General features: G+C 56.2%; 2 protein-coding genes across 4 annotated transcripts; one reads left to right on the top strand and one right to left on the bottom strand.

Moving 5' to 3' along the window:
• Positions 1 to 12137: 12137 nt before the first annotated feature.
• On the bottom strand, positions 12138 to 18524 carry LSM7 (LSM7 homolog, U6 small nuclear RNA and mRNA degradation associated). The gene is made up of 4 exons (XM_025366601.1): positions 18475 to 18524; positions 18301 to 18391; positions 14722 to 14793; positions 12138 to 12429 (listed from the first exon to the last, which is right to left on the bottom strand). The coding sequence occupies exons 1-4, from the start codon at positions 18478 to 18480 to the stop codon at positions 12287 to 12289; spliced, it is 312 nt and encodes a 103-aa protein (XP_025222386.1). The 5' UTR covers positions 18481 to 18524; the 3' UTR covers positions 12138 to 12286.
• Positions 18479 to 40783, top strand: SPPL2B (signal peptide peptidase like 2B). Of its 3 annotated transcripts, none has more exons than XM_025366588.1 (15): positions 18479 to 18699; positions 24777 to 24896; positions 27236 to 27418; positions 28531 to 28620; positions 28831 to 28970; positions 29582 to 29724; positions 29833 to 29929; positions 30648 to 30764; positions 32810 to 32891; positions 33572 to 33646; positions 33789 to 33851; positions 33981 to 34080; positions 34668 to 34745; positions 37443 to 37666; positions 38893 to 40783. In XM_025366588.1, the coding sequence occupies exons 1-14, from the start codon at positions 18553 to 18555 to the stop codon at positions 37622 to 37624; spliced, it is 1617 nt and encodes a 538-aa protein (XP_025222373.1). In that variant the 5' UTR covers positions 18479 to 18552; the 3' UTR covers positions 37625 to 37666; positions 38893 to 40783. The 3 variants fall into 3 exon arrangements, with proteins under 3 accessions (XP_025222373.1, XP_025222371.1, XP_025222372.1); XM_025366586.1 differs by having other exon boundaries at positions 37443 to 37603; XM_025366587.1 differs by having other exon boundaries at positions 29585 to 29724; positions 37443 to 37603.
• Positions 40784 to 68959: the final 28176 nt, after the last annotated feature.

The following is a 68959-nucleotide window of genomic DNA, read 5'->3' on the forward strand; positions in this document are numbered from 1 at the left end:
TTCTACCGCAGGGCCTTAGCACGGGCTGTTCCCTCTGCCTAGAATGCCCTTCCCCCAGACCTCTGCCCCGCCTGCCCCTTCCCCCTCTTCACTCGCATCTCCACCTCCACCCTCTGTCTATCCCTCTCTCCTGGCCTACGTGACACATGCCTGCTAAGATGTCCTATAATTTGCTGATGTGCGCCGTACAAGGTCTACCCTCCTTTTTTTCTTTTTTTTGAGACGGAGTCTCGCTCTGTGGCCCAGCCTGGAGTGCAGTGGCCGGATCTCAGCTCACTGCAAGCTCCGCCTCCCGGGTTCACGCCATTCTCCTGCCTCAGCCTCGCGAGTAGCTGGGACTACAGGCGCCCGCCACCTCGCCCGGCTAGTTTTTTGTATTTTTTTTTTTTTAGTAGAGACGGGGCTTCACCATGTTAGCCAGGATGGTCTCGATCTCCTGACCTCGTGATCCGCCCGTCTCGGCCTCCCAAAGTGCTGGGATTACAGGCTTGAGCCACCGCGCCCGGCCTACCCTCCTTTTTTATCATGGTCTCCAGTACCGGCACACAAGAGGCCTCCAATAAATGCTGGTTGAACAGATGGATGATCCAGTGGCATTGAAGATGGTGGAGTTTGTTCCCAGAGCAGGCGTTTCTGGGGGGCTGAGTGGGGAAGCGGCCCCCCAATCCTGATTTCCCTGGAAATGTCTACTGCTTCCAGAAACCACTGCCTCATTTTTTTTTTAGATGGAGTCTGGCTCTGTCGCCCAGGCTGGAGTGCAGCGGTGCGATCTCAGCTCATTGCAGCCTCCACCTCCCGGGTTCAAGCGATTCTCCTGCCTCGGCCTCCTGAGTAGCTGGGATTACAGGCATCAGCCACCACGCCCAGGTAATTTTTGTATTTTTGGTAGAGACAGGGTTTCACCATGTTGGCCAGGCTGCTCTCGAACTCCTGACGTCAAGCAGTCTGCCCACCTTGGCCTCCCAAAGTGCTGGGATTACAGGCGTGAGCCACCTCACCTAGCTCTTTTTTAAGGCAGGGTCTCACTCTGTCGCTCAGGCTGGAGTACAGTGGTGCAGTCATAGCTCACTGCAGCCTTGACCTCCTGGGCTCAAGTGATCCTCCTACCTCAGCCTCCCAAGAAGGTGGGGCTACAGGTGAGCACCACCACACCCAGCTACGTTTTAGTTTTTTTTGTAGAGACAGGGTCTCACTATGTTGCTGGGGCTGGTCTTGAACTCCTAGCCTAAAGTGATCTTCTCTCCTTGGCCTCCCCAAGTGCTGGTATTACGGGTGTGAGCCACGTAATACCACGTGCCCAGCCCAGTCTTGTAATATTATGTGTCCATTTATTCCTTCCCAAAATGATGAGGGATTAGTTATTATTATTATATATTTTAAAGAGACAGGGTCTCATTCTGTCACCCAGGCTGGAGTGCAGTGGCATGATCACGGCTCACTGCAGCCTCGAACTCCTGGGCTCAAGTGATCCTCCTACCTCAGCCTCCCAAGAAGGTGGGGCTACAGGTGAGCACCACCACACCCAGCTACGTTTTAATTTTTTTTGTAGAGACAGGGTCTCACTATGTTGCCGGGGCTGGTCTTGAACTCCTAGCCTAAAGTGATCTTCTCTCCTTGGCCTCCCCAAGTGCTGGTATTACGGGTGTGAGCCACTGTGCCCAGCCCAGTCTTGTAATATCATGTGTCCATTTATTCCTTCCCAAAATGATGAGGGATTAGTTATTATTATTATATATTTTTAAGAGACAGGGTCTCATTCTGTCACCCAGGCTGGAGTGCAGTGGCCTGATCAAGGCTCACTGCAGCCTCGAACTCCTGGGCTGAAGTGATCCTCCTGCCTCAGCCTCCCAAGTAGCTGGGACTACAAGCATGTGCCACCACAGCTGGCTAATTTTTAAATTAGCTTTTTAAATTTTTTGTAAGACAGTTTCACTCTGTTTGCCCAGGCTGGAGTGCAGTGGTGCAATCTTGGCTCACTGCAACCTCTGCCTCCTGGGTTCAAGCAATTATCCTGCCTCAGCCTCCCGAGTAGCTGGGACTACAGGCACATGCCACCACACCCATTTAATTTTTGTATTTTTAGTAGAGATGGTGTTTCTCCATGTTGGCCAAGCTGGTCTAGAACTCCTGACCTCAAGTGATCCGCTCACCTTGGCCTCGCAGTGTGCTGGGATTACAGGTGTGAGCCACCGAGCCTGGCCCTGATTAACTTTTAATTAACAGGGTCTTGCTATTTTGCCCAGGCTGGAGTGCAGTGGTGCAATCATAGCTCACTGCAGTCCCGAACTCCTGGCCTCAAGTGATCCTCCCATCTCAGCCTCCCAAAGTGCTGGGATTACACATGTGAGTCACTGTGCCTGGCCTGGATTCATTATTATTCCCACTTTACAGATGAGAATTTGGGGGCTCAGAGAGGTTAGGTCACTAGCCTCAGGTCACACAGCATCCGCCTGCTGAAGCCGGGGCTTGACCTCAGGCATCTGGAGCCCAAGGCTCCAGGACTCCACACGTTTGCCTCTTAGCAGCCAAGGACTCTATCCCCAGTTACAGAGGGAGGCCACTTGTCTGGGGCCACACGGGAGGTTCCCAGGCCACCTGCCTCTGCAGCCTCCCTCCCTGGGGCATGACTGCCACTCCTACCCGCACCTGGTCCTGTCCCTCACGCTGGAGAGGGCGAGCGAGAGGAGGAGGGCTTTTAATTTTAGAAATGATTCCTGCCGCAGAAGAGTTCCTGCTGGTTTTCCCAGGCAAGACAGCACAGGACAGGAGACCCCTCGGCCCTACCACGCCCCTCCCCAGAAGGCCACCCCCCTCTGCGGGCTGCTTCCTCCCCGCCCCCAGCCTCTCCCACGGCTTCCCCATCTGGAGCCGCCCTCTCCGCCCAGGTGGTGAGTCTCCATGGCAACATCCCGTCACAGGTGGTCGTAACCTTAGCAACCAGGTGCTCCCGCCCCACTGCCTGGGAGGCTCAAAGCTGCGCCTGCATCCCCCTCCCACGCTCTCCCTGCGCCCCGGGGCAGCTCTCCATGAGGAACTGAGGGAGATGCATCCCGCCAGGGTTGCTGGGCCCAGAGACTTGAGGGACACCCCAAGGTCACCCAGCAGCTGAGAGGCTGGGCCTGGGGTGCTCCACGGGACGTCAAACCCACCTCCCTTGTCCTGCTGGATGCAAAAGAACCTGCACTTCTCAGCATCTCCTGGGCACCTACTAGGTGCTGGGTCCATGCAGGCTCAGGCACAGTCACTACCCTCAGGAGGCTTCCACTCAGGACAAGGGGTGGGGAGACACCGACCGAGGACAGGAAGGGGACAATGCCTGGAATCCCAGCACTTTGGGAGGGAGAGGCAGGAGGACTGCTTGAGCCCAGGAGTTCGAAACCAGCCTGGGCAACACAGTGAGACCCTCATCTCAAAAAAAGAAAAAAAATTAGTTGGACGTGGTGGTGCATGCCTGGCCTGTAGCCCCAGCTACTTAGGAGGCTGAGGTGGGAGGATCGCTTGAGGCCAGGAGGTTGAGATTGCAGTGAGCCAGGATCTTACCACTGCATTCCAGTCTGGGTGACTGAGCAAGACCCTGTCTCAAAAAATATATATGCATATTGGCCGGGTGCACTGGCTCACACCTGTAATCCCAGCACTTTGGAAGGCCAAGGCAGATGGATCCATTGACGTCAAAAGTTTGAGACCAGTCTGGCCAACGCGATGAAAGTACAAAAATTAGCTGTCCCCACAAATAAGTGACCCCCAGAGTAAGTTCTAGGTTTAGAATGAAGTTTATCCATCTGCCATTAAAAAAAAAAAAAATCTTGGCCTGGTGCAGTGGCTCACACCTGTAATCCCAGCGCTTTGGGAAGCTGAGGTGGGTGGATCACCTGAGCTCAGGAGTTTGAGACCATCCTGGTCAACATGATGAAACCCCGTCTCCACTAAAAACACAGAAATTAGCTGGGCATGGTGGCAGCCGCCTGTAATCCCAGCTACGAGGGAGACTGAGGTAGGAGAATCACTTGAACCCAGGAGGCGGAGGTTGCAGTGAGCTGAGATCGCACCACTGCACTCCAACCTGGGGGATAGAATGAGACTCTATCTCAAAAAAAAAAAAAAAACACCAGAACTCTCCTCTGATATACATGGAAATTAATCGCCCATATCAGATTCTGAAGGAAACTCTTGCTTATATTCACTTTTTTTTTTTTTTTTTTGAGTTGGAGTCTCGCTCTGTCGCCCAAGCTGGAGTGCAGTGGCCGGATCTCAGCTCACTGCAAGCTCCACCTCCCGGGTTTACGCCATTCTCCTGCCTCAGCCTCCGGAGTAGCTGGGACTACAGGCGCCCACCACCTCGCCTGGCTAGTTTTTTTTGTATTTTTTTGTACAGATGGGGTTTCACCGTGTTAGCCAGGATGGTCTCAATCTCCTGACCTCGTGATCCGCCCGTCTTGGCCTCCCAAAGTGTTGGGATTATAGGCTTGAGCCACCATACCGGGCTTTTTTTTTTTTTTTTTTTTTTTTGAAATGGAGTCTCGCTCTGTCCCCCAGGCTGGAGTGCAGTGGCGCGATCTCCAGCTCACTGTAAGCTATTTTTTTTTTTTTTGAGGCAGAGTCTCGCTCTGTCACCCAGGCTGGAGTGCAACGGCACGATCATGGCTCACTGCAAGCTCCGCCTCCTGGGTTCAAGCAATTCTCCTGCCTCAGCCTCCTGAGTAGCTAGGATTACAGGCGTGCACCAACATGCCCAGTTAATTTTTTTGTTTTTAGTAGAGACGGGGTTTTCACCATGTTGGCCAGGATGGTATTGAACTCCTGACCTCATGATCCACCCACCTCAGCCTTCCAAAGTGCTGGGATTACCAGCGTGAGCCACCGTGCCTGGCTTAGCCTTTTATTATGGAAAATTTTATACACAAACAAAGGCTTAGAGAATCATGTAATGAACCCCCATAAAGCCATCCCCTAAGTATGATGCATCTTGTTCCATAAGTCCCTCTCCACCCTCCCCAACAGACTATGTCAAAGCAAATCCCAGATGCGAAGTAATTTCATCCATAAATATTTGCATTTCTAAAATACAACGACTTAAAAAAACACAGCCAACAATTCCATTATCATTTTTTAAGAAAATGGACAGTAATTTCTTAATATGCTCAAATATCCAGCCAGTGTCCAATTTCCCTGACTGCCTTCTAAAATTTTTTCACACTTTGTTCAGTTCAGAATCCAAATAAGGTCCATTTATTGCAGTTGGTTGATATGTCTGTCTGTCTGTCTGTCTCTCTCTCTCTCTCTCTTTCTCTGTGTCTCATTTTTTTTCTGGAGACAGGGTCTCACTTTGTCACCCAGGCTGGAATGCTGGAATGCAGTGGTGCAGTCATAGCTCACTGTAGCCTTGAACTCCTGGGCTCAGGTGATCCCCCTGTCTCAGCCTCCTGAGTACCTGGGACCCCAGGTGCATGCCACCATGCCCATTAATTTTTTTCTTTCTTTCTTTTTTTTTGGTAGAGACAGGGTCTTGCTGTGTTGCCCAGGCTGGTTTTGAACTCCTGGGTTTAAGTGATCCTCCTGCCTCAGCTTCCAAAAGTGCTGGGATTACAGGCATGAGCCACTGAACCACCACTCCTGGCCTTAGTTATTCCTTACTGCTGTTTGTCTTATATGTTATTTTTCTGTTTTATCACACTGTGTGGAACCTCCAGTACAATGTTGAAAAGAACCAGTGGAACTGGACATCCTTCCCTTGTTTCTGGTCTTAGGGGGAGAGCACTCAGTCCTTCACCACTGAGGATGGCAGCTGTAGGGTTTTTATAGACACTTTTTATCTGGTTGAGGATATTCCATTCTATTCCTAGTTGCATGCTTTAAATCTGCATGAGTGCTGAATTTTGTCCAAGTGAGAGCTGAATGTTCTGCATCTACTGAGAAGAGCATATGGTTTTCCTCCCTTATGCTAATCATGTTGATTCTTGGGTATTAAACCAACCTTGCATTCCTGGGATAAGCCCCACTTGCTGGTCATGATGGAGAATCCCTTTTATAGATAGCTGGATTCAATTTGTTAATATTAAGGATTTGTGCATTGATATTCATGAGGGATATTGGCCTACGATTTTCTATAATGTGTTTTGGTTATGCTGGCCTCATAAAACATGTAGGGAAATGTTCCCTCCTCCTCTAGTTTCTGAAAGAGTTTGGGTAGGATTGGTGCTGTTTGTTCTTTAAAAGCTTCAGGATCAATTCTGTTGTTGTTGTTGTTTTCCAGAGAGGAAGTCTCTATGTTGCCCAGGCTGGCCTTGGACTCTTGGGCTCAAGCCATCTTCCTGCCTCAGCCTCCAAAAGCACTGGGATTTCAGGCATGAGCCACTGTTCCTGGCCTGGAAACAATTCTGAAGGTAGAGTTGTCAGCATTTGCTGATGGCTGGGACGTGGGAGGCAAGAGAAACAGGGGGAAAGGGCACCCTAAGGTGTAAGCTTGAATCAAGGAGCTGTTTCCTTGGATGCAGAAAGCTGGAGCGGCACCTGGTGGAAGGAGCATTGATTTGGGGTGTGCATTAATTTTGGAGTGCCTCTTTGGTGCTGGGGCAGAGATGAGGTCAGGGAAATGGAAGTCAGAAGCCTTTTCAGCATAAAAGTGGAACCCACGGGCATCTCTGTCTCTGACTTCGTGCCCATTACCCCCAGCTTCCTGTTCCCATACTGCTTCCCGTCTGTGTTCACTGGCCAGCGAGCAGGAACTCTGTCTTCTGTCAGGCACTGGAACCCTAGCGGCCTTGGGCCCGTCATTCCTGGGTGAATCCTGACCCCTGCTGGCTCTGGTCAGCACGGCTGAGGCCAGCTCGGCCAAGGCCAGCGTGGCCGCGCAGTGGTCAGGGATTCCCGGAGCCGGGTCCTGAAGGGAGGTAGAGAGTGTGAGAAACTGGAGGCAGAAGGGCCCGGAGTTCAGACAGACCTAGGCCCGCCCGGAAAGCCCCTGTCTAAAGGGCAAGGCGGGGGAGCCGGGACTTATTCCTGTGGACAGTGGGGTCTTTGGGGAAGCGCAGAGTGGGAAGGACCTGGTGAGATCCCCAGAGCTTGAGCCCTGGCCATGGAGCTGGGACCCCCAGGAGTGTTCTTTTTGAGACAGGGTCTCGCTCTGTCACCCAGGCTGCAGTACAGTGGCACAATCAGATCATCACAGCCTCGGCCTCCTCGGCTCAAGCGATCCTCCCGCCTCCGCCTCCCTAAGTGCTGGGATTATAAGTGTGAGCCACAGCTCCCGGCCCTAGGGGTTTGCTAACCTCTCTCACCCTGGGCGGTCCCCAGGCTCAAACCAGCAATTCCTGAACCCTAGGAGGTCTCCTCGTGGGCACAGCTTCTTCTGGTTACAAACCTTCCCTTCATATCCATGTCCTCGTCTAAGTCCAGGCAGGAAATCGAGACCCAGAAACAGGTGGCGATGGGCAGCATGGGCCTCTGTGGCAGAAGGTCCCACCCTACACAGCACTGTCCAGGTCCTTGCACGGGTGTTCCAGAGGTGCAGGGAGGCCTCTCTTCGGTCGTTCAAGGCAGGCATGGACCTGCGGCGTGAGGCCGATGGTGACTTGCTTTCTCCCAGCTCCTGGGGCCATGGCGTGTTCATTCCCTTTTCTTTTCTTTCTTTCTTTTTTTTTTTTTGAGACGCAGTCTTGCTCTGTTGCCCCAGTTGGAGTGCAATGGCGTGATCTCAGCTCACTGCAACCTCTGTCTCCCAGGTTCAAATGATTCTCCTGCCTCAGTCTCCTGAGTAGCTGGGATTACAGGCGCCTGCCACCACACCCAGATAATTTTTGGACTTTACTAAAAGTCCAAAAGAGATGGGGTTTTGCTATGATGGCCAGGCTGGTCTGGAACTCCTGGCCTCAGGGGATCCACCCACCTTGGTCTCCCAAAGTGGTGGGATTACAGGCGTGAGCCACCGTGCCCAGCCTCATTCCCTTTTCTCTTTGCCTCTCTTAGGCACTGGGACTTAATATCCGTGCCCACAAGATGGGGGTGGCTGGGAGTCCCGGTGGCTTGGGGCAGAGGAAAGGCATGGTGGGGGAGACGGAGCAGCAGGCAGCCCACTTCCTAGGCTAGGATTCTGGCTGTGTTACCCTGTGCAAACTGCTTAACCTCTCTGGGCCTCAGCCACCTCATCCGTGAATGAGAATAAAAAAGGACCTGCCTGAGGGTTTGGGGGAGGGTTCTGTGAAGCAGAGCTACCTTGGAGAAGGCAGCGGGGTCAGGGAGGTGCCAGACTGACCATCAGCAATGTCCAGCTCCCGTCCTCCTTTGGAAGCCTGCAGAACCTGCAGTGAGGTGGTGCCCTGAGGATCTCTGGCTGGTGTCGGGGTGAGACGGGCCCATCTGTCTTATCCGCCAATGTCTCCCACAGTGGGGCCTCCGAGGACAAGACCCGAGGGCTCTCGGCCAGCACCTGGAAGCCGTGGGCCATGGTGACCGTGGGCACAGGCAGCAAAGCTGGTTCCCGGGCCAATGGCCGTGGCCCCCACACTGTGATCCGAGGGCTGCGCTGACCATGGGCAGGGAGTTGAAAGGGTGAGTCTGGGCCAGGGTCAGGGGCAGCCTGCAGACGGCACGGCGGGCTGGCTGGCAGGATCCGCTGGGGCTGGGGATTTGTCCGGGGCAGGAGGGCAGAGGCCTGGGGGGATCCAGTGTCTCAAGCCGGGCTGGCCGCTGTGTCCTCATTTCTCTGCTGGTTCCCTCTCTACGTCTCCGCCGCTGTTTCTGCCTCTCCCTGTCTCTCTCCAAATCTCTCTGTGCCTCTCTATCTGTAACCGGGTTTTTCTTCTCTGACTCTTTGTAAAATATTAAATTTTCAATGTAATGTGGAATGTAAAATATTAAATATTAAATTTCTGCTTTTAAAATATTAAAAGCAGGCCAGGTGCAGTGGCGTGCGCCTGTCATCCCAGCATTTTGGAAAGCTGAGGTGGGAGGATTCCTTGAGCCCAGGAGGTCAAGGCTGCAATGAGCTGTGCTCACACCACAGCACTCCGGCCTGGGTCACAGAGCGAGACCCTGTCTCTTAAAAATAAATACATAGATACAATTAAAAGTGGCTTTGTAGTTGGCTGGAGGTCCTGGACTCCTCCAGCAGATCCTCTAGTGATGGGCAGCTGGGTTACTTCTAGTCTTTTTTTTTTTTTTTTTTTTTTTTGAGACGGAGTCTCGCTGTGTCGCCCAGGCTGGAGTGCAGTGGCCGGATCTCAGCTCACTGCAAGCTCCGCCTCCCGGGTTTTTACGCCATTCTCCTGCCTCAGCCTCCCGAGTAGCCGGGACTACAGGCGCCTGCCACCTCGCCCGGCTAGTTTTTCGTATTTTTTAGTAGAGACGGGGTTTCACCGTGTTAGCCAGGATGGTCTCGAACTCCTGACCTCGTGATCCGCCCGTCTCGGCCTCCCAAAGTGCTGGGATTACAGGCTTGAGCCACCGCGCCCGGCCTAGTCTTTTCCAAGCAGCTCAGAGTGGCTCTCTGGGATAGAAATGGTTGAGAGGAACAGGTTCGTTCTGGTCTATTCTCTGGGGAGTTCTGTCTGTGTCCCCAGGAAGCTGACCTCTCCCTCTTCCGGCCTGCACAGCATTCTGTTACTGTCTTCGGGCCTCATTTCAAAGCTTCATGCCCTGGGCTGGGCATGGTGGCTCATGTCTGTAATCCCAGCACTTTGGGAGGCTGAGCCAGGAGGATCACCTGAGGTCAGGAGTTCGAGATGAGCCTGGCCAACATGGTGAGACCCCATTTCCACTAAAAATACATAGCCGGGCATGGTGGCAGGCACCTGTAATCCCAGCTACTTGGGAGGCTGAGGCAACAGAATCGCTTGAACCAGGGAGGCGGAGGTTGCAGTGAGCTGAGATCGTGCCACTACACTCTAGCCTGGGCAATAGAGTCAGACTCCATCTCAAAAAAAAAAAAAAAAAAAAGCTTCATGCCCTGAACTCTATCCCCACGTGACTGTAGCCGAGTGCCCAGCCGCAGAGTGGTTACTCAACACCTTTTTCAACACTTAAGAGGGAAGTAGGCTGGGTGTGGTGGCTCATGCCTGTAATCCCAGCACTTTGGGAGGCCGAGGCGGGCGGATCACGAGGTCAGGAGATCGAGACCATCCTGGCTAACACGGTGAAATCCCGTCTCTACTAAAAATGCAAAAAATTAGCCAGGCGAGGCGGCGGGCACCTGTAGTCCCAGCTACTCGGGAGGCTGAGGCAGGAGAATGGCGTGAACCCGGGAGGCGGAGCTTGCAGTGAGCCAAGATCGCGCCACTGCACTCCAGCCTGGGCGACTAAGCGAGACTCTGTCTCAAAAAAAAAAAAAAAAAAAAAGGGAAGGAATTGGATTTCAGAGAGGTTGGGACACCTTCCCTAAGCCACACAGCATGTGGTAGGAGGAGCCTTGAGCCCAGGGCTTTGTGGCTGCAGAGGGCTTTGCAAACTTCATCAGCTCACTAGGAAGTGACAGAGTGGGCAGAGAGCAGTCTGCAGTGTGGGGGGCTGTTTTGAGGGGTGCAGCGGTGGGCAGGCCTTGCTTCCTTGGAGAAACCATGGGGCTGGAAGACTGGACTTCCTTCCTCTCCTGCCTCCCTGCCATTCCTGGAGGTTCTAACGAGACCAGTTAGCCTCTAAGGCCTTGACACCTTCTCCCACCGGTGGCTGAGGCCTCTGGGCCACTGGGACCCCGCGTTTCAGCCTTTACATCTGGCTCAGACAGGGCAGGCAGGTGTGCCGCGTGAACAGCCTGTGGGTCTCCGGGGCGGTCGGCTCTCGTGTCAGGGTTGTGTTTCTCCATCGTGCGACCTCTGGGCTCTGAATCTTGATTCCCCCACCTGTCAAAAGGACGTGGGGAACTGGTCCCCTCATTTCAAAGCTTCGTGCCCTGGGCTGGGCATGGTGGCTCACGTCTGTAATCCCAGCAATTGGGGAGGCCGAGGCGGGTGGATCACTTGAGGTCAGGAGTTCGAGACCAGCCTGGCCAACATGACGAAAGCCCGTCTCTACTAAAAATACAAAAATTAGCTGGGTGTGGTGGCGAGTGCCTGTAATCCCAGCTACTCGGGAGGCTGAGGAAGGAGAATTACTTGAGCCAGGAAGGCAGAGGTTGCAGTCAGCTGAGATCATGCCTCTGCACTCCAGCCTGGGTGACAGAGTGAGACTACATCTTAAAAAAAAAAAAAAAAAAGCCAAGCCTGGTAGTGGTCACCTGTAATCCCAGCTACTCAGGAGGCTGAGGCAGGAGAATCACTTCAACCTGGGAGGTGGAGGCTGCAGTGAGCTGAGATCGCGACATTGCACTCCAATCTGAGCAACAAAGAATGAAAAAAAGAAAAAAATATATATAAAATATATATATATTTCTCAAAAGAAAAAAATATATACATTTTTTCTAGAGATGGGATCTCCCTATTTTGCCCAGGCTGGTCTTGAACTCCAGGGATCAAAGAGATCCTCCTGCCTCATCCTCTCAAAGTGCTGGGATTCCAGGAGAGAGCCATTGTACCCAACCTCAGGACACGCTGTGAGCAGGGAAGGAACCCAGAGGGGGCTGGCTGTAGGTGACCAGTCCACCTCACAAGGGGGGCAGCAGTGGGGGCAGGTGTTAGCAGCATGGGTTGTGGGGTCCAGCCTCCTGATGCACCCGGCTCCTGAGGCACCCACCCTCCTGATACACCCACCCTCCTGATACACCCCACCCTCCTGATACACCCACCCTCCTGATGTACCCACCCTCCTGATGCACCCACCCTCCTGATACACCCACTTTCCTGATACACCCCACCCTCCTGGTACACCCACCCTCCTGATACACCCCACCCTCCTGATACACCCCACCCTCCTGGTACACCCCACCCTCCCGATGCACCCACCCTCCTGATGCACCCACCCTCCTGATGTACCCGGCTCCTGCTGTCTCAGGGGTTGGCCTGGGGTTCCACAAGCCCCTAATCGGACTGAGGCTCCTGACTCGCCTGTCCCGGCCTTGCCTGTACCTGCCTTGGTCACCTGTGAACCCTCACCCCCAGGAGGGACCATGGCTGGTATTTGATGAGCTCCAGGGTCTGAGTCCAATCTCCAGGAATACAGGTTTCCTCAGAAGGTCAAGGGAAAAGCAAGATTCTGGGGCTCAGACACAATGAGGTTTGCAGTTTTATTAAGAAAACAAAAATTCAACCTATACAAAAAGGAAAGCACTTCCGTTGCAGCAGGCGGCACCGTGGTGGGAGCGGCGGCCAAGTCTGTGGGGAACCGAGCTGCTCCGGCCTGTCCTGCAGCCCTGGCCCGGCTAGGCGTCCTGCTGCTGGATGAAGGGGTTGGGGATGGCCTCCATGCCGTCCTGCGGGCAGATCAGCACCACAGACGTGCCCCGGCACACCACGAGGCCTAGCTGCCGGGTGTCCTCCGTGAGCTTGTACTGGTCGTCAGGGTCTGGGAAGGAGCAGACAGAGAGGGCTGAGGGAGCTCCAGGAGGCCTCTGAGAATTCCCACCGACACAAGACCCTCGCTCCGCCCTCCCCACCTGCACCCTGCGGGTGCCATGAGCATGTGGGGACCCCAGAGGGGGTGCACTCTGCGGGGCAGGTCCCCGGCTCCCATGGCTCAGACCCACAGCCCCTAGAGACCAGCGACAGCTCCACAGACAGCAGCCACAGCCTGCCCTCACTCCACAAACCACAGGAACAGGGAGGCCTGAGCGACAGCCGGCTACCCTGGGTCTCGGAGCTCACTGGAGCCTAGGCACCAGGGCCGGGGACCAGGTTATCAGATGGCCAGCCAGAATACAGGCACCCCGGGCCTCCTGGTCTCTGCAGGGTTCCTGGAACCCTAGGGGGCCAATTTTCACCCTATAAGAGGCTGGGGGCTGGGTGCGGTGGCTCACGCCTGTAATCCCAGCACTTTGGGAGGCCGAGGCGGGTGGATCACGAGGTCAGGAGATTCAAGACCATCCTGGCTAACACGGTGAAACCCCATCTCTACTAAAAATACAAAAAAATTGGCCGGGCGCAGTGGCTCAAGCCTGTAATCCCAGCACTTTGGGAGGCCGAGACGGGCGGATCACGAGGTCAGGAGATTGAGACCATCCTGGCTAACACGGTGAAACCCCTTCTCTACTAAAAAATACAAAAAAACACCCAGGCGAGGTGGCGGGCGCCAGTTACTTGGGAGGCTGAGGCAGGAGAATGGTGTAAACCCAGGAGGCGGAGCTTGCAGTGAGCTGAGATCCGGCCACTGCACTCCAGCCTGGGCGACAGAGCTAGACTCCGTCTCAGAAAGAAAAAAAAAAAAAAAAAAAAAGAGGCTGGGCTGGGTGCAGTGGCTCACGCCTATAATCCCAGCACTTTGAGAGGCTGAGGTGGGCAGATCACGAGGTCAAGAAATTGAGACCATCCTGGCCAACATGGTGAAACTTGGCCTCTACTAAAAATACAACAAATTAGCTGAGTGTGGTGGCAGGCGCCTGTAGTCCCAGCTACTCGGGAGGCTGAGGCAGGAGAATCGCTTGAACCCGGTCTTGCTCTGTCGCTCAGGCTGGAGTGCAGTAGCGTCATCCCAGCTCACAGCCCCAACTTCCTGGGCTCAAGCAATCCTCCTGCCTTCGCCTCCTGAGTAGCTGGGGCCATAGGCACATGCACCGTCATGCCTGGCTAATTCATTTTTTTTTTTGTTTTTTTGTAGAGACAGGGTCCCACTATGTTGCCCAGGCTGGTCTCAAATTCCTGGGCTCAAGTGATCCTCCTGTCCCGGCCTCCCAAAGTGCAGGGATTATAGGCATGAGCCACCGTGGCCAGCTCCAAGAATAAATCTTGTGTCAGTATCAATGGGTCCGAGGGGTAAGACTGTCTCTTTCTAAGTCCTGGCCTCCCCCCGATGCCTGGGCCGGGCTGGGGACTTGCAGCAGGAGCTTCTGGGGGGGAGAGTCTGAGGACCTGGCGGCCTCACTGGGGAGGAGAGCGAGCAGGGGCAGGGAAATGAGGGAGGGTTCTCTGGGGAGGGGATGGGGGCCCTGCGTTCATAGTGGGGATTAACAAGGCAGAAGAGGAGAGGGGCCCGAGAGGGGTCCCACAGCAAGGCTGCTCTCGGCTGGGCGCCACAGCTCACACCTGGAACCCCAGCACTTTGGGAGGCTGAAGCAGGGGGATGGCGTGAGCCCAGGAGTTTGAGACCAGCCTGGGCAACACAGTGAGACCTCAGCTTATCTCTTTTTTTTGGAGACGGAGTCTCACTCTGTTACTCAGGCTGGAGTGCAGTTGCACCATCTCGGCTCACTGCAGCTTCCGCCTCCCGGGTTCAAGCGATTCTCCTGCCTCCGCCTCCCGAGCAGCTGGGATTACAGGTGGGAGCCACCGTGCCCGGCCCCTCGCGACACCAGTTTAACAAAAACTGAAATAATACAACATTTAAAAAGCCTGTCCTCTAACTGTGCTGCGATCATTTTAAGTGCCCTGTCAGTATGTAGAGACCAGTGGGGAAGCTTCCCCGTCTCTCCAGGCCCCACAACAATGGAGTTTCCAGCTTTGTGAGGACGTCCAGGACCGGTGAGCGCTCAGCCCGTCCATCGGCCAACACAAGGCTTCACGTTGGTGCCTCAGAGTGAGGTTTTGTGGGTTTCAGAGAGGAAGAGGCAGCAGGCAGCCCCATGGCCGCCTCCCTTGCCCTGCTGCCCCCTCACCCCACTGCCCTCCTCATCCCGCTGCCCGCCTCAGCCACCGCCCCACTCACCTCGCATGTACTCAATGGTGCCGTCCAACACGAGGTTGAGGAGTGGGTCGAAGCCCTTCAGGATTCCACTGGCTTGGAGAAATCACCGGGGGAGAGAAATGAGAAGGCATGAGATCCATCTTGGGTACAGGACCTGCCCCAGCGTGGCCCAGGCATGGGGCTCACTGCTTCAGGGATGGAGGACTGAGGGTGGGGAGGGCTCCCGGGAGGGGCTGGTGACAGGCGCCTCCAGAGTGACCCCCACCATGGGCAGCCGACTGTGTCTGCAGGGGGCTAGAGGACAAACACTTCTGGCCGTGTGGGCCACAGGGTGCCGGTCACAGCTGCTGGCTCGGGCTGCCTGGGCGGAAGCAGCTTCGGTGATGAGTCCACGTGTGGCTGAGCCGTGGCCAGTCAGCTCGACACACAGGCACTGAAACGGGAATTTCATATCATTTCCACATCGTGAGACAGTCTTCTTTTGATCCCTTTCCAGCTATTTAAAAGTCATAAAAACAATTCTCGGCTCAAAAGCAGTAGCAAAACAGGCCGCGGCACATGCATGCGGTGGAACCACCAGCCGGGAAGAGGAGCGAGGCTGGCGCAGGCCACGGTGCGGATGTGCCTGAGGACGCGCCTGAGGACGTCACGCTCGGTGAGAGACGCCAGCCACAGAAGGCCGCGCAGCGTGTGATCCCGTTTCTATGAAAGGTCCAGGACAGGCCAAATCACAGAGACAGGGAGGGGATGTGTGGGTGCCGGGGAGGCGACAGGCAGTGACAGCTGATGGGGACAGGGCTTCCTCTAGGGGAGATGGAGTGCTCTGCTGTGACAGCGGTGATGACTGCGCTGCCTGACCCGTGCTGGGTCCCTCAGTGAGTTCACGGAATACAGAAGGACAAATCCCAGCCCTGCAGCTCAGGGCTTGCGGGGAGCGGGCAAGAGAGATGCTCTGAGACCCGGGTGCAAAGGCTTTGGGGGCTGAGGCAGTTGCTGTGGCTTCTCTCTCCACGCTGCCTGCCCCACCCTCCAAGCCTCGCCGCCTTAGGTCACAACTTGCCACCTTGGGTTAGGGCTCTCTGACCCGGTGGTGACCTCTGCCATCTGATCCTGCTCCGCAGTGTCTGATGACACTGAGAAGGGTGAAGGGGGAGCTGCGTGTCCTCAGCAGAGGCCAGCCCACCCTCCCTGTCCGGGACTCCCCTCCTCTCCCCCGCAGGCTCCTCCAGCCCAGGCCCAGGAGCGGTTCCGCCTCTGCGCTCACTGAGGGGCGTCCCACAGCCACCCCCTCCCTACCCTCCTTCTTACCCCTGTCATCTTTCAGGTGCTTCCTCCAGACACCAACCCACACCCCTTAGGGTGCTGCCCTCTGCATGCCCCCCACCAATCTCAGGAAGCAGGCACCCCAGGCATTATTCTGCCTGCCTATCTTCTCCCAAGGCAGGGCTGTGAGCCTGTCCTTGGCCATTCTGCGCTGCGAACTACGACCAGAGGCGAAAGTGGCCCACCGCTCATCTCTGTATGCCAAAGTTTCACTGGCCCACCAGCACACTCGCCCGCTCAGGCACTGACCAGGGCGGCTCTCCTGCTCTGCGGGCATAGCTCACTGGTTGTGACAAGAGACCATCTGGGCTGCAAAGCTGAAGATATTTGCTGTCTGGCCTTCTACAGAGAAGGTCTGCCCGCCTGCATACAGGCTTTAGCTCCTACCTCCACGGCTCCCTCTCTCTGCGCTCAAGTCCCTCCCCTGCAAAATGAAACTCGTCACCTATGAGATGGGGTCAGACGCAGCGGTTCAGGTCCTTGGCACCAGCCTGACCAGTGAGCCAGCCCTCCTCACGGGGACAGATGTGAGCACTGAGGTAGGTAGGTCTCTAACCAAGGTTCCCCTCCCCGGGGTGTGGGCTCGGGTCTGTGACTCTGAGGGGACATGACGTCACTCCTGCACTTAGGTTATGCAGCTGTTTAAGCCCCTGAACCAGCTGACTTTGAGCCAATCTAGAGGGAAACACCCTGGGTGAGCCTGACCGTATCAGGTGAGTCCTTCAGGGAGCAAACCCTTTCTCTGCTGTGTGTGTGCGTGTGTGTGATTTATTTATTTTTAGACGGAGTCTCGCTCTGTCTCCCAGACTGGAGTGCAGTGGCGCGATCTCAGCTCACTGCAACCTCTGCCTCCTGGGTTCAAGAGATTCTCCTGCCTCAGCCTCCTGAGTTGCTGGGATTACAGGTGTGTGCCACCACGCCTAGCTAACTTTTTTGTATTTTTCGTAGAGATGGGGTTTCACGAAACCCCATGTTGGTCAGGCTGGTCTCGATCTCCTGATCGTATGATCCGCCTGCCTCAGCCTCCCAAAGTGCTGGGGTTACAGGCGTGAGTCCCCGCGCCCCGCCAAGAGCTGCAGCATGCTTCCTGCCCTCTGAGAGCTCGCCCTGTCTTCACTAGATTCCATGGAAGAGTCGCAGGCAGAGGCAAGCATCAGGTTAACATGCACGAAACCGCAAACGGTGACAGGTGCTACCAGGATCCTAGAACGATGGGGGGCCTGACGCCAGGGTCAGGGAGGGCTTCCCAGAGCAAGCACCTGTGGAACTTGTGCTTTTGCCGCCCTTTGCAGTCATAATCAGAAGTATGGATTCGGATTTTACTCCAAAACAACGGGGAGCCTCAGAGGTTTTCAGCAGGGAGCAAGAAGCCTCCATTTCTTTTTCATTAGGTGCCTCTGGCCGCTGAGTGGAGACTGACCTTAGTAGCTGTGATTCCCAATCACAGCTTGGGGGTCGGGGGGCGATCCTATCCCCAGAGAACACTAAGCAATGTCTGAGGCTATTTAGGTTGTCACAACTTGGTGGAGGCCAGGGATGCTGCTCAGCACCCTGCAGTGCCCCAGGACGGCCCCACTCCAGAGAATCCGGCCCCAAATGTGTCCACACTGCTGTGCGGGAGAGACCTTGACTTAGAGGGAGGAAGAGGAGAAGCCGGGAGATCTGTGGGGATCTGGGGCAGTCCTTGGACACACAGGACTGCTCTGGAGGCCAAGCCGGAAATCCCAGTACCGGCTGCGCCACTGTGACTTTGGGTTACGTTTGTTTCCCGCTCCTTGCCCCAGTTTCCCCGCCTGCAAAATGACCATACCAGTTCCTACCTCCCGGCGTAATTCGGAAGCCTGCACAAGGTAGTCGGCGTCAAGCGTGTAAAGAGGCGCCTCTGCGGCGGCTCACGCCTGTCATCCCAGCACTTTGGGAGGCTAAGGCGGGCGAATCACTTGAGGTCAGAAGTTTGAGACCAGTCTGGCCAACATGGTGAAACCCCGTCTCTACTAGAAATACAAAAATTAGCCAGGAGTGGTGGCGCCTGTAGCCCCAGCCACGCAGGAGGCTGAGGCAGGAAAATCGCTTGAACCCGGGAGGCGGAGGTTGCAGTGAGCTGAGATCGCACCACTTGCACTCCAGACTGGGCGACAGAGCGAGACTGCGTCTCAAAATAAATACATAAAAAAAAATAAATAAAAGAGGCGCCTCTGCATGCATCCTCATCACCTCTGTTGCTGAGTTTATTTTAAAATTTTAAAGCGGGGGTGCCAACGGCGGGAGCCGCCTCACCTTCGCGTCCTCCCTGAAACTTCACCCGGATCGTCTTGTCGATGTACTTGGACAAGTCCAAGATGCTCTCCTTTTTCTTCTTCTCCTTATCCTGCGGGGAAAGCAGAGCGCATGAGGCCTGGAGCGCGGCCCGAGCCCCACGCCCCCCGGCTCCGGATTCCGCCGCGCGCTCACCGCCATCTTGTCGCGTCGTGCGGCTCTTCGCAGACACCGCCCCGTGCCCTTTGACCTCCCCCCCCCCCCGCCAAGCGCATGCGCGGCGCATGCGTGGCCCGGGGTCTCGGGGCGTTGCTGAGAAACATCTGCCGACGGTTGCGGTGGGCACCGGCGGATATGGCGGCGGTGGCGGCGGCTGCGCTGGCGCGGCTTGTGGCGGCCTTTCTGCTCCTCGCGGCCCAGGTGAGCGCGGCACCGGTCCCGACGGCACCGCAGGCTGCGGCCCTTCGGCCTCTCGGCCCCGAGGCTACGCGCAGCAACGACCCCTCTTGGCCCGTCTTGGGGGTCCAGCCTCGGGGATCCGCGGTACCCTCGTTGTCGGCCGGCGGTGCCGGGGCCCGGCCGTGACCTTGCGGGGCTGTCCCCGGCTTCTCTCCCTTCCCCGCCTCGGAGGCCCTCCGCCGCTGCAGCGCCCCTCACTTCCCACCGGGCCTGAAGTTTGTGCCCCCTCCATCTCCCGGTTCTGCTTGTCCGTTTCGGGGTCTCCAGCCGCCGCGGGGGACGCCTCTCTCCCGCTCTGTGGCCTTGGGCAGGCGGCCGCCCACCCCGCTCCGAGCCTCAGTTTCCCTTTAGGCGGAATGGCCCGGTGCTAAGCTAACCTCACCCTAGGGGGTGCGGTGGGGGAACCCAGAGGCGTCCCGCGTGACCCCCAGTGACTGGCCAGCATCCTGGAGCGGCCAAGAGCCCAGCCCTGCACTGGGGTCGTATCCCCGCTCCATCTTTTACTCCGTGACCTTGGACGAGGGAATTCCCTGCTTTGAGCGTCAGTTGCTCGTCTGGAGAAGGGGGGTCGACTATGGTGTGGATTTTGGAGATGCTACCCAGGGTGACCAGCGCCTAGGGCCAGCACGCCTTCCTTATGTTCATTGTGTATCCTTTGATGTAGAGTGTCAGGTTCTAGCGGGAACAGTCTACGAGATCGCACTGTCATAACTGCATCTTTTATTTTCTTAATTCCAAATCTTCTCTCTTTCCTGAGTTTGGTGGCTCAGGGAATGGAACCCGGGACAGCCTCACAAATGCGGCCCTTAACCTTCACTCCTCTCTCAGAGTTCTCTTAAGGCGTCGCTGCCACCGGGCTCCTTCTTAGTCTCCACTCCTCCAGCCCCACCGCCATCCCCCTGCTGTGGCTGCCTTTGTCTCCCACATCCCCAGTCCATCCTCAACACAGCAGGAGTGACCCTTTCAAAGTGTGTCAGACCATGTCGCATCTGGATGAACGGGCTCTCCAGTTGTGACCTGGCGCCAGGGAAGCCTGCAGCTCATTGCAGGAGCTTCGTTGTCTAGTCTTTTCTCTTACCCTGAAACGCCCGTGGTCTCTGCAAGGCTGGAGGGCCCCCTCAGAAGCTTTCTGCGAACCGCACCTCCACCCCCAGCTGCCCTGTCAGCCCCCTGGACTCCCCCATTCTGCAGCCAGGGACCTAGAGACCCCAGACATTTGGAAGGAGGAGGAAAGCCAAAGGTGGAAGAAAGATAGAAAGGTCACAGAACGCTGTGGAGGGAGGGACTCAGTTTGCCTGGGAAGGCTTTTCCGAAGCAGGTGTGTTTTTTTTTTTTTTTTTTTTTGAGACAGAGTCTCGCTGTCGCCCAGGCTGGAGTGCGGTGGCGTGATCTCAGCTCACTGCAACCTCTACCTCCCGGTTCAAGCAATTCTCTCACCTCAGCCTCTTGAATAGCTGGGATTACAGGTGCACGCCACCACGCCTGGCTATTTTTTTTTTTTTTTAAGTAGAGACGAGGTTTAACCACATTGGTCAGGCTGGTCTCAAACTTCTGACCTCAGGTGATCCACCTACCTCGGCCTCCCAAAGTATAGGGATGACAGGCGTGAGCCACCATGCCCAGGCCTGAAGTAGGTGTTCGGAGCCATGAGTAGGAGTTTGCCGGGTCGGCAGGAGGGGAAGGGTGTTGGAAGCACCAGAAGCAGCATGAGCGGGGGCTGGGAGGTGTGAGAGCTAGCGGGTTATTTGGGGTTGGCAAGGGGTGGGCTGTGGCTGGAGTCTAGGGTGGAACAATGCTGGAAGATGTCACCACCAAGGAGGTCCTGGGGGTTGGGCTGTGGATGGACGCTGGGGCAGGGGCACACAGGAGGGGGGAGTGGTGCGAGTGGCCCCAGGCAGAGTGAAGGCAGAGCATTTGGCCTCTTAGGCTGGATGACAGGCCGCCTGGTGGAAACCAGGTTGTGGAAGGCTCTCTGTGCTGGGGTACATGGACTTTAACCTGGGGGGGCTGAGGAGTGTGAGCTTTATCTGGAAGGTGGGGAGTCAAAGGACGTGTCAGAGGGACGTGAGAGAGCAGGTGCTCCTGGCCTTCCCAGAACCTTGGTTGTAAATACACCCTGAGAGGCCTGTCCCTTTTGGGGGCGGTGCTTCGCGGCATTGGAAATTTGAGTCCGATTGCCCAGAATGAGACTAGCTCTCTGGGCAGAAGCCTGCTTGGTGACAGTCCTCAACTCGCTTGCTACCATTCTGTGACCCCGAGCAAGGAAGTGACCTCCCCAATGAGACGCCTCCCCTCCCCCACCCATGGAGCCCATTCCTCAGCAAGATCTCAGCTGGAGCTGGTGGCCCTGGCTGGACCCGGCCTGGCTCCTGGAACTCCTGAGTTCCCAGAAGGGAGGCTCTCCCGGCTTGGACTCACTGGCCTGTTTCAAAGGCTCTTGACATGGATGCTTTCACAGTCACTTCAAAGCAGGGTTTCTAAGCCTAGAAGTTTCTAAACCATTGTGCAGTGGCGAAGCATCTGCGCTGCGATTTGTGAAGGATTTGGAGGTCAAGGCCTGGGCTTTGAGCCTGTCCTTGTAGCCCGAGCTTTTTCTGCTCCTCCAGATTTCGGTGGGCCTGACTAAAACTCAGGGCCCTCAGAGCTGTGGCCGTTGGACTAATTGTTCCCAGTTTCTTTTTTTTTTTTCTTTTTTTTTTTTTGAGACGGAGTCTTGCTCTGTCGCCCCGGCTGGAGTGCAGTGGCGTGATCTCAGCTCACTGCAAGCTCCGCCTCCCGGGTTTACACCATTCCCTTGCCTCAGCCTCCAGAGTAGCTGGGACCAAAGGCGCCGCCACCTTGCCCGGCTAGTGTTTTGTATTTTTTAGTAGAGACGGGGTTTCACCGTGTTAGCCAGGATGGTCTCGATCTCCTGACCTCGTGATCCGCCCGTCTCGGCCTCCCAAAGTGCTGGGATTACAGGCTTGAGCCACCGCGCCCGGCCAAGTTCCCAGTTTCTTTAACTCAGCAGATGAGGAAACTTCCTGGTGAGATGCCGCTGTGTTCTCTGGCCTTTGATAGACGCATAGGCTTGTTTTTTTAACAGAAAACCAGTTTTGGCCGGGCGCGGTGGCTCAAGCCTGTAATCCCAGCACTTTGGGAGGCCGAGACGGGCGGATCACGAGGTCAGGAGATCGAGACCATCCTGGCTAACACGGTGAAACCCCGTCTCTACTAAAAATACAAGAAAATTAGCCGGGCGAGGTGGTGGGCGCCTGTAGTCCCAGCTACTTGGGAGGCTGAGGCAGGAGAATGGCGTGAACCCGGGGGGGCGGAGCTTGCAGTGAGCCGAGATCGCGCCACTGCACTCCAGCCTGGGGCACAGAGCAAGACTCCATCTCAAAAAAAAAAATCAAAAAAAAAAAAAAAAAAAAGAAAACCAGTTTTGCGAATTGTGGAGAGGAAAATGCATGAATGTGCTTTTGTGCTTTTAAATGACCCTTTTAGAGAGAAGCAGAGAAGCAGTTCTGTCGGTTCCCATTTTACACAAAAGACACTTTTCACCAAAGTCCCTGACCCCATAGAACAGAGCTTGGCAGGTGTTTTCTGGGAGGGGCTAGACAGTAGTTTTGCTGGGCTCTGTGGCCCACGTGGCCCGTGGTGCGGATGCTTGGTTTCTCCTGTTGTACCTCCAGAGCCAGAGACTCTTCCTTAGGAATGGGCTTGGCTGTGTTCCAATAAAACTTTATTTACAAACACAGACGGTGGGCCGGACTATGGATTCTTGGCCTCTGCCGTGACCCATAACATCCCTCCTGGAGTAGGTGCGAGGGGTTCTGAACACTGCGGGGCTGTGTTGGAAGGGGCACCCTCTGGGCTCGGCACCAGGGCCAGACTAAGGGTTGCTCTCAGGGAAGGCAGTCTGGTGGGCAGAACTGGAAAGAAAGGGCTCCTGACTCTGCCTCGGCTCTGGGGGAGGTCACACGGGAGGTGCTTGGAGTTGGGCTGGGGCAGGTGTGGGAAGGAAGCAGCATTAGCCAAGTGCTATGAGATCCCCAGTCGATTGCGGGGACTGGGGCTCCGTGGGCTTTCACCATGCTGCCACCCCGAGGTCGCCAGGGCCTTGATCAAGATGCTCCCAGACCAGGCCGGAGCCCTTGTGTGATTTCAGTGAGGGCCCAGCTGTTGGAGAGCCAGTCTGTGCCCGTGTGCTGGGGTTGGTGTCTGGCATCAGGGACCGTCGGGACCTTTAGCCAAGCCAGAGCTCCCCTTCCCCAGCCCCAGCTTGGCAGAGCTGCTTCTGCATTGTGGGCCCTTGTGGCGTTGTGGCATTGGCCTTCTCGGTGCACGGCTCAGTCCCCCTCCAGATATGTTGCCATCCTGTTCCTGATGAGGTGAATGGCTGTAGCCTGTTTGTTTCCATGGCAGGTCCCCTGGGGACCAGGGGGTGTGGCTGGCTGTCTGGGAGGTTTACAACCTGGCAGGAGCCCTGCAGCTCCGGAAGGCCTGGCCCAGGAGCCTGCAGTGTGCAGAGTGCCCTGGGCACTCCTGAGAACAGGTGGGCCTAGGGTGCGGGGGTGGGTCTCCTTGGTCCCTGGCACATGGCTTTTCTCCTGGGACCCCTCCACCCTGTGCAGGCCGGGCTCCCCTGGGGGCCCACACTGAGGGTCTGCAGTGTGACGCAGCAGCTGGGACCTGGGCCCCGTCCCTGTGGGACCCTCTGGTGACTGGTGTCCTCACGAGATGGAGATGTCCTTGTCAGCTGCTGGGTGGGGGCCCTGGGCAGGGGAGCAGGAGGAAGGTGGGGATGGTAGGTGTGGGTGGACTGGACTGGGCTCTGCTGGGAGAACTGTGGCTCTGCTTAGGCCAGAGCCCCTCAGTGTCTGCAGTGGTCCCCGCGGTGGGAAGTGTGGTGAGCAGCACCAGCTTCCTGCATGTGGAATTGGGTCTTTCCTCATAGCTCCATCCTACTCTGTTAAGCACTGGATTGAGGAGGCGGGGGTCAGCCCTTCTGGTCCAGGCCCGTCTACTCCGCGACCCTCCTGGGAGGCGTCCAGGACTTTAGGGCCCGGTCCTGCCCCTTACTTCATTTTGAGAGCATGGCAAGGGCCTGGGCCCGCTCTGTCCCGGTGCGGTGGGCCACCGCCCCTGCTCCTCTTGGCCGGCTTTGGCCACTCGTCCCCGTTCCGTGTGAGGGGCTCCTGCCAGAGGATCCGGACCTTCTCCCTGTGGCCCTCTCTGAGCTGCTGCTGCTGCAGACTGGAGAGCACGAACTTGAAGTCCTGACTGGCTGTTCCTTCTCCCTCCCGGGAAGGAGGAGGTGCTGTGCTGGACTCTGCTGGTTTGGGGCTTCCCGGGGAACACGACGCTGTCTGTCCTGCTGGTGGCAGCGTGACCTGTGGCAAACCTCAGCCTGTCCCACTCGGGACCCAGTGCCCGCAGGCCCCTTGGCTCAGCTGCTTCCTGCTGTTCTTCCAGCAGGAGCTGAGGGGTGCCGGCCGACCTGGGATCCATCCCCTGGTCCGGGACCCATCATGTGCCTGGACCCCCTTGTGCCCCTGGAGTGCCAGTGGACAGGCAGTGCTCATGGGGCTGTGGGTCAAAGGCCACCCAGACCTGGGGGGTGTGGAGGCTTGTTCAGGCCTCCCGCCCAAGCCCAGGGCCAGGTCCGCTCGGGCCCTGCCCTTCTTCCCTGCTGAGGGCTCTGCCGTCGGCTGTCCTTCTCCCACCGTGCCCACTGGTCCTGGGAGGTCCAGGAGGTGATGCGATCCCTGGCTTTTGGTGCAGAAACTCGGGAGCCACAGAGAGGTGACCTGACACACTCATGGTCACCAGCCTGGGGCCTCCTGAGGAAGGTGAGCTGGTCTGCGTCTTTGCTATAAACCATGTACCGTCACATCCCTGTCTGTCCTGTCGCGACGGGGAGGCATCCCAGACGACCTTGTGAACACGGGCGCCCTTCCTGGAGGCATCCTCGTCTCCTCGGGCCTGTTTCCCGTGGGCCGGTGTAGCACCACGCGTCCCGTGCTGTGGCTCTGATCGCCGGCCTTGTCCCGCAGGTGGCCTGTGAGTACGGCATGGTGCATGTGGTCTCCGAGGCTGGGGGCCCCAGAGGCAAAGACTACTGCATCCTCTACAACCCGCAGTGGGCCCATCTGCCGCATGACCTCAGCAAGGCGGTAAGTACCCGCCAGCTGGGTACCGCCGTCGGGGGGAATGCGTGGGCCCCAGGGCTCTAGAGACTCATCCAGCCAGGGCTGCAGGAAAGATCCAGAGGCGAGAGGCAGGCCCTGGCCAGGTCTGGGGGACTCTTGGGTAGCCCCTAGTTCCCCTGGGCCTCCCCAACCCTGGTCATCAATGCAGGCTGTCCATAGGGCCTTGGGATGCAAACCTAGAGGCACCGGCTCAGCCCCATGTGGTGGACGAGGGTCTCTATTGCTCCATGCTGGGCTCCCCATCTGGTGGGCCCGGACAGAGGGGTCCTTGGAGGAGTGACAGCAGAGGGCACAGTGGGGTCTCGGGGACGAGACCTGTTCCTTTCACCATCTTCCCGACTGGGGCACTAACACCTGCTGCTGGGTGGGTCCCTCCCTCCCTCAGAGGCCCCACCTCCTTTCCCACTGCATCCCTCAGGCCCTGCCCCCTTCTCACTGCATCCTTCAGGCCCTGCCCTCTTTTCCACTGCATCCCTCAGGCCCTGCCCCCTTCTCACTGCATCCTTCAGGCCCCACCCTCTTTTCCACTGCATTCCTCAGGCCCCGCCTCCTTTCCCACCGTGTTCCTCAGGCCCTGCCTCCTTTCCCACTGTGTCCCTCAGGCCCCGCCTCCTTTCCCACTGCATCCTTCAGGCCCCACCTCCTTTCCCACTGAGTCCCTCAGGCCCCGCCTCCTTTCCCACTGAGTCCCTCGGGTCCTGCCTCCTTTCCCACTGTACCCCTCAAGCCCCGCCTCCTTTCCCACTGCATTGCTCAGGCCCCACCTCTCCTGCTGAGTCCTTCAGGCCCCGCCTCCTTTCCCACTGTGTCCCTCAGACCCTGCCTCCCTCAGGCCCCACCTCCTTTCCCACTGCTTCCCTCAGGCCCTGCATCCTTTCCCACTGTGTCCCGCCCCCTCCTGGATCCCTCGAGGCCTGTCGGCCAAGAGGTGCTAGCGTCTTCCTGTCTGCTTTGTTCATAGTGTGTGCGTGAGCACGTGTGTAATTGGTACGTGCCTGCACATGCTACGTGTCTGAGTGCATGTTTATGTGAGTTTGCGTGAGTGTATGTGTGCATATGCCTGAGTATGTGTGTGTGAGCACATGTGTAATAGACACGTGCATGGACATGTATGTACTTTAGTGCGTGTGTGGGTGTGTCAGCACACGTGTGCATGTGAGCGTGTGTAATAGGTGTGTGGGGGCATGTGCATGGGTCTGAGTGTATGTCTGTATGCACGTGTGTGTGAGCGTGCATGCAGTAGGTTTCTGGGTGTGTGAGTGCGTGTGTGTGTGTGTACAGGTGTATGTAAGCATGTAACCACGTAATAGGTATGTTTGTGGATATGTGCATGTGTCTGTGCACACATGCGTGTGTAATAGGTGTATGTATGTGTGTGTATGTGTGCATAATAGGTTTGTGTGTGGATGTGCCTGTGTATTTGAGTTCGTGTGTGCATGAGTGTGTGCGTGTGAGCTCATGTGTCGTAGGTATGTGCACGTGCCTGAGTGCGTTTGTGTGAATTTGTGTGGTGTGTGTGCATGCGTGTGTGTGTAATAGGTGTGTGTGCCCGAGCAGGAGTGCACAGGTGTGTGCTTGCCTGTGCACGTGTGTGCCGTGTGCTCTGGGCTATGTGTGTGTGCACGTGTGTGTGCGTGTGTAATAGGTATGTGTGTGCTTGAGCGTGAGTGCGCATGTGTGTGCTTGCGTCTGCGTGTGTGTACCGTGTGCTTCGGCCTGGCTGTGTATGTGTGCACGTGCATGTGTGTGCGCTCCATCCTGGCAGTGGGTGTGTGCGTGTGTGTGTGCATGTGTGCGTGTGTGTGTCATGTGCTCCGGCCTGGCTGTGGGTGTGCGTGTGTGTGTGTGCACCGGCCTGGCTGTGTGCGCATGTGTGCGTGCGCACGTGTGTCTTGGCTTCCTTCCTGGGCTGTGAGGTCGCTGAGAGTCGGGGCCTTGTTCTCCGCACACTGGAACCCCTCCCGTTTCTCACAGATGCCTGGCCGTGGTGGGGCTGTGGTGGGGACCCACTTGGTCTTGCTGAGTGAACTGTGATGGCTCGCAGGGTGGCTCAGGTGTCACGGGACAGCCTTGTCTGTGAGGACTCCAGCCCTGCTCAGATGAGGCAGCCCAACCCGTCGCCCAGCGCCCTGCTGTGGGAACCACCGTAGGGATGGCTCTGCCTAGGTGGGGCCGAGGCCATGCGGGGCTTTAGGCGAGAGCCGAGATCTAACTCAGCGCAGGCTTCGGGTGGGAGAAGGGGCAGCTGGGTCCTCGTGGTGACTCACATCACGTGAGACGAAACCGTGCCCTGGCCTTTCCAGTCTTTCCTGCAGTTGCACAACTGGACGGCCTCCCTGCTCTGCTCCGCAGCGGACCTCCCTGCCCACGGCTTTGGCAACCAGATCCCGCTGGTGGCCCGGGGGAACTGCACCTTCTATGAGAAAGTGAGGCTGGCCCAGGGCAGCGGAGCACGCGGGCTGCTCATTGTCAGCAGGGAGAGGCTGGTACGGCCCTGCGCCCCCACCGCCGAGCCAGCTCTCAGGGGCAGGAGGGGGGTGCAGGAGGCAGCAGCGGCAGGGGCTGGTCTTCTGATTTCTCGCCAAAGGCAGGCCCTCTGTGGGGAGGATCCGGGCTGAGTGGCTGTGGGGAGGATCCGGGCTGAGTGTGGCTGTGGGGAGGGCAGAGATGAGTCTGTTCTTTCTGTGCTGCTGGCCGGGGCTGTGGAACTTTGGCTGTGGTCTTGTTGGGTGCCTGTGCTAGAGCAGCCCCCGGGGTGAGGGAAACCACACTCTCCATAGGGATGGGATTGGGGTGTCTTCTGCGGAGCAGATGGCCTGGCCCTGAACTGGCCCCTTCTGGGGACCCTGGTGCCCTGGCTCTCGAGCCGGTGGGGCTGTGCTCACCTGTGTGGTCCTATCCAGGTGGCCTGAAGCCCAGCCCCTTTTCCATCTTCTGTGAAACGGGCTGTGGTTGAGAACTGGGGGCCTGGCAAGGCTGGTCACAGCAGGGGACACGCTGACTGCTGGGCTGGGCAGGGTGCACAGCACCCCTGAAGTGTAGTTTTGGGGTAAGAAGAAAATGGAGTGCAGGAATTCCCTCACAGCCCTGCCCGTGGCTCTGGGCTGCCCCCGCCAGCGTTGCAGCCTGAGCCTGGCCACCTAGGGAGGCCTGGGGCAGGGTCTCAGGGCTGAGGCCAGAGCAGGCCGGGCAGAGCCAAGGGTGTCATCCCCGTCTGCACGTGCTGCCGTCGTCATTGAGAGAGGCCCTCAGTGGGTGCGGGGCTCAAGGTGGCCTAGTGGGCAGGCGTGGGCTGTGACAAGTGTCACTCAGGAAGTGTGTGTGTGGTTAGGGAGTCCCACGACTGAGGGAGGGATTGGCTGTCTTAGGCCCGGGGCCCTGTTGTCGGGTGAAGAAGTCTTGATGCCCTTGGGCCTCCCTGTCCTTGGGTCCTCCTGGGAGGCCGGAGGCTGTCAGGTGCAGAGGGGGAGCAGACAGGCGCCCCCAGCCTGGCCTGAGCCTCGAGTGAGGGTCCCAGGAGAGGAGGCAATGGGCACAGAGCTGGGGGCCCACCCATTGCTGCGGGTGATGCCTGCCGCTCCCTCCTCTGGGCCCCCAGGTCCCCCCGGGGGGCAATAAGACGCAATATGATGAGATTGGCATTCCTGTGGCCCTGCTCAGCTACAAAGACATGTTGGACATCTTCAGGGTAGGTCTGCCGCTGCTCAGACGCGCGCTCCCGAGGAGATGGGGCGGGTGCTTCGGGCTGGCTGCCGGGGGGGTTTGTGCCGGGGTGGTGGGTGAGGCGTGGCCCCTGCAGGCCAGGGTTTCCAGCCCCAGCCCCATAGCCCACCGCTGCACACCACCTGTGGCTGCCGGGTGGCTCTGATGCCTGCCCCTGGTGTGTTCCTTGAGGCAGCGTTTCGGCCGCATGGTGAGGGTGGCGCTGTACGCGCCTCATGAGCCAGTGCTGGACTACAACATGGTCATCATCTTCATCATGGCCGTGGGCACTGTCGCCATCGGCGGCTACTGGGCCGGGAGTCGGGACGTGAAGAAGTGAGTTTTGCGCCGTGCATGGGCTGTGATGGGCGGGCGGGTGGGGGGGCGGCTCTGACGCGGCCTGGGACGGCCAGTCTTCCCGTCCGGAACAGCAGTGAGCGCTTTGGCCTGGGCAGGCACGGCTCGCCCCGTGGAGCCCTTCCTTTGTTCCTCAGGAGGTCCTCAGACAGAATCAGGCTCTTTTCCTGCTGGGGTGGGCTCCGGGGACCCGGTGGGTGTGCGGGGCTGGGCAGGTGTGGATGTGGCAGGTACGGGCGTGGCAGGTGCAGGGTGGGCAGGTGGCTGGGGCTAGCTCCCCTCTCCTGCCCAGCCGCCCGGGTCTGGGAAGGCCCCATGTCCAGGGCTCTTTATGCAGAACCCGCACAGCAGCCTCTGGCCCGGCCTAGTGGCCGCCCCAGCTCAACCCAGGGACGGGAGCCCGGCCACCCTCTGCTGTGTGGTCTCCTCTGCCCTGGGGACGTTTGGGGCAGTTCCTTGCACTTCAGTCCCCCCCGGGTCCCCTCCTGCTCCCGGGTTTTCTGCCGCATTCCCCTGGGTGGCTGTGGACTCCTGGGCCCCGTGTAGGCCAGCCGGCCCCAGTGCCCCGTGACCCCATGGTGTCTCCCAAGAAGGTACATGAAGCACAAGCGCGACGACGGGCCCGAGAAGCAGGAGGACGAGGCGGTGGACGTGACGCCAGTGATGACCTGCGTGTTCGTGGTGATGTGCTGCTCCATGCTGGTGCTGCTCTACTACTTCTATGACCTCCTCGGTGCGCGGCCCCGGGCGGGTGGGCCACGGCGTGGAGATGCAGCCGGCCCTGAGGGAGGGAGGGTGGTGTGCGGGCCTGGCCCCTGGCCTCACGGCCCTGCCCCTGCAGTGTACGTGGTCATCGGGATCTTCTGCCTGGCCTCCGCCACCGGCCTGTACAGCTGCCTGGCGCCCTGTGTGCGGCGGCTGCCCTTCGGCAAGTGCAGGTGAGGCTGCCTCGCTGGCCCCGACGTGCCTGACTCTGTGCGGTGCTGACCACGGCCCCTTTGCCGCCCATAGCCCCCATGGTGCAGTGTAGCTCAGAGTCTACAGCAGACGCTTCCTCAGCGCTTGCCTGTGGTTCCAAGGCCCAGGAGCAGGGCAGAGTCCGGGCGAGCTATCAGCGGAGCCCGCCAGCAGCCAGGCACCGGGGTGGCGGGGGGAGGGTGCTGTTGTCCCCAGAACCCTGCCCAGGTGGCCCCAGAACCCTGCCCAGGTGGCAGGCTGGCCGGGGCATGGGAGGGCGCCAGGGTTCTCCCGGGAACCCAGAAGGTTTCCCACAGCGCAGAGCTGGGCCTGGCTCTTACGGGTAAAGGGAGCTCCGGGGGCGTCTCCAGCAAGATCAGACCTGGGTCTAGGAAGCGGGGCTCGCCCAGGGCAGACCTTTGTGGGTTGCTGTCCCTGGATGTGTCGGGTGAGGGGTGCAGCGCAGGCGAGGGGGCTCTGTGGGTGCAGCCAGTGGCCCCCCAGCACCTGTCTGGGCCAGGCTCTGCCCTGCCCTTGGGGTGCCTACTGTTGTCATCGTGCGGGGATGTGGAGTTTAATGAGGACAGAGTGGGGGCTGCCACTCTGGAGGGGGTTGCCTGGGCAGGGCCCGAGGGTGGTGGGCAGTGGGATGATGCCGGGGGCTGGTGGGCTTGGCTCTGACTGCCCCGTGCCCCCCAGGATCCCCAACAACAGCCTGCCCTACTTCCACAAGCGCCCGCAGGCCCGCATGCTGCTCCTGGCGCTCTTCTGCGTGGCTGTCAGCGTAGTGTGGGGTGTCTTCCGCAATGAGGACCAGTAAGTGCTGCCTCCTCCGGGCCCCGGCGGGCGGTGGCATCCTCAGATGCTCCCTCCCACAGGGCTCCTGGGGCCCTGACTCTCTGCCCTCCCTGGAGGCTGCCCCAGGCTGGAGCCGCTTCAGGACCATGTTATGAAAAGCCCTGGCCCCAGGCTGCCCCGATGGGGCCGTGGGGTCGTTTCACCTGGGTTTGTCCGGGTGCCATGGGAACCCTGACTGGAATCTGGGAAGAGAGGCCAGAGCCTCTGTGGCCGGGAGCCATGTCCTCCAGCAGGCCTGGATGGGACTTCTGTGCAGGGCATCACTGCCCAGAGCCAGTCTGTCCCCCGCTGTCCCCGTCTCTGGCACCAACGTGCGCACTGCAGGCCCGAGGACCAGGGTGTGGGCTCCAGGGCAGCCGATCCTCTTGGTCATGCCTGCCACGGCCTCTGAGCAGTGATGGAGGTGGGGCAGGCACTGCTCCCTCCTTGCTCAGCTCCCACGCGGCCTGGACTTGTGGCTGCCTCCTGCCGTCTGGGCCTCCTTGACGAGGCCGAGCGCCTGGCACTGTGTTGGGAGGACGGAGCTGGCCTGTCCCCGCCTGGCTCCCGCCACCGTCACTGATACTGTCTGGCGCTTCTTCTCGGCTTTTTCCCGAGGCAGCCAAGTGCGCTTGGCTTTGGTGTGTATTGGAGCCGCGGCACGTTTAACTGGCAGAAGGAAGACGTGAAAATATTTTGAATCCTTTGTACACAAAGGGAAAATGAATCCTTTCAGTTATTTCCAAGCCAGGAAACTCATTCCGTCACGTGAAGTTAGAGCAGGCCACAGTCAGCTGGGCGCAGGGGCTCACGGCTGGGATCCCAACATTTGGGAGGCCAAGGCAGGACCATCACTTTACCTAGGAGTTCAAGACCAGCCTGGGCAACAAGCGAGAGCCCCTCTCTATTTAAAAAATAACATAAAATCAGAAAAAATAACTGGCCACAGTTCTCTGGGTGCTTGTGGCGTGTGGCGCCTGGAATTGACTGTTCCAGCGTCTCCATGGAGGCCTCTGTTCTTAGCAGCCGCCCTGCCCGGGGGATGTTTTTATCCCATTTTCAAATGAACCTTTGATGTTTGAGACGCTGAGGAACGCTGGGCAGCTCGTCCAGCAAGTGGCAGGCAGAGCCTCCATGGGGGCAGGGGCCAGCGGGACGCTGGGGCTTCATGGGGCCGGGAGAGAGTCAAGGTTGCGGCTGGCTGCAGGGCTGTGGCCTTGTTCAGGAGGCGGGTCTGTGCTTTGCTCCAGGGCACCAACTGCATGGCAGCCCCACCCACTGTGGACCCAGAGGTTCTGCAAGGAAACTTGGTGTGGCACAAGTTTTACTTTAATAAACAGTTTGGGCGCGGTGGCTCGTGCCTGTCATCCCAGCACTTTGGGAGGCCAAGGCGGGCAGATCACTTGAGGTCAGGAGTTTGAGACCAACCTGGCCAACATGACAACCCCATCTCTACCAAAAATGCAAAAAAAATCTGCCTGGCATTGTGGTGGGCGCCTGTGATCCCAGCTCCTCAGGAGGCTGAAGCAGAATTGTTGAACCTGGGAGGCGGAGGCTGCAGTGAGTCAAGATCGTGCCACCAAACTCCAGCCTGGGCGACCGAGTGAGACTTCATCTCAAAAACAAAAACAGTTTGGAGGGGTCAGTGCCCGAGCCCTCCTGCACATGCACCCTCTGCCTGGCCGCTGCCTTCAGCCTGGCACCCACCATCCGGGGACAGTGACTGAGGGGACGCAGCCGGCCAGGCCTGTGTCCACCGTCCTGGCTGCAGAGTGGTGGGCTCCTCTACCTGCTTCTGCAGGGGGGCCCTGGGGTGGGGCCTGTGCCGCCCGCCCTGCTGGAGTTGTAACAGCAGGGGTCCTCCCACAGGTCTGGCGTCCTCAGGGTCGCCCCCTGGGCAGGTGGAAGTGCAGCAGGGCCGCCTGCTGGCTGAGAGCGAAGGCCCTGTGTGTGGCTCGTGGGAGGCGGCGTCCTGGGCGGTCAGCCGGCCTCCACCCCAGCAGGGGCGCTGCTGTGTCTTGCAGGTGGGCCTGGGTCCTCCAGGACGCCCTGGGCATCGCCTTCTGCCTCTACATGCTGAAGACCATCCGTCTGCCCACCTTCAAGGTGAGCGCGGGGAGGGTGCGGCTACGGGGCAGCGTGGGTGGCGGGGGGCCTTCCCCCCAGCCTGGCCCATGTGGGGCTGTGGTCCTTGCAGGTCTGTGCTCCTGCTCACTGCCCTGGCTACGGCCACCTAGGCCTGTTGTGAAGGGTGGGGCTTGAAGATTGGGTCCCAAAGCCCCTGCCGAGGCGGCCTGGGTGGGTGACTGCGGGGCGGTGGTCCCGGCAGGGGCAACTCATATGTCTGCATGAGGTGGTGGGGAGAGCGGTGGAATAGGGCTGAAGGAACTGGTCTCCGTGTTACCGGGAGCACGGGGGTGTCGTCAAGCCCCAGGCAGCCACATTCCCGTGAGGGCCCCACGGGACCCAAAGCGAGTGGCATTTGAATGCTTGGGACGGCCCCCTGTATCCCCAGAGCCGGCCCGGTGTGGCATGGGCCTCCACCCTCTGCCCCTCCTTCCTGTTACACGGAGACTCTGAAAGCCTAACTTTTGTCCTTAAATCCCGACCTGATGTTGCTTCCAGAGCTGCTCCTGCATGGTGCGGCCCAGCACTGGCGCTCTGCGGGGTTCCTTTAAAGGCTTCCTCCCGGGAGGAGGCGCTGGGCCTCGTGAGATGGGAGTGGAAGGGGGTGTGGGGGAGGCGCAGGCCGGGGTGAGGGCCGCCCTCAGCCATGGGCTCCGCAGGCCTGCACGCTGCTGCTGCTGGTGCTGTTCCTCTACGACATCTTCTTCGTGTTCATCACGCCCTTCCTGACCAAGGTAGGCGACCGCCTGCACCCCGCTCTACCCCATTACCCCGCTCCCCCGCCCCATCACCCCGCTCCCCCGCCCCCATCCCATCACCCCGCTCCCCGCCCCCATCCCATCACCCCGCTCCCTCACTCAACCCCCTTCTGTGCAGAGTGGGAGCAGCATCATGGTGGAGGTGGCCACGGGGCCCTCGGACTCAGCTACCCGTGAGAAGGTGCGTCCTCTGACCACAGGGCCTCAGGTTGCCATGGGCCAAGGTGTTGCGCGGAGAGGGATAGGGCTCGAGGCGTCCCACGGCCGGATGAGGGTCCTGGAGGACATTGTCCTCTTCCCGTCTTTGCAGCTGCCCATGGTCCTGAAGGTGCCCAGGCTGAACTCCTCGCCTCTGGCTCTGTGTGACCGGCCCTTCTCCCTGCTGGGTTTCGGAGACATTTTGGTGCCAGGTACTGAGGCGGGTGGGGCACGGTTCCTGCTGTGGGGCAAGGCCCTGGGTGACTGAGGTTTGCCCTTGGGAGTGAGCGGCCTGCGCACCGTTGGCTGCAGATAAAGCCCTGAGGGTCAGGGTCGGGCAGGTTGGGGCCGTCGAGGCCTGTTTGCCTGGGCAGGGAGGGCATTGTCCGGGTGGGGTAGGGACCGCTTTGGGTGCTAGGGAGCAGGGAAGGCCTCCCAATGGCAGACAGCCTCACCCCATCCTGCTCAGGGTTGCGCAGGGGTCCTTGCTGGGGCCTGGGTCCCAGTGAGCTCATGTTGCTCTGAAGGCAGAGACTGTACCCTCTCAGCCTCAGTGTCCCCAGGGTCCTGCCAGGTGTGTCTGCCTGGGCTTTGCTCTCACTGTGATCTCAGTTTACCCACAGAGTCATGGCAGCCCTGTCCTGAGCAAGCGTGTGGCCTGTCTGTGAAATGACAGCAGCCACTGGGCAGCGAGAGGCCCATGGCACCCACAAGTGCTCAGGCGCCCGCCTGCTCCCAGGGAGCGCCCACTCCGAGGCTCTGTGGGCCCAGGTGAGCCTCCTCTGTGTGCCTCCCCCAGGGCTGCTGGTGGCCTACTGCCACAGGTTCGACATCCAGGTACAGTCCTCCAGAGTATACTTCGTGGCCTGCACCATCGGTAAGTGCCTCGGTTGAGCCCATGCTGGCCACTCCGGCTCCAGCCCCGCCCTGACTCAGCCTCTGTCCTGGCCCTGACCCCAACCCCAACCCTAACTCCAACTCTAACACCATAACCATGACACCCTAATCCTAAACCGTAACACCCTAACCCTAACCCCCGGCCGCTCTGGGAGCTGGGCTCGGATGGCTGGGCCTGTGCCTGCATCCCCCTCTTTCTCATTCTCCCTGGGCCTGTGCCTCCTTCCCCCTCTTTCTCATTCTCCCTGGGCCTGTGCCTCCTTCCCCCTCTTTCTCATTCTCCCTGGCTTCCATTGTTCTGTTCTTTTCCTTTTCTTTCCTGTTTTCCTCTTTTTGTCTTTTTTTTCTTTGCTTTGTCTTCTGCTGTTTCGGTTGTCATGAAAGTGTTTATACAAAGTGCCGTTTCCTGTTGGCTGACATTGTTTTAAGAAATGTCCCCGGCCGGGCGCGGTGGCTCAAGCCTGTAATCCCAGCACTTTGGGAGGCCGAGACGGGCGGATCACAAGGTCAGGAGATCGAGACCATCCTGGCTAACACGGCGAAACCCCGTCTCTACTAAAAACACAAAAAATTAGCCGGGCGAGGTGGCGGCGCCTGTGGTCCCAGCTACTCGGGAGGCTGAGGCAGGAGAATGGCGGGAACCCGGGAGGCGGAGCTTGCAGTGAGCTGAGATCTGGCCACTGCACTCCAGCCTGGGCGACAGAGCGAGACTCGGCCTCAAAAAAAAAAAAAAAAAAGAAATGTCCCCCACCACAGCCGGCCCTAAGAAGCTGTGGTGCTTTCTGGTTCACGGGCACGAGGGTGAGCCACCCCTGCCGAGCCACGCCCTCGACCCAGCCCTCCACGTGGCTCCCTAACGTCCACTCCCAGGGCCAGGAGAGCTCAGGCTGGCCTGCAGTGCCCTTTGGTTGGTGGTGGTCCCTGCACCCCTGCTTCCTGCAGCTGCAGGTGACCCTGGCTTTCCCCTCGCCCCATTTTACCGTCTTCACGATCATCCTTTAAAATCACGGCTGAGGCCGGGCCCAGGGGCTCATGTCTGTGATCCCAGCACTCTGGGAGGCTGAGGTGGGGGGATTGCTTGAGCCCAGGAGTTCAAAACCAGCCTGGGCAACATAGTAAGACCCTGTGTCTGCAGAAGAATACAAAAATTAGCCAGGCATGGTGACATGTGCCTGTAGCCCCAGCTCCTCGGGAAGCTGAGGTGGGAGGATCCCTTGAGCCTGGGAGTTCAAGGCTGCAGTGAGTCATGATCGGGCCACTGCACTCCAGCCTGGGCAACAGAGTGAGACCCTGTCTCGAAAAAATAATAATAAAATGAAAGAAAAAATAAAAACACAGCAGCAGAGATTTCTCTCTCCTGAAGCATAATTTGTCAAGTTGTCCCTGTAATTCCTGAGATTGAAGCCACTGAGATTTTACAGGCGCCAGACCTCTCCGTTTGTCTCTGCGTCTGTCGATGATGGCTGATGGACACGTGGATGGTCTAAAATGGACCAATAGGGACGCTCCCTGTGGCATGGTGTCAGAAATACAGAGATGAGTGTTAGAAAAAGTGCCAGGAGCAGTGTGCTTGCTGGACACAGCGGCTCTTTTTTAAGAATGTTCTAGTAAAAAGTTAATTTTCTCAGAGCTTTATTTTGAAATTTTAAATGACAGTTGCAGGGTTGGTACAGAGAACTCCTGTTTGCCCCGTTCTCAGAGGGACTGGTCATTTCCTCACATTCGCTTGATTCCGTTCTCTCTCTCTCTCTCCACACACTCACGCGCTCTCCCATGTACTCCACTTGGCCCTCCCTAGCCATGGGTTCCGCAGCTGTGGATTCCACCAGCTGTGGGTTGAAAATATTTGGGGAGAAGAAATTGCATCTGTACTGAACATACCCGGATTTTTTGGGCCGGTATTCCCTAAGCAGTGCCGTGGGACAGCCACCGCCCGCAGTGACGTCGTGTTTGTGTTTGTAGGAACCTACAGGGATTTATGGTTCGGCAGGACGTGTGTGGGTTCTAGGCAGACACTGCACCAGTTTACGTCAGGGACGTGAGCAAGGGGGGTCCTGGCAGCCCTCCCCTGCGGGTGCCAAGGGTGGCCATGTGCACGTTTGTGTACTTACACACACGTATGTAAATCACAGGCTGTGTTCTCAGGGGACTGGGGCACCGCGCCGGTGGGGGGACACCGTGCCCCTTGACCCCAGACCTTTCACTGGGTGTCTCCTGAGAACATACTTGATGCGCCCCCAGCTCGGTGTCCAAGGGTTTTCTGGTCAGGCACAGGTTCCCCTTCGGCGGATTTTCTCATTAGAGGTTCATAGAAACTGCATCCTGGACATGTCTTGCAGCCCCGTCCGCTATCACGTCTGCCTCCCGCTGTCCTGCAGCTGCCCGAAGCCTGCCCCTGCCTGTCCCTCTCCTTGCCCTGCCCCTTCCATGTCCTCGGTGACCCTGATGCCCCTCACTGGCCCCGCTGGGGCAGGGTGGGAGTGCGGCCCAGGAGGTGCCGGAAGGATCCATGTACTTCGAGGAGCCTATGACCCTGCTGGCTGAACCCCCGCTCTACCTCTCCCGTCCTTGCACACCCCTGCCCTCCACCGCGCCCAGCCCACTCGCATTCTTCCCAGGGAAGTGGCTGGTGGCCCCGGCCTGCCTGGCTGAGGTGATGCCTCCTCTGTCCCCACAGCCTATGGCGTTGGCCTCCTGGTGACGTTCGTGGCGTTGGCCCTGATGCAGCGTGGCCAGCCCGCTCTCCTCTACCTGGTGCCCTGCACGCTGGTGACAAGCTGCGCCGTGGCACTCTGGCGCCGGGAGCTGGGCGTGTTCTGGACGGGCAGCGGCTTTGCGGTGAATACCCGTTTGCTCTGACTGTGAGAAATAGTCGCCTAGTGAGCCGTAACTAGAGTTCAAGTTGAGTGAGGCCTCCAGCCACAGCAGCCCCGCGGCCGCGACGGGGTCAGGGTCCCGGCAGCGTCTGCTTTGGGTGTCGTGTGCGTGTGGCGCCGGTGGACGGACATGCTGGGTGGGACCCGGGGGTGCCCTGTCCTTGCTAAAGTTGCTTCCCCCAAAACGGTCACTGGCGCCCCACTTGTGTGGGCATTGGGCATCCGTCGTCTCTCCTGCTGAGCGCGAGGCGCCCGACTGGGAGTGGGGCCGCAGAGCCCTGTGCGAGGGGAGCAGGCTGGCCCTGGCTGTGGAAGCCCTGTCCCCTGTCCCCTGTCCCCCTCGGCGAGGCAGGGGGCGGCTGGCGAGGGTTAACCGTGCGCGTTGCAGGGAGGGCTTAACGCCACGTCCATTCTGCTTTTGTGATTTTTGTAAATGAGAAGTGGGTGGGACCCCCCTTCCAATGGGCTGTGGGGTGCTTAACCAAGAGGGGTGACTTCCTGGGTTCCCGAGACTCAGGCACATTGCGCCCGAGAGCTGCCCCCACCCCTCCGGGCAGTGCCTCTCGGAGGCCATGATCACCCAGGGAGCAGCCCCACGCCGCAGGGCGATCCTCAGGCTGTTGGGCATCGGTGCAGCTCCGCCCGGAGCCGGCCTCCCTCTGCGGGTGACGCCGCGCTTCTCAGTGGTGCCCGCCGCGCGTGGCGGTCCCGCATCGTGTTTTTGTGGAAGTTAAACCACACCCATCCTGCCGCACTGGTGTGATGCATTGGGTCGAGCTGTGGTTCCAGGGCCAAGCCGGGCTCATGGGTCCCACAGATGGGACCATGGCCTGAGACCAGGCCTGAGGGAGAGGTCTCCTGGGGCCAGCACCCCCACCCCAAAGGTTTCCCCATTCTGATGGGTATTTCAGAAAGTTCAGGAGAAGCCGAGGACCAGGCCCCAGGGCCGAGAGACGGAGAGTCCGGGCTTCTTTTTGGAGGGGCTTTGCACAGCTCCCAGCCTCTGCTGGCCTTGGGTTCCCCTCCCGCGGCCCCTGTGCAGATGGACGGGGTCCTGGGTGCCCATGGGCCATGGAGCCGGCCCCCTCCTTGGGACACCTCTGCTTGTCCCAAGCCTGGGTCCAGAGCCCCTGGGGATGGCGCCGCATTTTAACCCTGCCCCCGTGGCCTGCGGGTGCTGGGTGTCGTGGCCCCTACCAGGGCCCTCCTCTGGGTCCCTGTCTTCTCACCTCTGCCTCCCTTCTCCTGTAGAAAGTCCTACCTCCATCTCCGTGGGCCCCAGCGCCAGCCGACAGCCCGCAGCCTCCCAAAGACTCGGCCACACCGCTGTCCCCGCAGCCACCCAGCAAAGAACCAGCCACGCCTCCCCAGCCTGCTGAGCAGCCCCCCGAACCATGTGTGCCCGAGGAGATGGGGGCTGGAGCCCCCACGCGGGAGCCTGGGAGTCCGGCTGAACCCGAGGGCCGGGACCAGGCCCAGCCGTGCCCGGTAGCCCAGCCTGGCGCCTTGGCCTAGGGGAGGGGTGAGACGCTCGCTGCCGTGCCCGCCATACCAAGATGTTGGGGCTGCCTGGCGCCCACTGGAGACAGACGGACAGACGCCTGTCCCCGGCACTGAGGCCTGTGCTGTCCCCACCCGCCCCAACATGGTGCTCATCCTTGCCGAGACCCCCGTGGTCCGTGCCCGCGCCCAGCCCAGCTGCCCCGGCTGCACGCCTGCTGCTCCAAGCTCGCCCGGCTGCCACAAGCCCTCTGCGGGTCCGTCCTCCTCCCCACTGGAGTCCGTCCTCGCAGGCCCTGCCCGGCCTCTCTGCAGACCCTCAAGCGCCGTCTGCATGAGTGAGCAGGCGTGGGTGGACTCTGGCCGCAGACACACTTGGTGCTCACCGGCCGCTTCGTCCTTCAGGTGACCTTCCTCCCCACGGCATCCTGTTCTCGGGCGGAGGAGCAGCTTTGTCTCCCAGAAGGCATCGCTTTTCCCTCTCGAGCAGATCGGAGCCCCTGGGAGGTTTGGAAGCCACCTCCAAGCCTAGGACACGGCCTGGTGGCCGGGGCGGCATCTGGACCCTGACGCTGGCTGACACAGGCCTGTGGGGCAGGGTTTCGGGGCGTGAACGAGGCTGGCAGTGAGTGGACAAGCCGTTCCCCTGGCTCAGGCCCCGCCCTGCCCTCAGCCGGAGGCACCTGGCCGTGCCTGCACACTCCCTGTTTTAATAAACAGTCGCAACTTCTAGAAGTCCTGCTGGTGCCACCTGATGGGGTGGACATCTCAGACTGCCCTTCTGACTAGCAGGGGTAGGCGCCAGGCAGGCTGGGTCAGGGCCTCGGGGGTCCCTGGGGCCCTGGGAGGGAGGGACTGGGCCGCGGGAGGTCCCGGCTGCTCCTGGCACCCAACCTCGCTCCCCGCGCGGGCCCTGTGTTGCTTTTCCGCCGAGAGGGGCTTGGGCCTGGGTTCTCCCTGTGGCAGCGGCATTGGTGCGTGGTTCTTAACCCTCTGGACCCAGCATCTAGGAGCTTCTGGAACCCACGAGGACATCTGCCGCTGGCGTGGTCTACTCACTGATGAGGTTCTCCTGACTCCGGGGCAGAGACGTCCATGCAGGAACTGACTGAGGCGTGGCCCCAGGCCCTGGCATCCTCTGCTCGCTGACCAAGGTGTGGCCCCAGGCCCTGGCATCCTCCCCTCGCTGCACGTGGTCACTTCCGAAGCAGCGCTCCCTGTGGCCGCAGCGACAGAGCCTGCACCCTGGCTGTCTGCGGCGCCAGGGCCCCGGCTCCCGCCTGCCACCCACCCTGTCCACACAGCCTCCAGACTCGAGTCCAGAATCTGTTTCTGTCAAGTCAGTCACCCCCAGCTGCACACGGGGACTGCTGAGCGCTGCGCTCTCACGGGTCTGTTCCCGTCAGAGGGTGGCAGGGGTGAGCCCCGATCCCTTCCAGAAAATACCAGCTTCCCAGGGAGTGATGGCACCTTCACTGAAGCCATTTTGTACATGGGGACAGGGTGGGGACCTCTCTTTTTTGGTGTTGGACGCTGGACCATTGGGGAGGGGTTCAGAGGCGGCGGTCCTGTCCTTGACTCCGTCTGTCCGTGTGGCCTTGCTGCCGTTCAGTCTGATCATTAAACACAGCTTTTGATACACGTGGCCCGGCCTCTGCCTCTGCAGTGTGTGGCTTGGAACATCTGCTCCGTGCAGGTCCCGGTGAACAGAACTGAGAGCTGGCAGGCCGCCTGGCTGTCCTGCAGAGGACGGATGGGAATGGCCACCGCAGGGCCGGCCAGTGCTGTGAGGTGCCCAGCGTCCCTCCCGTGGGCTCTGCGGGCCGCGTGGTCCCCGTCACGCTTCTCAGCTCTGCCACTGTTGCTGGAAAGCATCACAGATCATGTGTAAAATGGGCCAAAATGCTTTTTAAAAATTAAAATAGAGATGGGGTCTTGCAGTGTTGCTGAGGCTGGTCTCGAACTGCTGGGCTTAGGTGAACCTCCCGCCTTGGCCTCCCAAAGCGCTGCAGTGACAGACGTGAGCCACCACGCCCGGCCCCCAGATGGTTGTGTTGCCAGACCCTGTAACTGGAATTGTATAGCATTTTCACATCTCAAAATAGTTTATTATTATTTTTTTCTCTTTAAAAATGCAAAGAGCTGTCTTAGCCGCTTCGGGGCAAGGTTTGGTTTCCAGCTGCTGCTCACTGACCCCGGGCCTGTGGAAGTGTGGGTGATGGATGCGGGTTTGTGTGTGGGCCGAGGAGCTAGTGAGCCCTGAGCATCTGCCCGGCATCAGGGACTGTGTGTGTGTTGTTCTAGTCTCACCAAATTCTCCACTACATTAGAGAAAGTGAGTCCCAGGCTGGGCACGGTGGCTCACGCCTGTCACCCCAGCACTTCGGGAGGCTGAGGCTGGAGGATTGCTTGAGCCTAGGAGTTTAAGACCAGCCTGGGCAACGTAGCAAGACCCCCTCTCTACAAAAATTACCTGGGTATGGTGGCACACACCGGTGGTCCCAGCTGTTCTGGAGGCTGGGGTGGGAGAATTACTTGAGCCCAGGAGGTCAAGGCTGCAGTGAGCTGTGATCACACCACCGCACTCCAGCCTGGGCGACAGAGCGAGACCCTGTCTCAAAAAAAAAAAAAAAACAAAAAAAACCCCAGCAAGCCTCTGAGACTGCGTGACTGTAAGGGATCAGAGACGTGGATTCCTGCAGGCCCTGAGCCAAGCCACGACTGCCTGGCAGTGTGACGCCCTTGGCCTTAATGTGAAACAGGGTAAGGACGCAGTGGGAGATGGAGGCTCAGGCCTTACCACTCACAGCAAAGCTGAATTCAAACCCACTGGGGACGGGACGGCTTAATCATGGAAAGCAAATTCCAGAATACTTGAAGTCACAAGTATGTTTCGGTTTTTTGACCTGAGCAGTTCATCGATGCACTCCAGAAGGAGCACCCCGGATGGCCTTTCCACAGGGGAAGTCACTGCTCAGAGACCACCTAGCAATGGCTCTGAACACTCCTCCCCTGCATGCCTCTAGTGGTGATTCGTCCTGTCCAGGAAAAGAAAAACTCGCTATGTCATTAGCTCCGGTGGACTTGAGCCCCAGGGCTGAAGGTTACAGTCGGGACTCAGTGCCTGGAGCCCTGGGCTGACACCACCTCCACCTGTGACCGCCTGCGGTCGTGGGCAAGTCCCTCCGCCTCCAACTCCCTGTCGTCTGGAAAGTGGGTTAGTCATTTGTACCCACTGCAAGGCACGGCGGCCGGAATGCCACCAAATCCGCCGTCTGGTTGGACGCTTAGAAGCACTCGTGACTTTTGTGTTAGTGACACACTTGGTTCGGGAAGACAGAGAGCTCCTGCCAGGCTCAGCAGGTGTCCAAGCCCGGGGGTGTGTACACACCGTGACTGTCCGGGCCACAGCCCCAGGATGTCGGGTAGAGCTGGGGAAATGGAAACAGCCTGCTCCTTGGCACTGGGGAGGATCTTTTGTTTCTTTTCGGGGGGAGCACACCTCTGTCTTTCAGTTGAAGTTACAAAGTGGAATAATACGGTAACAATAGTGATCTTCTTTCACTAGGCTCACCAGAGCTTACAAATTTTTTATCCACCCACCCATTTATCTAACCACCCACCCACCCATTTATCCAACCATGTGTCCACACACCTGTCCACTTATTTATCCATCTGTTCATCCAAACACCCACCCATTCACCCACCTATCTGTTCAGTTATCCATCCATCCATCCACATACCCTCCATCCACCCATTTATCTAACCATCTATACACACACCCATTCACCCATTTATCCATCCATCCATCTACCCATTCACCTGTCCACCCACTTATCCATTTATGTACCCGTCCATCCACTCATCATCCACCCATCCATTTATCCAACATCCATCCATCCACCCATCCACACACCTATCCATTTATCCAACCATCCATCCACCTATCCACATACCCATCCACCCAGTTATCCAACTATCCATCCACCCACCCACCCATTCATCCATCTATCCACACACCCATCCATCTACCTACTCATCCGCCTATCCGTCTCCATCCATTGATCCACCATCCATTTGTCCATCCACACATCCATCCATCCATCCATCCACTCACCCACAAACCCACCCATCTACACACCCATTCATCCATTTACCCATCCATCCATCCACCCATTCATCTACTCATCCATCCATTTGCCCATCCACTCACCCACCTACTCACCCATCTATCCACCCATCCACCCGTCTACCCATTCATCCACCCACCCACCCATTTACCCATCCATCCACCTATTCATCTGCCCACCAATCCATCCATCCACGTGCCCATCTAGCCATTCATCCATCCACCCACCCATCCACTCATCCATCCATTTACCCATCTATCCACCCATTATTTACCCCCCACCATCCGTCTACCCATCCATCCATCCATCTACCCGTCCATTCACCCAGCCATCCAACCACCCACCCACTCATCCATTTACCCATCCGCCCATCTACTCACCTACCCATCCATCTATCCATCCACCCATCCATTCGTCTACCCACTCACCCACCCATCCACACATACACCCATCTATCCATCCACTCATGTACCGTCCATCCGTCTGTCCATCCATCCATCCCTCCCTCCCTTTCTCCCTCCCTCCCTCCATCACCGAACCACCCATCCACCCATCCACACACACTCATTCACCCACCAGTCATCACTGCCGTGTGCCAGGTCCTCTACTAAGCACCCCCTCTGGCCCAGGCAGAGAGCTGCTATGGCTGCACAAGGAACCAGGACTCAGTGTTTGGGGCCAGGTGGGAAGTCATCAGAAGGTGAGAGGGTGGAATTCTGGAAAGAGTCCACCAATGGCCCTGAGAAATAGAGGAGGGGGTTCCCGTGGGGTCACAGACTCTTCTCCACACAGCTCAGAGCAGGTTAGAAATGCCTCTTGGGAACCAGCCGCAGCCCGCCGCCCAACAGGAGGGTGGGCAGGAGAATGCAGCAATGGGAGGTACTGGATGTGGAGCCCCAGCTTGCATCCCAGGAGCTGGATGACTGGCTCTCAGGGCTGTAGCCACCTCTTCTGCCTAAAAGGAGGTGACAACTACTTTTGTGAGGCCATCATGAGAACCTAGTGGAGTCCCTGCTGAGTGCTGGGCACACAGCACATACTCAATAGACTGGATCATTCTGCAGGCGGCTGGGGAAATGGGGACCCAGGAGGTGGATCCTCCAGGATTGCTCTCCCTGCATAACCAGGCTTGGCTCCCCAGGGCTTGCAGCACTTCTCAAAAGCAAATCACCACTTAAGGCACAAAGACGTTGCTGCCAATGGTAATGAAATGGGGCTGGTCGCTCAAGGCAGTTCCAAAAACAAATGTCCCCAACGTATCTTAAGAGATGAGACGGTGGTTCTAACGAAGTGCACCGTCTCCTTCGACGGCATGAAGGAATGTGAACAACTTCGTGACTAAGAAGGAGAGGCAGCCAGCGAGGCAGCGAGTGGCACAGTCAAAACCCAGGCCACCCGGTCTGACCATGAGGCAGAGAAACACCAGACAAACCCACTTGAGAAGTGTCCTGCCAAACACCTGACCTCCTTCCCCGGGAGCGTGCAGGGGTCGGAAACCGGAACGTGACCTCCTTCCCCGGGAGCGTGACCTCCTTCCGCAGGAGCGTGACCTCCTTCCGCAGGAGCGTGCAGGGGTCAGAAACGGGAACGTGACCTCCTTCCCCGGGAGCGTGCAGGGGTCAGAAACGGGAACGTGACCTCTTTCTGCAGGAGCGTGCAGGGGGTCAGAAACAGGAACGTGACCTCCTTCCGCAGGAGCGTGCAGGGGTCAGAAACGGGAACGTGACCTCCTTCCCCGGGAGCGTGCAGGGGTCAGAAACGGGAACGTGACCTCCTTCTGCAGGAGCGTGCAGGGGGTCAGAAACAGGAACGTGACCTCCTTCCCCGGGAGCGCGCAGGGGTCAGAAACGGGAACCTGATCTCCTTCCCTGGGAGCGCGCAGGGGGTCAGAAACGGGAACGTGACCTCCTTCCCTGGGAGCGTGCAGGGCGTCGGAAACGGGAACGTGACCTCCTTCCCTGGGAGCGTGCAGGGGTCAGAAACGGGAGCCTGACCTCCTTCCCCGGGAGCGCGCAGGGGGTCAGAAACAGGAACGTCTGGGAAACTGCAACAGCCCGGAGAGACCCAAGGAGACGCAACGCCTCAATGCCATGTGGGATCCCGGGTGGGGCCCTGAGCAAGAAACTGGGGGAAACTGAGTAAACCGGAATCAAGTGTGGACTCCACTTAACAGTGATGCATCAGTATTGGTTCATTGATTGAGACAAATGTATCCCACTGGCCTGGATGCCGGGAACAGGGGACCTGGGATGTGGCACACGGGAGTTCTGAACGATCTGCACATTTTGTGGGAATCTAAAACTCTGAAACGTTTAGGCTGGGCAGGGTGGCTCACTCCTGTAATCCCAGCACTTTGGGAGGCCAAGGTGGGAGGATGGCTTCAGCCCAGGAGTTTGAGACCAGCCTAGGCAACATGGCAAGACCCCGTCTCTATTTATAAAACAATTAAAATGTTTTATTAAAAAAAATACTGTAGTTCCATCATCCCGGGCAACATGATGAGACCCTATCTACTAAAAACACAAAAATTAGTCTGGTGTGGTGGCAGGCTTCTGTGGTCCCAGCTACTCCAGACGCTGAGGTGGGAGGATCACCTGAGCCTGGGAGGTCAACGCTGCAGTGAGCTAAGATCGCGCCACTGCACTCCAGTCTGAGCGACAGACAGAAAAAAAAAAAAAAAAAAAACACAACAGCACACACACACAGGTTACACCAGCTCCCTAGAAAATGCCCTTAGCACCTGCCCTCAGGGCTGTCCTGGGCGCACCCCTCCCTGCGCCCTGTCCCGGGTCACCTGCCCAGGTGGACCCACCTGCCCACAGCGCCCACTCTGCCGGGGTCCCCCACCCCATGGCTCCCGGCGGCGGGGCCCACTCCCATCCCTGGCCACCCCCACCTCCACCCGTCCCCATCGTCTTCCACTCTGGGCCGGCTCCCGCCAGGGGTGGGTATCCAGGGTGGAGGTCGCAGAGCCCCGGGACCCCTGTCCTCCGGAGACCCCAAGCCTGGGCGGCACCTCTGGCCCGGAGCAGGCGTCGCCGGGGAAGGGGCTTGGCGGGGGGCGGGGGGCGGGGGGAGGGCGGCTCCCCCACCCGGCTCCGCCCCACTCCTCCCTTCTTCCAGCCCAGGGCCCAGCTCCAGCTTCTGCTCCGCTTCGGGGCCGGTGGGATCTGGGCAGCAGCGGTGCAGCCTCGTCTTCCGAAGTGCGGTGAGTCGCGGTCGCCCACGCACCTCAGAACAGCCCCCGCTTCCTCCAGCCCCGTTCCCCAAGCCCTGGAGTTGTGTGGTCGCCTCTGGGGCTGGGTAGACATGGCGGGGTTGTGTAGATGCAGCCAGGCTGTGTAGACACCACTGGGGTTGTGTAGAGGCAACTGAGGCTGTGTGGACGCCACTTGGGTATGTAGACATGGCCAGGTTGTGTAGATGCGGCCGGGGTTGTGTGGATGCAGGTGCGCTGTGTAAATGTGGCCAAGGTTGTGTGGACTCAGGTGCGGTGTGTAAATGTGGCCAAGGTTGTGTGGACTCAGGTGCGGTGTGTAAATGTGGCCAGGGTTGTGTGGACTCAGGTGCGTTGTGTAGATGCAGCCGGTGTTGTATGGACTGACTGGGTTTGCGTGGACGCAGGTGCGGTGTGTACATGCGGCCGGGGTTGTGTGGACGCAGGTGCGGTGTGTACATGCGGCCGGGGTTGTGTGGACTCAGGTGCGGTGTGTAAATGTGGCCCGGGTTGCGTGGGCGCAGGTGCGGTGTGTAGATGCAGCCGGGGTTGCGTGGGCGCAGGTGCGGTGTGTAGAGGTGCACGGGGTTGCGTGGATGTATCTAACCTGTGTAGATGTGGCTGAGGTTTGTAGATGAGGTCAGCCTGGGTAGATGCGGCCGGGGTGTGTGGACGCAGCTGGGATTGTGTGGATGCAGCTTGGTTCGTGGAGGGGCCGGGGACGACCAAAGCCCTCCCCATCCGCACCCAGAGTCCTCCTTTCTTTTCTACCCGTGAACTTTACCTAAAGCAAGAATCAAGCATCAGCCTGGAGCCCTCTGGGGTCAGGAGCAGCAGGAAAGCGGCTGACAGCTACTGGGGTGGGGGGCGGGGCTGGGGTGGGAGGCGAGGCTGGGGTGCGGGGCTGGGGTGCGGGGCTGGGGTGGGGTGGGGTGGGGTGGGAGGCTGGGCTGGGGTGGGAGGTGAGGCTGGGTTGGGAGGCGAGGCTGGGTTGGGAGGCAGGGCTGGGGTAGGGTACAGGGCTGGGGTGGGGTGTGGGGCTGGGATGGGGTGCTGGGGTGGGGTGGGAGCTAGTCTGGGGTGGGGTGCGGGGCTGGGATAGGGTGCTGGGGTGGGAGCGAGTCTGGGGTGGGGTGCCGGGCATCTGACTGGAGCGTCTCCTCCTGCTCCAGTTCTCACCCTGGGAGCACTTCTGAGTAAACACACACAGGGACGTTTCAGGTAACAATTGGTGAGTGAAAGGCCTGAGATGAGGCTGGTTATCGGCATTTGCCCTGGGGGAGGGTCCTCCTGGATTCAGTTAGCCGGGCAGGAACCCAGGCTGGGGACCTTGGCGTTATCCCCGAGTGACCAGGAGTGACCCACATTCTGGGAACTGGGGAGGGGTCCCAGGACAGGGTCTGGGCTCAAGGGTCTTCTGTGGCCCGGGGGCCTTCGGTTTCCCTCCCTCATTTTATAGGGGGTCAAACCAGGCTTCAGACCCAGGCATGGGCTCCCGGGGTTGCCAAAGGTTTTGGGGACTTGCCAACGGGTTCGGGCACTGCCCCGCGGGACTTCATGGCCCCAAACACCTTGTGGTCTGCGTGGTGGCCACCGCCTTGCAGGTCAGGGATGCCCTGCAGGACAGCTGTGGCCCTGACTTCCTGACCTTTCCTAGGGCTCGGCCGGGCGGGGCTGTGTGAGATTCTGGGTGAGGTGGCTGTGTGGCTGTGTGTGATTGTGTGTGGTCTTGTGATTGTGTGTGATGTGTGGTTGTGTGTGGCAATATATATAATTGTGTCTGTGGTTGCGTATGGCCGTGTGTGATTTGTGTGTGATTGTGTATTATGTGCGTGGTCATGCGTGATTGTTTATGTTGTGTAATTGTGTGATTGTGTATGGTGTGGTCGTGTGTCGTGGTCATGCGTGGTTGTGTATGGTGGTGTAATTGTGTGGTTGTGTGTCCATGGCTGTATAACTGAGTTGTACGGTTGTGTGGTCATGTGTCGTTGTGTATAGTTATGTCATGATGTTTGTGTGATTGCATAGGATTGTGTGTGGTTGTGTGAGATCGTGTGGCTGTGTGCGGCAATGTGTGTCATTGTGCCTTGTGATTGTGGCGGAGGGGTAATTGTGTGTATGGGTGTGTGACTGTATGTGTGAGACCGTGTGTGGTTGCGTGTTGCATGGGAGGTTTCTGCAGCTGTGTGGTTATAGCATATGGTTGTGTGTGTGATTGCATGATGAGATTTGTATGATTTTACGGATGACTTTGTGTGGTTGTGTATGGTTGTATAATTGTGTGTGATTGCATATGATTATGGCAATGTGTGTAACCGTGTCTGTGTGTGACTGTGTATGGTTGAGTTGTGACTGTATCAGTGTATGACCAAATGTGTGAAGTTGTTTGGCTGTATGGTCATTGTATGTGAGATTTGTGCAGTTGTGTTGTAATGTGTGGTGTGTGGTTGTGTTTGGTTGTGTGAGGTTGTGTGTGGTTATGTGTTGTGTGTGGTTGTGTTGTGTAAGGTGGTGGTTGTGTGTGGAAATCCCCCCTTCCTAGTCTTCTCATCTGGGCATGGGGATGAGGGTCCCAGTGCTCAGGCTGGCCTGACCAGGGGGTAATTGGGCCCTGCAGAGCCTCACGGGGCCTGCTTGTCCTGCCACACGGAATGGGAGTCCGTGTGTGCCCCGCTGCGCACAGCGTGTGAACGTGAACCGGGGACCGTGCGACCCACTGCACTTTGGGTCCCATCCCTAAAGAGCATTCATGCACTCTCGAAAGTTCCCTTTGCAGAATTTGGGATATTTAGGGTGTAAAATATGGAGCTTGGAGAGTCCTTAGGCAAAAGGTGTTGGTGGTCGGTTGCCCAGGCTGGGCACTCTGTCTGCTGGTGCATGGGCTTGCAGGAACACTGGAGCATCGGAGTTCAAACCCTGTTGTCACTGTGGTTGGTTAAGGGCTTTGCGGCGACGTGGAGCCATCGTAGACGGATCCCAAGTGAGGGCAGAATGAAGGCAAAGGCATTGCTTCTCTGACAGTGGACACATGGGTGCAGATTTGACGTAGGAGCTGTTGGGGAGGGGTGGGGGGACAGGCGAGTGTGTGGGAGGGAGTGAAGTCGTGTGATTTCCCCGTGCATCTGTGCGTGCAACTGTGGGTGGTGGAGCTGGTGCCTGGGGAGGCAGGACTGGACCCTGGGCGCCAACACTGGGGCAGGGTTTAGAGCTCCTGGCCCTGCGTCCCTCGGTCCCCAAGGCTCACCTGGCTTAGCTGGGGAGCATAACAGAGAAGCTGCTCAGCAACGTGGAAGAGTCACTGGAATTCCAAGAACTGTGTGTGTGTGTGTGTGTGTGTGAGAGAGAGAGAGAGCGCACCTCAATCTCCTCCTCTGTAAATGGGCATACTGATATTAGCTGGACTTGTGTACCCTGGATTATTGGGATGGATCAGCCTGTGAGCCCTACACCAACAGGACGCTGTTCGCATAAGCACATCTCAGCCTCCCAGGAGTCCTGTAGACCCAGCACCTGTAGTCCCAGCTACTCAGGAGGCTGAGATGGGAGGATTGTTTGAGCCCGGGAGTTGGAGGCTGCAGTGAGCTGTGATTGCACCACTGTACTCCAGCCTGGGTGACGGAGTGAGACCCTGTCTCAAATAAATAAATAAATAAATAATGAAAGATGGAGAAAGAGAAGAAATTTAGGAGCCCAAGAATGAAGCTGAGGAGAACCTTGGGGTTTAATTGAAGTTGATGGTTGAGGCAGCCCCGCAGGCTGTTCTGAACCACTGATGTTTCTATGTGTGGCTCTGAAATGGACGCAGAGGATAACATATTCTGGGTAATCCGCTCATAACTGCATAAGGCTTTCTTCGCTGTTGTTGCTTTGTAGAGATGGGGTCTCACTATGTTGCCCAGGCTGGTCTTGAATTCCTGGGTCAAGGAATCCACCTTGACCTCCCAAAGTGCTGAGATTACAGGCGGGAGCCACAACACCCAGCCCTTTGTTGTTTTGTTTACGCGTTACCTTTATTAAAAAAAATTTGGGGGGGATAATTTTAGTTGCGAAGATGGTGCAGAGGGTCCCCGCACACACACCATCCACCCGGTGTCCCCTTGCGTTGATACCTTTGACCATAGAACAAAGAGCAAAACTAAGGCATCCCCGTAGGTGCCGCACTCAGTCTTCCCCCCGATATTTCTGTTCTACGTTGGAATCCAGGATCCCACATTGCATTTAGGAGCTGTGTTAATTTTAAATGATACAACTCGTAAGCGCTTGGAAGGTTATTTTTTAATCTCTGCGTTTTTCTCTGTTTCCCTTGGTATCACTCATGTTTATCAGCGTTTTCCCTCCCACACGATTACTGACTCCCTTCTCCTCTGTCCACATTATAAAGCTGAGAGAACACAAGATATCATTGCTGCAGATAGTTTTCTCACAAACACCTCTTCCCATGAAAGCTAACAAAAAGACCATAGACAAAATGAAAAAAAAATAAGACCGAGCTTATTAAATTTCCTGTAGGCTTGCTGAGTGATTTATTTCATGATGTTGGGGCGATGGAGGAGGGGAGGTTTTCCCGGGCAGATTCAGGCCAGAGGACAGGGGACAGACAACAGCTGCCTGTTCCATAAACAGGCTTTGGCTGCCGTGGGACCAAAGATGGGGAATCGAATGGGATGTAGGTGTCCGAAAACTGTGATCGTCTTGGATTAGGTGAAGGAAAAAACAAACAAACCAACAACAACAACAACAAAAAACTACACAGACAGGTGGGCAAGACAGTCAAAGCGCTGAGACCGAGGCTGGGGGTGTGATGGTGCAGGCTTGTAGTCCCAGCTATTTGGGAGGCTGAGGCAGGAGAATCACTTGAGCACAGGAAGTTGAAACCAGCTGGGCGAGACAGCAAGACCCCGTCTGTACAAAAATTTTAAAAATCAGCCAGGCATGGTGGTGTGCACCCGTAGCCCCAGCTACTTAGGAAGCTGAGGTGGGAGGATGGCTTCAACCCAGGAATTGGAGGCTGTGGTGAGCTGTGATAACACCACTGCACTCCAGACTCTGTCTCAAAATAAATAAATAAATAATTTTTAAAAAAGAGATGGAGAAAGAGAAGAAATTTAGAAACTCAAGAATGAAGCTGAGGTGAACCTTTGGGTTTCATTGAAGCTGCTTGGAAAAAAAAAGGGAACCCAAGGGCCCGAATTTCTCCTTGGAGAGGTTGAACCGTGGTTTTGAGTGACTAGAAGACATTAAAAGCAGAGAGGGAGACCCTGTCTCTACCAAAAATTTAAAAAATTAGCCGGGCGTGGTGGCATGCGCCTGTAGTCCTAGCTACTCAGGAGGCTGAGAGGGGAGGATTGCTTGAGCCCAGGAGGTTGAGGCTTCAGTGAGCTGTGATTGCATCACTGCACTCCTGCCTGGGTGACAGAGTGAAACCCTATCTCAAAAAACAAAAAAGTAAATAAAAAAGAACACCAGACAGAAGATCCCTGGGACCTGCAGTCCTGTGTATTGGTTATTGGTTACTGCATAACAAATGTCTCCCAAAGTTAGCCAACTAAAAAAACAGACATTTATTATGTCACAGTTTTTGTGGGGCAAGGATTTGGGAGGGATTTATCTGGTTGGTTCTGGCCCAGAGTGTCTCATGACGTTGCAGTTAAGACATGGGCCAGGGGCCGGGCACGGTGGCTCACGCCTGTAATCACAGCACTTTGGGATGCCAAGGTGGGTAGATCACAAGGTCAGGAGATTGGGGCTAACACGGTGAAACCCTGTCTCTACTAAAAATTCAAAAAAATTAGCTGGGCGTGGTGGTGGCACCTGTAGTCCCAGCTATTGGGGAGGCTGAGGCAGGAGAATGGTGTAAACCTGGGCAGCGGAGATTGCAGTAAGCCGAGATCGCGCCCCTGCACTCCAGCCTGGGAGATAGAGTGAGACTCTCTCTCAAAAAAAAAAAATAATAAATAAGCCAGTGGCTAAGTCATGGTGGCATGTGCCTGTAATCCCAGCTACTAAAAATACAAAAAATTAGCTGGGCATGGTGGTGGATGCCTGTAGTCCCAGCTGCTCAGGAGGCTGAGGAGGAGAATGGCATGAATCCAGGAGGCGGAGCTTGCAGTGAGCCGAGATCATGCCCCTGCACTCCAGCCTGGGCGACAGAGTGAGACTGTTTAAAAAAAAAAATACATGGGCCAGGGCTGCCTCATCTAAAAGCTCGTCTGGGGCAGGAGGAGCCACTCCCAAGCTGGTGCCCTCATGCGGCTTTTGGTGGGAGGCCTCAGTTCCTCACCACGTGGGAATCACCATAGTGCTGCTTGAGCATCCTGACAACATGGCTGCTTGCTTCATCCAGGGCTAGTGATTCACAGGAGAGAAAGAACAAAGCCATAGTGCTTCTATGATCTAACCTCAGAAGTCTAGCTCCATTGCTTCTGGTACATTCTATTCTTTACAAGTGAGTCAGTAAGTCCAACACACACTCAAGGAGAGGGAAATTAGGCTCTGCTAGGTGAGGAGAGCAAATAATTTTGTGGGATATTTAGAAACCACCACATCTATAACCTTGGGCAAGTTACCTAACTCTTCTGTGCCTCCAGTTCGTCTTTGGTCAGAATAGAACCAGTCTCACAGGAGAACTGTGGCAATAAATGAGATGATAACTGTAAATATTGTTTAACACCTGTCACACAGAAAATGCTTATCTACCTTTTTTTTTTTTTTTTTTCCCCCGAGACGAAGTCTTGCTCCATTGCCCAGGCTGGAGTGCAGTGGTAGAATCTCGGCTCCCTGCAACCCTGCCTCCTGGGTTCAAGTGATTCTCCTGCCTCAGCCTCCCAAGTAGCTGGGATTACAGGTGCACGCCATCATGATTGGTTTATTTATTTATTTATTCATTTATTTATTTATCAGAGGGAGTCTTGCTCTGTCTCCCAGGCTGGAGTGCAGTGATGCGATCTCGGCTCACTGCAAGCTCCGCCCTCCAGGTTTACACCATTCTCCTGCCTCAGCCTCCCGAGTAGCTGGGACTACAGGCGCCCGCCACCACGCCCAGCTAATTTTTTGTATTTTTAGTAGAGGTGGGGTTTTACCATGTTAGCCAGGATGGTCTTGATCTCCTGACCTCGTGATCTGCCCGCCTTGACCTCCCAAAGTGCTGGGATTACAGGTGTGAGCCACTGCGCCCGGCCCATGACTGGCTCATTTTTGTATTTTTAGTGAAGACAGGGTTTCACCATGTTGGCCAGGCTGGTCTCAAACACCCGACCTCAAGTGATCCACCTGCCTCAGCCTCCCAAAATGTTGGGGTTACAGGCATGAGCCACCATGCCTGGCCTTATCCACTTATTTTTATTAAAGGCACATTTTTCCGTGTTATAGCTCTTGAGGAATGATGTACCAGCTATAGTTATCAAAGTGTCACCCTCTGGATTTGTGGGGCTGGAGGTGCAGAGGGAAATAACTTGCTCTTTCTGGAAGCATTAGGCTACGGAATGGAGAGACAGCACGTGGCGGTTGTGCTTTTCCTGGCTCCCCTTTCCCAATGGTTAAGGGAAGACGAATGGGAATTAAGCAGCTCCAGGCTCTGCATGTGGCAGAAACCATCCTACCATCTACTCGAATTTTGCAGTTTGCACAATTCAAGAGACAAAAAATAAAAATAAAGCAGAGAATGTGAAAGGCACAGTAGGGTGACTGCCAGGAGGATATAGCTGAGTATGTCAGGCAGGAGACACAGCCTGTGCAAAGGCCCTGAGGCTGGACCATGCTGTGTGTGTTTGGGGATCAGCGAGGGGGCCAGTGCAGCTGGGGCTGAGGGAGGGAGGGGTTGGAGATGAGGACGGTTAGACCCGGTCGCTGTGGGGAGGTTTGGGCAGAGGCGGGACGGCATCTGACACGGGTCTTAGCTGTCTCCCTGAGGCTCCCCATTGGGAACAGACCCAGGAAGGGGAAGATGGAAATGGCATTTTGGGAGCCTGGGCAATGCTCTGCTTAGACCGGGCTAAACATGGCGTAGGGGCCCAATTCTAGATTTACCCTGTAGACGGCCCGACAATGTTTTTGGATGGACTGGGTTTGGGATGTGCCAGGGCATCAAGGATAAACCCAGTTTATTTTTTATTTATTTTATTTTTATTTTTATTTTTTTTGAGACAGAGTCTTGCTCTGTCGCCCAGGCTGGGGTGCAGTGGCTGGATCTCAGCTCACTGCAAGCTCCGCCTCCCGGGTTTATGCCATTCTCCTGCCTCAGCCTCCCGAGTAGCTGGGACTACAGGCGCCCCCCACCTCACCCAGCTAGTTTTTTGTATTTTTTAGTAGAGACGGAGTTTCACTGTGTTAGCCAGGATGGTCTCGATCTCCTGACCTCGTGATCCGCCCGTCTCGGCCTCCCAAAGTGCTGGGATTACAGGCTTGAGCCACCGCGCCTGCCCTATTTTTATTTTTAGACAGAGTCTCGCTCTGTCACCCAGGCTGGAGCACAGTGGTATAATTTCAGCTCACTGCAACCTCCGCCTCCCGGGTTCAAGCGATTCTCCTGCCTCAGCCTCCTGAGTAGCTGGGATTACAGGTGTGTGCCACCGCACCCAGCTAATTTTGTATTTTTAGTACAGATGGGGTTTCACCATGTTGGCCAGGCTGGTCTCGAACTCCTGACTTCAGGTGATCCACCCACCTCGGCCTCCCAAAGCGCTGGGATTACAGACGTGAGCCACTGCGCCCGGCCAAACCCAGGTTTTTAAAAAAATTTTTGTACCCGAGTGACTATAAAAGTGAAGCTGCTGTCTGAACTGGGAAGACTGTGGGAGGAGCAGGTATTTTTGTGAAGATGAGAAGAGTGAGGAGGGATATGAGAGCTCAGTTTGGTCAGTGTCAAATTTAAGAAGCCTGTTAATGATTGTATTAGCTTTTGTTTGTTTTTTTAAGACAGGGTCTTGCTCTGTCACCCCCACCCAAGCTGCAGTGTAGTGGCTTGATCACAGCTCACTGCAGCCTCAACATCCTGGGCTCAAGTGATCCTCCTGCCTCAGCCTCCCAGGTAGCTGGGACTACAGGTGTGTGCTATCACCCTGGCTAATTTTTGATTTTTTTTTTTTTGGTAGAGATGGGGTCTCATTATGTTGCCCACACTAATCTCAAACTCCTGGGCTCAAGTGATCCTCCTACCACAGCCTCCCAAAGTGCTGGGATTACAGACCTGAGCCACTGCATCTGACCTAGTTTTCTGCAAATTACGGCAAATGTAGCAACTTGAAACAGCTCCTGTTTACTGTCTCATGGTTTTGTGGTTTCTGTGGGTTGCGTGTCTGGGCATGGTTTGGCTGTCTCCTCTGCTCAGGGTCTGACAAGGCTGCAATCAGAGTGTTGGCTGGGCTGTGATCTCATCAGAAACTCAACTGAGGATGGCCAAGTGCAGTGGCTCATGCCTGTAATCCCAGCACTTTGGGAGGCCAAGGCTGGCAGATCACTTGAGGTCAGGAGTTCAAGACCAGCCTGGGCAACATAACGAAACCCCATCTCTACTGAAAATACAAAAATTAGCAAGGTGTGGTGGTGTGCACCTGTAATCCCAGCTACTTGGGAGGCTGAGGCAGGAGAATTGCATGAACCCAGGAGGCAGAGATTGCAGTGAGCCAATATTGTGCCACTGTACTCTAGCCTGGGTGACAGAGACTTCATTTCAAAAAAATAAAATAAAAAAATAAATATATATATATGTATCCCAGACTGGACAACACAGGAAGACCTCGTCTCTACAAAAATTTAAAAAAAAAGAAAAACCCAGCGTGGTAGCAAGTACTTGTCCCATCTACTCGGGAGGCTGAGGCAGGAGAATCACTTGAGCCCAAGAGTTCAAGGCTGCAGTGAGCCGAGATTGCACCACTGCACTTCAGCCTGGGTGATGGAGCCAGACCCTAACTCAAAAAGAAAAAAATGCATGACAATAGTATGTATCTTGATGACCGAGGTTTTTGGAGCTCACTTTAATTTTTCTCCTAAGGCCCATACCTCCCTCCCGTCACCCTACTCCCTGGCCCCGGATGTCCTCTGCGAAGGCTCTGAGCCCAAAGCTCACTCCTGTTTGAAAACAGACACTGGCAGGTCTCAGAGTGGCATTAAGGACACGCTGGCCCTGAACCAAGACTCTCCCCAGCTGGTCTCATCTGGAGGCTGGAAACAGACATTGCTTCTGCCTCGTTCACAGTCACTCATGGCTCTGCTCGCAAAGTCCTTGCTTGTCCCTCCTTGGGGGCCCTCATATGGCTCCAGATGGTTCCTGACAGATGAAGACAGAAGTGGGTAGGTTGACCAGATGTCCCAGGTCCCAGGTTAAAACTGGAATAGCTGCTGGGCGCAGTGGCTCACGCCTGTAACGCCAGCACTTTGGGAGGCTGAGGCAGGCGGATTGCCTGAGCTCAGGCGTTTGTGACTACCCTGGGCAACACGGCAAAACCCCGTCTCTACTGAAATACAAAAGAAAAAAAAATTAGTCGGATGTGGTGGTGGGCACCTATAATCTCAGCTACCTGGGAGGCTGAGGCAGGATAATCGCTCAGACCCAGGAGGTGGAGGTTGCAGTGAGCCGAGATCATGCCACTGCACTCCAGCCTGGGTGACAGAGCAAGACTCCCTCTCAACAACAACAAAACCAAAAAAACAAAAATCAAAAAACACAAAACTAGCCTTGAGCAAACCAGGACCAGGACAACTGGTCACCCCAAAGCAAACTGAGTCACTGGGTGACAGGGACTCTCACCCCATTACCACCATGTTGAGATGAGAGTAGGACCTCCTGCCTCCCAACTGGGCCAGAGGATGCCGGGAGAGTGGCATCTGTTGGGCTAGAGGCTGGTTGAGCCACAGGCTCAATTTGGAGACGTCGATGCCGATGGTTCATTATTTTGGTGCGATCTCAGTTCACTGCAACCTCCGCCTCCTGGGTTCAAGCTGGGATTATAGGCGCCCGCCACCATGCCCGGCTAATTTTTGTATTTTTAGTAGAGATGGGGGCCAGGCTGGTCTCAGACTCTTGACCTCAAGTGATCCACCTGCCTTGACCTCCCAAAGTCCTGGGATTACAGGCATGAGCCACCATGCCCGGCCCATTCTTTTTTTCTTCCCTGTATCTTGGTGCACAGTTCAGATCTGAGATCCCACGTCCATCCTTCTCGAAGCTTTTTCCTGTAACGCGGGTGGGCGAGTCTCCTACTGATCTCTTTGGTTTTAAAGTGACACATTTTTCTTTTTGGTTTGCCTGGGAGCATTCTCACGTATCTCTCAAACCTGGCCGGTAACTTACCCTCCTACATTGCTTTAAAAAAAATATAAATGATACCTCCTTTTGTCAAGGGCTTCCTCCCACTTCAAGGTCACCGGTGAACCTCCGTGCCCACTCTTGTTTCTCAAAATGGGTTATCTTCCCTCCTTCTACCTGTGTATTTCATTCTCTCCCACCCCCAGTCTTTGGAAAAAAAGATAATAAAACTCTAGAAGATATTTTGTACTCTGAGATTAGCAGTGTGAAGGACCTTCCAGAACCTTCTCTCTCTGCCTTTCTCTGAATTAAAATGCCCGCTTGTCTGAGACCGGCTGTCTCCACTGCATCTGAGTGATAAGATAAAGATTCATCGAAATGGGCAGGTTTTATTTTTGGTCTGCCCAGCACTAAATGATTTTGTTTTGGCTGACTTTTTTGTTTGTCTTTTTTAAAACCCTAAACGGACTTTGCAGCTTAGTAAGAATTTATTTCAATTTAGAAATATGGGTGTTCTAAGCTCTTTTTTTTTTTTTTAATTTAAAAAAAATTTATTTTTTCCTGAGACAAGGTCTCGCTCTATCACCCAGGCTGGAGTGCAGTGGCACAATCGCAGCTCACTGCAGCCTCGACCTCCTGGGTATAAGTGATCTTCCTGCCTCAGCCTCCAATGTAGCTGGGACTACAGATGTGCACCACCACGCCTGGCTAATTATTTTTATTTTTTGTGGAGATGGGAATCTCGCTATGTTGCTCATGCTGGTCTAAACTCCTGGCCTCAAGTGATCCTCCCTCCTTGGCCTCCCAAGGTGCTGGGATGACAGGTGTGAGCCACTGCGCCCAGCCAGAAACTTGGGTTTTAAATGGACTTTGCATTATAATGAGATGGGTAATTCACCCAGGATGAATTCAGCCTTCAGCTTTTGCTTTCTTTTTTTATTTTTATATATTTATTGATTTTTTTTTTTTTTTTTTTTTTTTTTGAGACGGAGTCTTGCTCTGCCGCCCAGGCTGGAGTGCAGTGGCCGGATCTCAGCTCACTGCAAGCTCCGCCTCCCGGGTTCATGCCATTCTCCTGCCTCAGCCTCCCGAGTAGCTGGGACTACAGGCGCCTGCCACCTCGCCCGGCTAGTTTTTTGTATTTTTTAGTAGAGACGGGGTTTCACCGTGTCAGCCAGGATGGTCTCGATCTCCTAACCTCGTGATCCGCCCGTCTCGGCCTCCCAAAGTGCTGGGATTACAGGCTTGAGCCACCGCGCCCGGCCCTATTTATTGATTTTTGAGACACAGTCTCACTCTGTTGCCCAGGGCTGGAGTGCAGTGGAGCAGTCTGGGCTCACTTCAACCTCCACCTCCCAGGTTCAAATGATTCTCGTGCCTCAGCCTCCCAAGTAGCTGGGATTACCGGTGCACGCTTGGCTAATTTTTTTTTGTATTTTTAGTAGAGATGGGGTTTTGTTATGTTGGCAGGTTGGTCTCAAACCTGGCCTGAAGTGATCCTCCCACTTTGGCCTCCCACAGTGCCGGGATTACAGGCGTGCACCACCACGCCCAGCTAATTTTTGTATTTTTAGTAGAGACGGGGTTTCGCCGTGTTGGCCAGGGTGGTCTCGAACTCCTGACCTCAAACGATCCACCCGCCTCAGCCTCTCAAGGTGCTGGGATTACAGGCATGAGCCACAGTGCCCGGCCAGCTTTTGCTTTCTTTGCCGTACACGTGGCCTAGGGAGGTTGCAGCTTGGAGGTTTTCAGCCAACGTTTTGCTGATTTATTCTTGGGTAAACTCGTCAGCTTTTCACTGAAGCAACAAATGCTTTTGTCTGCGCCAACTATTTGCAAAGTACTTTACAGGGAGGTTTGAGCAAGGCAGAGAGGTAAACAAGGCTTGTGTCTATCCTTGAGGAGTTGAGAGGAGTCTAGAAGGTTGTGTACATTGGGCACATCTGGGCAGTGCCTTATAACATTTTCCCAAGCTATGGAACTCTGACCCCTCCGCGGCTTCACTGCTTCTCAAGTTACTGCGTCAGCACCAGACTCCTTTTTCTTGTATTCACGGTGACAAGGAGAGGCTCAAAATCCTGCCTGTCCATTAATTTCTTGCTGATTTCTCTCAACAATCTTTTTTTTTTTTTTAAATAAGAGAGGTAGGGCGCAGTGGCTCACGCCTGTAATCCCAGCACTTTGGGAGGCCAAGGCCGGTGGATCATCTGAGGTCAGGAGTTCGAGACCAGCCAACCAATATGGTGAAACCCTGTCTCTACTAAAGATACAAAAATTAGCTGGGTGTGGTGGTGGACACCTGTAGTCCCAGTAACTTGGGAGGCTGAGGCGAGAAGATGGCTTGAACCCGGGAGGCGGAGGTTGCAGTGAGCTGAGATTGCGCCACTGCACTCCAGCCTGGAGACAGAGTGAGACTCCGTCTCAAAAAAACAAAACAAAACAAACAAAAAAACACCCCTCAAAAACCCAGAGACCCTGTTTGAGGCCCCTGCGTTGTTCTGGTTGTCTCCGGGGAGTCCCTAACCAGGCTTGGAAGAAGTTCTTGCAGGAAGGTTTCTTCTCTGACCACCGGCTGGCTCTGGCCTCTTGCCCATGAGCCTCTGCGGCCTTGGTGGGATGGACGCTCAGTGCCTAATCCTGATGTTGTGTTGGTTGTGTTGTGTTCTTCTCTAGACAGCAGCAAAGGAGGCGAAGAGCGTTTCCTTTAGGGACCATCCTTGTAGCAGCTCCTGCTCTCTGCCTTGGTTTGTTCACAACCTACATATCCTGGCACCAGCTGGCGCAGAACTTGGCTCCATGACTAAACAGGTCCCGTGGAGGAGATGGCGCTGGGCGGGGCTGTGCCAGACGCACTCTGGTGTCCGCTGAGGCCTTCCCTGGTGGAGACTCCTGCCCCCCACTCTGTCCCCTTCTGGTCTCTTCCTCCACGGCACTGACCTCTTCCTTCTGTTGGCCACCAAGAGGGTGGCCAATGACCCCACGTCTACACGTGGCAGTTTAGGAGCCCCACTGGGAAGAAGGCGTCTCCGTCTCTGCTTCTGTTAGTTGAACCGTAAGAAACTGATCTTGTTCTATAGACTTTGGTCTTAAAAAGTGGCAGTTTTATAAAGTTGAAACTCAAGGATCCAAAAGAACTTGGTGGCCTGCTCGGGTCATATGCAACCTCTTGGGTCCATCACTGATGGGGATAGAGGGGTGAGCACTGTGATTGCCAGGTCAGGGTCCAGTGTGGACCAATCACTGATGTGGATGGAGGGGTGGATACTGTGATTGGCAGGCCAGGGTCTAGTGTGGACCAATCACTGGGTGGAGATGGAGGAGTGGATACTGTGATTGGCAGGCCAGGGTCTAGTGTGGACCAATCACTGGGTGGAGATGGAGGAGTGGATACTGTGATTGGCAGGCCAGGGTCTAGTGTGGACCGATCACTGGGTGGAGATGGAGGGGTGGAAGCTGTGATTGGCAGGCTTGTGTTCAGTGTGGACCAATCACTGATGGAGAGAGAGGGAGTAAACATTGTGATTGGCAGACCTAGTGGCTAGCACCATGATTGGCCACCCCACCAGCACAGCAGGGATGAGGTAGACCTTCATTGAAGAAAGGGATGCTGGGCAGACAAAGATGACATTGCCACCGCACATACCCTAGAAAATTACAACTGAAGAGATAAAGTCGATCAATGACCTGGGGAAACTGAGGCCTGGAGAATTTCATTGCCTTGCTGGGAGTCCTGGAAGTCTCAGGGTGAAGTGAGGATCTGGATATTATGAGTTGGACAGCTCCCATTTGCAGGGTGCTCCTCCTGCAAAGATGCCAGATGCGCAGTAAACCATTCGGCTGTCTCCAAAGTCAGCATCGAGGAGCGCTGCCCCAGGGAGCCTGTGTGGGCTTCCTGGTGCTGCTGGAATAAGACGGGCCTCCCCGGGCCAAAGTCAAGGTGTGGACAGGGCTGGTCCCTCCTGGGGGCTCCAGGCGAGAATCTGTTCCCACCTTTCCCAGCGTCTAGAGGCACCTACATCCCTTGCTCGGGGACCCTTCCTCTCCCTTCATAGCCACAGCACAACCTCTTCCAGTCTCCCTCTGACCATCCCCTCCCACCTCCTCTCGTGAGGACACTATGGGGATATCAGGCCCCCCAGATCATCAGGATTATCTCTCGTCTCCATGACCTTCACTCAGTCCCACCTGCAGAGTCATTATGACCATGGAAGGCACCATATTTACAGATTCTGAGATTAGGAACTGGATGTCAGAGTCATTATTCTGCAGCCACAGAACCCACCCAAGATGTCATTTCTCTTTTTTTCTTTTTGAGACAGTCTTGCTCTGTTGCCCAGGCTGCAGTGCAGTGGCACAACCTTGGCTCACTGAAACCTCCGCCTCCCAGGTTCAAGCGATTCTCCTGCCTCAGCCTCTTGGGTAGCTGGGATTACAGGCATGCACCACCACGCCCGGCTAATTTTTGTATTTTTAGTAGAGATGGGGTTTCATCATGTTGGCCAGGCCGGTCTCAAACTGACCTCAAATGATCCACTGTCCTTGGCCTCCCAAAGTGCTGAGATGACAGGCATGAGTCCAAGATGCGTTTCTAGGAATGTACCCAGAGACACTGTCAGATTCTCTGGACCGAGGAGTCAAGGCTCTTTCTGAGCTGTGGTTCAAAGGAAGATTCTGCTGCCCGATTTCTGCCCGCTCTCCACCAGGCCTGCCAGCTGCCAGGATGCAATTTCTCTGAGCTCCGAGGAGGGCCAGGCAGGGTCGCGCCGGGGCAGAGGCTCAGCAACGCGTGTCTGACCCGGTGTGCCCAGAGCCCGAGAAGCTGGAGTGGCCGCAGGCTGGCTTCTCCTGAGTCCCTTTCTGTTCACAGATCCCCACTCCTGGCTATCTGCATGTGGTCATTTCTGCATGCAGACAGTTTAGGTGTGCCCCACAGTGGATGTCCCTGGGGCTCTTGGCTCTATTGTTACTGGCCACCGGCTCTCACAGCTCACATTTCAGTCCTGCATATGTCAGTTCCTCGTACTTTCTTTTTTTCTTTTTTATTGTGTGTATGTATGTATGTATTTATTTGCGATGGGGTCTCACTATGTTGCCCAGGCTGGTCTCAACCTCCTGGACTCAAGCAGTCCTTCTGCCCCAGCCTCCCAAAGTGCTGGTATTACAGGCATGAGCCACCACACCTGGTCTTCCTTTCTTTGCTTCTTCCTTTCCCTCCCCTTCCCCCCTCCTTTCCCCCTTCTTCCTCTCCTCCCCTCCCCTCCCTTCCTCCCTTCCTGCCTCCCTCCCTTCCTGCCTTCCCTCCATCTTTCCTTCTCTCTCTCTCTCTTTTTTTTTTTTTTCTGAGACAGGGTCTCGCTTTGTCACCCAAGCTGGAGTGCAGAGGTGTGATCATAGCTCACTGCAGCCTCGACCTCCCAGGCTCAAGTGATCCTCGTGCCTCAGCCTCCCAAGTAGCTGGGACTACAGATATGTTCCACTATGCCTGGCTAATTTTTAACTTTTTTTTTCAGAGACAGGGTCACACTCTGCCACCCAGGCTGGCACAATCATAGCTCATTACAGCCTCGATCTCCTGGGCCCATGTGATTGACCCTCCCGCCTCAGCCTCCTGAGTAGCTGAGACTACTGGCATGCACCACCATGAAAGGTCAATTTTAAAATTTTACATTTTGTAGAGATGGGGTCTCACTATGTTGCCCAGGCTGGCCTCAAACTCCTGGCCTCAAGCGATTCTCTTGCCTTGGCTTCCCAAAGTGTTGGAATGACAGTCGTGAGCTGCCACACCTGACCCCCCTTTTCCTTATAAATTAGCCAGTCTCAGGTATTAATTTACAGCAGGACAAAAATGGACTCAGACAACTGTGTTTAGGCATTACTTATAGGGTGACAACTGTCCTGGTTTGATTGGAATTGAGTGGTTTCCTGAGACATGAGACTTTCAGTGCTGAATAGGGACAGTCCTGGGCAAACTGGGACCATTGGTCCCTGTAAATGTTGGTGGGTTACTGTGTCAGTCTGTTCTCATGCTGCTAATGAAAGCATACCCAAGGCTGGGCGTGGTGGCTCACGCCTGTAATCCCAGCACTTTGGGAGGCTGAGGCAAGTGGATCACGAGGTCAGGAGTTCAAGACCAGCCTGTCCAATATGGTGAAACCCTGTCTCTACTAAAAATTAAAAAATTACCCAGGCGTGGTGGTGCACGCCTGTAGTCCCAGCTACTCAGGAGGCTGAGGCAGAATTACTTGAACCCGGGAGGCAGATGTTGCAGTGAGCCGAGATTGTGCCACTGCACTCCAGCCTGGTTGACAGAGCAAGACTCCATCAAAAAAAAAAAAAAACCTACCTCAGACTAGGTAATTTATAAATGAAAAAGGGGTTTAATTGACTCACAGTTCAGCATGGCTGGGGAGGCCTCAGGAAACACAATCATGGCGGAAGGGGAAGCAAACATGTCCTTCTTCACATGGTGGCAGGAGAGAGAAGAATGAAAGCCCAGCAAAGGGGAAGCCCTTTATAAAACCATCAGATCTTGTGAGAACTCACTACTATGAGAACAGGATGGGGGAAAGCAGCCCCGTGATTTAATGATCTCCACCTGGTCCCTCCCATGACACGTAGGGATTATGGGAACTACAACTGAAGATGAGATTTGGGTGGGGACACAGCCAAACCCTATCAGATACCTGGAGGGAGAAATCAAGAATGTAGGTGGCAAAGCTTTCTAAATGTGCTCGATGTGGAACAGCTCTCCAGCAACTGTGTCCTCAGACCAAACCTGAGCTTCTGATGGGGCTGTTGGGCCTTCCTGCCTCCCCTCTCACAGTTCTCCTACACCCTGCCCCACACTAAGCCCTGATGTTCCCTAAACTCTTCCTCTTTCTCTTTCTCTTTCTTTTCTCTCTCTCTCTTTTTTTTTTCTCTTGCCCATCTCAAGTGCAGTGGCACAATCACGCCTCACTGCAGTCTCAACCTCCTTGGCTCACAGATCCTCAGCCTCCTGAGTAGCTGGGACTACAGGTGCATGCCACCACACCCAGCTAATTTTTCTATTTTTTTATAGAGATGGGGTCTTACTATGTTGCCCAGGCTGATCTCAAACTCCCATAGTGCTCAGCCTCCCATAGTGCCTCAGCCTCCCGTGGTGCTGGGATTACAGGCATGAGCCACTGCACCTGGCCGGTTGTAATTAACTTTAGTTTTAATAGCCACATAGGGCCAGTGGCTGCCATTCTGGACCTTGCTGGTGTAGTTGTATGACTGTTTACGCTCTCAGCTCCCACTTAGTGGGAGAATCATGCAGAGAGTCATGAGACTGATGCAAGAGGATCATTTAAGCCCAAGAATTTGAGACTGCAATGAGCTACAGTTGTGCCACTGCACTCTAGCCTGGGCCACAGAGTGAAACCCTATCAAAAAAACAAAAACACACACACAAAAAAAACCAGGTGAAGTGGCTCATGCCTGTAATCCCAGGACTTTGGGAAGCCAAGGTGGGCGGATCATTTGAGGTCTGGAGTTCAAGACCAGCCTGGTCAACATGACAAAACCCTGTCTCTACTAAAAAAAAAAAAAAAAATTAGCCAGGCATGGTGGCATGTGCCTGTAATCCCAGCTACTGGGGAGGCTGAGGCAGTAGAATTGCTTGAACCTGAGAGGCAGAGGTTGCAGTGAGCCAAGGTTGTGCCACTGCAGTCCAGCCTGGGTGACAGAGCAAGACTCCACCAAAAAAACAAAACAAAACAAAACAAAACAAAAAACAGTGGATTCTTCCCCAGTCGAGCCTCAGATGAGAATGCAGCCCAGCTAGCACCTGGGTTGCAGCCTTATGAGACCCTGAGCAGAAGGCCCAGCTAAACCCTGTCAGAATCCTGACCCCAGGAAATGAGGAGGTAACAAGTGCATGTTGTTGGCAGCTGCTAAGTTTGTGCTGATTTGTTACACAGCAGTAGCTGACTGATACACTTTCTCTACATTAGTCTTGACTTCTTTGCTCCTGCCACAGGGATTCTAGATACTTTATCCCTGCCATGTAGAATCCGTTCCCTCCACTGGATGCTTACTCAATTCCTATTTATCCTTCCGAACTTGGATAACTCATCACTCTCTCGGAAAACCGTCCCCTGACCGCCTGTCTAAATCAAAGACCCCTGTACACAGATTCGAAGTTCTGGTTGTGCTTCTAGTTTTGAGCCATCCTTGGAGCATCGTGTTAATGGATCTGGGCCTCTTCCACTCAGATGTAAACTCTCTGAGCTCAGAGAATCGTATCTGTCTCATTCAGGATACAACGCAGCCAGACCTGGCCCATGGTAAAGGTTGGCTCGATGGAGACCGAAATGAATGGCCCTTCTATATTTGATGCTAAATAGCCGTGGAGTCCTTTCTGTGAACCAATGATGGTGATGACAAGACCATTTAGAGAACACAGGAATCCTCAGAAAACCCGCGGGGCAGGGTCAGCAGAGGCAGCTGGGGTTGAATGAACACAGTGTGTGGGTGTGTGTGTGTTGGGGAGTGAGATCATGCTCTAAATGTGCCTTTTCCAGCTCGAATCACAGAAGGGAATCTTGGTGTCTTTTGTTTCTAAACCATCCATCAAGTGATTCTTGGAGATTCTCTGGCTCCTCTGAAGGCCGTTCAACTCAAGTGTAAGAGTAAACGGGAAAGTGTGGTGCGGCCTCACTCCCCGCCACCCCTGCCTCTCTCCGTGCTACCCCTGCCTCTCTCCCCACCGTCCCTGCCTCGCTCCCCACCGTCCCTGCCTCACTCCCCACGGCCCCTGCCTCGCTCCTCACTGCCCCTGCCTCTCTCTCCACCGCCCCTGCCTCGCTCCCCACCGCCCCTGCCTCGCTCCCCACCGGTGGCCCCTGCCTCGATCCCCGCCGCCCCTACCTCACTCCCCATCAATCCCGCTACATCTCTCCTTTCTCGTTGGCTCTGGATGGTGGCGGCCAGGCATGGAGTGGCCCTTCCCAGAGGGACACGTTCCCCTGAGGAGGGAAGATTCTGGCTGGGCCCCAGCATAGGATTGCCAGACTCAACAGTAACACATTCAGCACACTCGGAGACATTAGAATTTCAGACATGTATTTATTCATTCATCCATTATTTTGAGATGGCGTCTCGCTCTGTCACCCAGGCTTGAGTGCAGTGGCGCAATCTCGGCTCACTGCAACCTCTGCCTCCCAGCTTCAAGAGACTGACCTGTCTCAGGCTCCCGTGTAGCTGGGACTACAGGTGTGCAACATCATGCCTGGCTAATTTTTATATTATTATTTTTTTTTTAGATGGAGTTTTGCTCTCTTTGCTCAGGCTGGAGGGCAATGGCACGATCTCAACTCACCGCAACCTCCTGCTCCTGGGTTCAAGTGATTCTCCTGCCTCAGCCTCCTGAGTAGCTGGGATTACAGGCATGTGCCACCACGCCCAGCTAATTTTGTATTTTTAGTAGAGATGGGGTTACTAGAGACAGGGTTTCACTGTTGGTCAGGCTGGTCTCAAACTCCTGACCTCAGGTGATCCACCTGCCTCAACCTCCCAGAGTGTTGGGATAACAGGCATGAGCCACAGCACCCAGCCAGAATTTCAGATTAACAACCAAAACATTTCTTTTTTAAACAGGGTCTCACTCTGTGTCGCCCAGGCTGGAGTGCTCACTGCAGCCTCTACCTCTGGGGTTCAAGTGATTTTCCTGCCTCATCCTCCCAAGAAGCTGGAATTACAGGCATGCGTCAACACGCCCGGCTAATTTTTGTAGTTTTGTTAGAGATGGATTTTCACCATGTTGGCCAGGCTAGTCTCAAACTCCTGATGTCAGGGGATCTGCCCGCCTCGGCCTCCCAAAGTGCTGGGATTACAGGCCTGAGCCAGCACACCTGGCCAAAACATTTTTTTAGTAGGAGAGTGTCCCAAATTTCGCACGAGAGAGACATACTTATACTAAAATACAGATTAGGTACAGAATTCTCCAGAGACAGGACCAGATGAGTGGATACACAGACACATACACACAGATGCATACATGCACACAGACGCGACGCACACATGCACACACACGCACACACAGATGCACACACGCAGACACACACAGACCCCACACATGCACCCACACTCACACATGCACACACATAGATGCACACATGCATGCACACAGAACCACACATGTACACACACACATGCACACATAGACCCACACATGCACACACACAGATGCACACATATACAGACGCACACACATACAGACGCACACATGCACACAGACCCACACATGCGCACACACACACAGATGCACACATACACATATACAAATGCACACAGACACACATGCACACACACACAGATACAGACCCACACATACACACACAGATCAACACGCACACACACATGCACGCACAGATGCACACACATGCACACACACACGCACGCACAGATGCACGCACAGATGCACACACAGATGCACATATGCACACACACAGATTGAGATTTATTTTAAAGATTTGGCTCACACCACCGAGGGGCTGCAGGTCTGGAATCTGCAGGGCAGGCTGGAGACCCTGGGAAGAGCCGATGCTGCAGTCTCAAGCCCAAAGGCCATCTGGAGGTAGATTTCCCTCCTTCTGGGGAACCTCAGTCTTTTAAGGCCTTCAACTGATTGGGTGAGGCCCACCACATTACTGCTTTATTCAGTATCTACTGATTTAAATGTTAATTGGACCAGGTACGGTGGCTCATGCCTCTAATCCCAGCACTTTGGGAGGCCAAGGCAGGTGGATCACCTGAGGTCAGGAATTCCAGACCAGCCTGGCCAACATGGTGAAACCTCATCTCTACCAAAAATACAAAAATTAGCCAGGCATGGTGGCAGGCACCTGTAATTCCAGCTACTTGGGAAGCTGAGGCAGGAGAATTGCTTGAACCTGGGAGGCGGAGGTTGTAGTGAGCCGAGCTTATGCCACTGCACTCCAGCCTGGTGACAGAGCAAGAATCTGTCTCAAAAAAAAAAAAAAAAAAAAAAAAAAGTTAATTGGGCTGGATGCAGTGGTGCACACCCATAATCCCGGCACTTTGAGAGGCTGAGGCAGGAGGATGGCTTGAAGCCAGTAGTTCCAGACCAGCCTGGGCAACATCGCAAGACCCCATTGCTACAAAAAAAAATTATGATTTAAAAAATTTTCTTAGAGACCGGGTCTCCCTACGTGACCCAGACTGGTCTTGAGCTCTGGGCTCCAG

This window comes from Theropithecus gelada, chromosome 19, assembly GCF_003255815.1.
Source record: "Theropithecus gelada isolate Dixy chromosome 19, Tgel_1.0, whole genome shotgun sequence".
Lineage (NCBI taxonomy): Eukaryota > Metazoa > Chordata > Mammalia > Primates > Cercopithecidae > Theropithecus > Theropithecus gelada.

Bases quoted from the DNA above. Each gene is read 5' to 3' on its own strand.
- SPPL2B (XM_025366586.1), top strand. From the start codon at position 18,553: ATGCGCGGCGCATGCGTGGCCCGGGGTCTCGGGGCGTTGCTGAGAAAC. The intron at 33,852-33,980 runs GTGCGTCCTCTG...CCGTCTTTGCAG, and splicing joins ACTCAGCTACCCGTGAGAAG to CTGCCCATGGTCCTGAAGGT. The intron at 34,746-37,442 runs GTAAGTGCCTCG...CTGTCCCCACAG, and splicing joins CTTCGTGGCCTGCACCATCG to CCTATGGCGTTGGCCTCCTG.
- LSM7 (XM_025366601.1), bottom strand. The intron at 14,794-18,300 runs GTGAGGCGGCTC...GATTTCTCCAAG, and splicing joins GTTTCAGGGAGGACGCGAAG to CCAGTGGAATCCTGAAGGGC. The intron at 12,430-14,721 runs GTGAGTGGGGCG...GCTCCTTCCCAG, and splicing joins CACCATTGAGTACATGCGAG to ACCCTGACGACCAGTACAAG.